The following is a 72,089-nucleotide window of genomic DNA, read 5'->3' on the forward strand; positions in this document are numbered from 1 at the left end:
AGATCCACTTCGGCAGTTATTATCCAACGATAAGCGTTCTGCAATAAGGTCATTTCCTCCTTTCCTCGTATTTGTTATCCTATACCACGCATTTCTTCAGAACGATCGAAATGCATTGCAAATGTGGAATATTTTCCACATCCGGATTGATGAGTATATTTATAATTTTCTAGTAGTATTGACAATTGTGATATGTTAAACTTATTTCGGTAACTAATTAAAGGCTTATGATGTTTTACGAAAGAATCGCAGTCAACAGAACTCAAGCTATATCAAGTTTTGCCATCGCAGATTCCTGCGTTTTAGGTGTATACCTGCTCCTTTGCTGAAACCCTCGACTTCTTCGCTCTTATACATTAATGTAACGCAGAACACGAGTATGAAATGTGAAGCGAATGATCGTTCGTCCACGGTTCCACAGAAAATCTCTATAATAATTCATATCAAACAATATAGATAACGTTTTGTTTATAAAACAATGAAATAAGATATATCAAGCATAATTACTAAAACATAGGTCAATTTACTGATCGCAAAACTTTTGTCTTAGACAGATATCAGCTTGCCAGAAAATGCCACAATATGATGCGAATTCTTAAAGATTTTGTCATTCTGGGTAGGCCGCGAGAATCCCATTTGTTAAGAATAGCATTTAGGATGAAATGCATTTTTTTGATGTGGAACCGATATCTTAAGATCCTATGCTGAAATAACGCTGAGACAGCGTTTTCCAAACTTTTTGCGCATGTGACACACTTTTAAAACACAAAAATTTTAAAACCAAAATTTTAGCTTAAAAATTCTGAAGAATTTATACGAGCTAGTTTGATTTGATTTAACTTAGCATTTTTATATTTTGTTGAATGCGAGATTGGGATATTCGCATTTTGTCATCAAATATTAATGTATTAGTGTAGGAGGAAACTGTAGTAGACGAATTATAAACGTATTTTTTTTCTGGAAGAGTTAAAGCTGATAAGTTTTAAACCTGATCATGAATGTAGTGCGTAGGTCTAATAAAGTCTAAAGCACATAAAATTTCAAAAGATCAGTAATTCTGATACCACGATTTTTACGACGAAGTCACTTAAAATTGTTATTAAACTGTATCTAACCGGTTTGTTTGAAGTTCATTTGGCAGCAACATATCGTTCTGCAATCAACACACTCAATGTGTTGCCACACACAGTTTGGGCAGCTTTGCATTGAGCAAAGCTAATGCAACCAAGGACACACGTCGTCAATATGGTTAGTCATATCATACTGTGTTATTATTGAGCTACATATAGTTCCGTTTTGCTGGCCACAATAGCGGTGGTTCATATGATTCAGCGTCGGCATTACTTAGCCATCGGCGAAGCAAAAACACGCATGAAACGGTTTATGGGCAAACCGCTAAAAATACAGGGTACAAATACATATATATACAAAATATGAAATATTTTTTAGGCTTCAACTTCTACTTGTACATACGACTAGAAGTACTGTTGTTCTCTTGCATTGAAGACAGATTTGCATCCGTTGCGCAAAATTGTCAATTACCAACAGGCCCTCTTCTTTGGGGACTTTTCCGATTTGTTACTACAATTGCAGCTGTGAATGAACCAATTGTTTGCGGAATGTTTTGATGCACATTGTCCTTCGAATACTCCCACAGATAAAAAATAAATAAATAAATAAAGTGTTCAAGTGTAATAAAGGAGGTTCCCGCTCGAAGCACAATTCCTGCTGATGAGCCTTTTCTGAAATCGCTCTCCCAGTCAGTCAATGTCGTGATTTTATAATATTTGGGGGTCTCTGTAACAATTCATTTCTTTGGAGGTGCTGTACTCAGGGAATCATTATTTTTGCTACTGACATGTCCAGTAGCAAAAACTGACATCCTGACTAAGTGGGTATTTAACAAATTTGCGCGGTGAATACTGTCTACTGCCTTCGTTTATGTTGGGTCGTTTAGAACATTTTCTAGCGTGAAAATAACTTTTGTTTAAAGCGTCCTATAATCTTGAGATTAGGGTATATTCATACACAAACAAGAGCATACAAGTGTTACCAAATTCAAAAGATTTACCCCATTTTCACGGCAGTAATTAATAAATTTATGGGTTCCGCTTTTTTTTGTACAAATAATAAAAACGCCCGACTTCTCAGAGGTTGTATAAACTCTAAATCAACAAAAAGTTAGCAATCGATGAGGTTATGCAGCGCAGGGCATAACGATAAAAGTTCACTATTCGAGTAGAGTAGAATAAAATGCTTACCATTTATTTACCAGGCCGTTGTCTGTAGGTATTGCGTAGACATCTTCAGGGTAAAGCGATAAGACCAGAGGACATTATTACATTGTGTAACGGCGTCAAACGCTCTGTGCTAGCTCTTGATATATAAATATTTATACTATCGAATATGCACGGTAATAAAAATATAAGCTTTAAATCCGCGACATTGCCGCGATCGAACTGATTGAAGCAGGCCTACCCGAACGAAAATGCGGAACAGTCGGTCAACAAAAATTGGCCAATCAAAAAGAGGAACTTGCTGTTGCGAAATCTGACTATTGTACGGTTGAGCAAACAAGCCTTTGTTCAAAGCAGCAACCCCTTGTAAATATAGGCAAAAGTCATTATAGTCGTCATCCTAGTCTTATAATATCAACAAATGACACAGCAACAGAGCAAATTTATGTATATATATCAGGGGTGTGCGACCTTCATTGCAGGACGCCAGATACAAACCCCTGGACTAGATGAAACCGTACGCTGCACCTTTGTTTAGATTGAAATTGTTGACTAGACTTTTTCGCGGAAGTATCAGCCAGAAGTTGCGCTGAGGTTGATCACAGATTTTCAATTCAAGTTTACCAGCCAACTTCACTTAATTTAAGTTACCGCGACATATATGGTTCGATCAGAGTAACGATTAGTGGATTAAAATAGTTTGCTACCATAGCGCTTGTCCATGCAAACTGATAGTTTTTCTGAATATCGTCCAAGCCATCCTGAACTTAATTTATTTTAAAAGGTTCCATTACATTTGAACCCACGTACATTTGAACTCATGACAATTGCACCTGTATGCTATTGCACCTATGGAATTTTTTTGTTTCACGGATAGTTAAACCCATACTAACCCTAACCCATGGGTTTTAGCACCCGCATATAGATTGAACCCGTGGATATACGCATGGGTTCAAATGTACATGGGTTCAAATGTACAGTCACCGTATAAAAATGATACCATGTAGTTTACTGTACCACGAAAATTGATGTTTCCAATATTGAATATTGCGCAAATATAAAGCAGGCACACGACATCGAGCTCCCAGTAGACATTTTGTGGAATTTTACAGGTAGTTGAGGCATGTATGTCTTTTGTTTGTACGTGTATGTTATGTTTAACGTTCACTTGTTTGTGCAAAACTCGACTATTGCTGAAATCAGTCCACGCTTCTGATTGGCCAATTGTTATCGAGCTGTACGACTGAGCGTTACACTTCTGTGCACGTATGACGCCGTTACTTCAACTGTTTTGACAGCGTAAATTGCGTTAAATATTTTTAGGATGCAAGGAGATCGACTTAATTTTTTATGCTTTGAGGATATTATCTGGAAAGTTAATGGTTAGAGATGGTTTATTTATACCCTGCAACGCCATTGTATTTTACCGTGACGCAAACAAACATATTCGTGTTTATAGCAATATTTATATGTAGGCCAAGCATCAATCTCTTCGAAACGTTAAGAGTTCCACACTGATATTGAAGATATGTGGAACTTAATTAACAACGAGACAAACCATCCAAAGACTACGTTTGCATAGAACAAATTTGATAATGCCATCACATTCAATTAATGATAAATGAAAAAGTTTATTGAACCCCACGACGACGCTGTAGACATTTTGATGTGATCAACTTCGGCAGAAAGTTGATATCCAACGATAAGCGTTCTGCAGAAGTATGACTTTTGAAGCAACTTGCCTATCTCGCTTAAATATACTCATGCAAAATTGAGTATTTCCTATCTTTGGCAGTAATATTATCATCGTCAAGCAGCAAGGCCATTTCTTCACTTCCCGTATTCGTTATCATATCCCACGCATTTCTTCAGAACGACCGAAATGCATTGCAAAGGTGGAATATTTCCCACATCCGTATTGGATAAGTATATTTATAATTTTCTAGTAGTATTCACAATTGTGATATGCATATATACTAAACGTATTTCGATAATTGAGCAAGGGGTTATGTTATTTTACAAAAGAAGCGCATTCCATACAGCTCAAGTTATATTGAGTTTTGCCATCGCAGATTCCAGCGTTTTGGGTATATACCTGCTCCTTTGCTCTAACAATTGACTTCATCTCTCTTAAAGTTATATATCAAATGTATGCAGAACACGAGTATGAAAAGTGGTGCATTATTGTTCGGACAGCGCTTTCCAAACTTTTAAAACCCAAATCTCAGCTTGAAAGTTCCAAAGAATATATATGACCTAGGTCGATTGAACATAGCATTTTTATATTTGGTTGAATGCGGTATTGGGATATTTGCAAGTTGTCGTTAAATATTAATGCATGAGTGTAGGAGAACAGTTATTGTTCTATACAGTTAATGTACTATAGAAGAGTCGTATATTTCACGAAAAAGAGACTCCAGCTTGTCCGAAAATGCCAGTTATATAAATAACGTCGATTTCAAAATCGCCAGTCAGACGTGTGAAATTGTTGACGCGACTCAGACAGGAAATCATTAACATCAACTCCTTCATAATGACTTATTATTGGTTTTGCAGAGGTGGGCAACATACGGCCCGCGGGCCGGATGAGATTTTGACCGGCCCGCTGACTGTGCATCAGTACATTATGATAATTCATTATGTGTTTTTTATTCTCTATTTTTGTAAAGTTTAAACTTTACTTTAAACGCGATTTATAACTTTCTTTCTTGTATTAGCGAAGAAATATGTGATTAAGATATTGGATACTAATCATGTTATAATTCGGCCCACCGAGGACTTCATTTTCCCACATCCGGCCCGCCGGCTAGAGAAGTTGCCCACTCCTGGTTAGCATGTATTTTCAATCATACAAATCATCCTTGGCGCTGTGATGTTTTGATAAATTTGATTTCGACTGCACCATACTTGGCAGAGGTATCGAGATTTTTTAAACGTGAAAAAAACGTAAAGCGCAAATTAATGGTAATTTTCACGCGTAACGGCGCGCATTAGAATGTTTACGTCTTTCTACGCGCATTTCCGTAAATACAATCGTGAATTTTAGAGTAATCATACTTGCTATAATTGTGGTTTTGGTGTTGTTCTGTTAGAAAATAACACAAGAAAACGTTGAAATAAAAATTACTTAATTAGGAATAGTTATTAACCCTCTACTAGACACAAAATCTCGCAAGTTCAATAGAAATTTTTGCATATAGAAAAAATATTTATAAACGAGTGCGTTTTAAACATATATTGCTGAATAGAACTCTAGCACATGCTATTAAAAAGCCACGAGTGAAGCGTTAGGGCTCAATGGTTGACAAAAAAATAACCCATGTAAAATGGCCCCAGAGCCACCGGTTGGGTAGGGTTTTAAGAATATGTTCCAAATCGCCATCTAGGCATTGAAAACAGACTTGCATCCGTTGCGCAAAATTGTCAATCACTAACACGCACTCCTCTGTGGGTATTTATATTTTCGATTTATCCATGCGATTGCAGTAGTGAATAAACAATTGTTTGAGGAATGTTTTGATGTTGTGGTGTCCTTCGAATACTCGCCCAGATAAAGAAAAAAAGTGGTTAAGTCAAATAAAAGAGGTTCCCACTCGAAGTCGCAATTCCTGCTGATGAGCCTCTTCTGAATCGCTCTCCCAGTCAGTCAAGGCCGTGATGTAATATTTGAGGCGTCTCTTTACCCATTTTCCTTGGAGGTGCTGTACTGAATATTTTTGCTATTGGAATGCACATACAGCAGAAAACTAAGTGAGTGGTTAACAAATTTTTGCAACGAATACACGTCTGTCTTGGTTGATATTGGGTCATTTAGAATATATTCTAGAAAGATAACTTTTGTTCAAAATTTCCTATAATCTTGTGACTGGGGGGTACAATTATACACAAACAGAAGTTCAAGTGTTGATAAAATCAAAAGATTTACTCCATTTTTACGGAAGTAATTCAGAAAATTATAGGTCCCGCATTTCTGGGTCATCCTGTCCAAATATTAAAACCGCCCGATCTTTTCAGAGGTTGTATAAACTCTCTAAATCAACAGAAAATTAGCAATCGCTGAGCCTATGTAGCGCAGCGCATAATGATAAAAGTTTAACACCTGAGTAGAGTAGAATAAAGTGTTTACAATTCAGTTGTCTGTAGGTATTGCGTAAATTTATTCAGGGTGACGAGATAAGACCAGCGGACATTATTACATTTTGTAACGGCGTGAAACGCTCTGTCCTAGCACTTGATATATAAATATTTATATTATCGACTATGCACGGTAATAAAGTTTTATAAAGCTTTAAATCTGCGACATTGCCGCGATCAAACAGATTGAAGTAGGCTTACCCGAACGAATATGCGGAACAGTAAGTCAACAATAACTGGCCAATCAAAAGGAGGAACTTGTTGTTGAGTCGAAAACCTAAACATTCTAAGCTAAATCCTGAACTAGAAAGACGCAGCCAAATACAAACGTAACATGAAACAACGGGCTGACCTTGAGTCTGAGTCGGTTAAAACGCGGGCTCGTGTCACGCGACATCTATGTGACGTCACAATTGGTGTTGAATGACCCATGACAATATTATCAAATAAATCAAATTAATAATCAAATAGGGGAAAATTGATCGATACACACAGTCAGTGTCCCCCGTTTGAAATTCGTTTTGTTTTAAATATTGTTCTACGTTCAACAACTTCGTTCTACGGTTATAACCCTCGCGGTGAAAACTATTTTTTAAAATAAAACTTTATTTATGTTAGTTACCTTATAATAACGCTATTCCCGCTAGGCTTGCACGTAATCGACCAAATTCAGTTCCGTAATTAAGGCAAAATTGCATACGTAATGACTCCGTATTTATGATAACTTTTTGGCGCCGATTTCTCAAGTCATAAAGGTAAAAAATCAAGATATCAATGGATATTCAAATTACGCGAATGAGTTGATACTGGCCTAACAAAATGAAACGGACAAATAGCCATACCAAGCACAAACAACGAAATGAAACCGACAAATTTGCATAGGAACATACTACTATAATTTGCAAAAACCGATTAAAGTGAACGTTGTTTTTTGTTAAACTTTGAATAAATTCGTTTGCTTTTCATACTTTGTTGCGACGTTGTCAACAAAGAACGTTTCCATACTTCATTGCTCAACTTAAAAACATATTTAGGCACAATTTATTTAATGTCTGATCTCGAATCAGCTCCAATGAAGGTGTAGAATAATTGGATAAAGTCACTATTCATAACCGTATTACAAGCTGTTACGAAGCAGCAGCCTTCGGCTTCCAAACGCTCCTTTTTAAATTGTCGGAAGACCTACTGCGATTTTCGCGAGGCTAATTTTGTTTTGAAATCTCGGATTGTTTTCGTGAGTTTGCGTGATTATATAGAACGTAAACATCTATTGTGTCGGTTAACTATATTCCTGTAAATTCTCCCTGCCTCACAAATATCTCTCTGCACATTTTGTTCCATCAAAACATCGATAGATAGTTTTTTCTAGTCTGGAACTGAGCGTTCATCGTGAAAAACTAAATAAAATCGACCGTGGTAAATTAGGTAAAAAATGCCGTGTTATGTTAGATTAGTCTTTTATCAAATTAATTTAGCAAAGTATTTTAAATGCACGCTTCGACCATGCATTGAATGATATTCTGCGACTCAAGAAAATCATTATCCGCTGAAGACGTCGGCAGTTTCAGAAGACATTGTATAGGACTTCCGATTTTTAACCTTACCGTTAAAAGTCCAGGCCGCGCGGCTAGAGATAAGCAATTCAGATTACCGAATCCGGAGAATTCGAATCCAAAAGAATGCGAATTCGAATCCAAAAGAACAGGCTCCCGACTGCTCGGCGTCAATTGTTAATTTTTGTATTTCGGGTTTCTAATTAATCGCAGACGAGTGTTTTCTCTCGCGTTGAAATCTCTCTTGCTTGATCTCAAAGAACCCACAAAAGCAGCAGAAATCAGAAACGGCAATCTCACCCGACATATTCAGAACGAGAAGACGGCGATGAACGCCTCACGGCGGAGCTTCGTTATTGCAACAATTTTTCTTTCTTTACTATTTAGTTTATATATAATAATTATATGTTCCGACTTCACAAAACCAAAAGCCAGGCGTTAAATGTTATTAAATCGTCTGCGATAAATTTCGATCAAATATTATTTGCGCCTATTTTAAAAAAAAATTCGAATACTTTTATGACACGCCTGCTCCGGAAATACAAGATATATCGCAAAACAGCACTTTCAAAATATTACATTTTATGGAATCTAAGTGGACGATCCCATCTTCCAAGATCAACACGTTTGGTCCGAGTGTCTGTGATATTTTAGTCGACGATAAATCAAATAAAGTTTATGCATTTGGTAAAGACAGGTAAATCAATCATAACCGGGCTAACTATTTAGTTTAGGGGCATTACGCACACAAATATTAAGTGGGGCCAAGTCTGGGTATATATAATCCGATATAAGGTTAAGAGCAGAAAATCCAGATTTTGTGATAAATCATAGAATATGAATCTTCTGATTTTACGATGCAAAATCACGATTACTTCAATTATATTCCACGAATCTTGCTCACACAGAATGAAGACGCTGGCCCATACTTGATTATAAATCATAGTAGTTAAATCTAATATTATACACCAATATTTAACGTGATTCTTACAGAGTGCGGTACCCGCTGGCCCCTCATCTGATTAACTCTCGGCGGGTATATTTTTTAGTCCTCTCGGCACTGTCACATTACCAATTATTCAATGCTGATTCACATATTTTTTTGTATCTCATCAGTTTACTATAAAGTATATAATGCGAGTAATACATTTACAGTTTTGCTCACATTTTAATTCATCAATTGGGTGCGGAATTTTCACTATTTGAATAATTATAAAAATCGAATATGATCCGGCATTCTGGATTCGATTTAAGTATTCCAAAATTGCAAGACATGCGGCCACCACGTTAGTCAATAATTACGGCTTTACGTAACTCCAATTTGCCGACGTAACTGAAAATTCCGCAAATTACGTGCACGCCCGATCCCCACGTATATTTTGTATTCGACAATGAGATATGTTACATCAAGGCTAGAAGTCACGGGCTGCCGATGATAATTGAAAGCGGCAATAGCGTTTCCCTATTGACCAGGTGTTTTGGGCGACACCTAGTGGCGTTGCGACTTACGTCGTTGTTGCATGGTGTCAAAAAATTATATTCGTTACTAGTCTCTTGTTTATCTTTGAGTCAGGCACCCAATGATTGGTTTGGGTATTTGGAGATATACCGTATATCCAGAACCTGAGATTAATGCGCACATCTGGTATTACTAGCACAGATAAGGCAATAAATAGAAAATTATCTTCCAAAGCTCATTCTTTGACCCAGCGGAAACTCGAATATTTTAAATATGCTCCAGCGATGCACTACAAGACTACATTTTGCACTCGTGTGTGTTAGCGGTAGCTCAGGTCAACATCTATCAAAATAAATGTGAACAATTTAAAACCTGAAATTGTGTTCTGAAAAAACTAAATATATATATCAGAGATTGCAAGTGCTATGCCCAAACACTCACAAGGAAAAGAAATTACCAACCGCTGATCCGGTGTACTTGGACAGTAATTGATCTTGAATTGATGCCAAAGACTCTTTTATCTTTTTTTAAAACATTGGGTATATATTTACGATCAAACTCCTGAGATCGATCGCTTTTATATCTGTGTTTGAAAATACAAATAAGTCCGCTTACACAAGTTCAAATAGTACCTACTCAAAACAAGTAAAACTTTGCAGGAAACACGACGAATGTGGTGCAAATTGCAAATCCGTAGTGTGATGTCAAAACCACCTCATGGAACCTCATAAGTCAACATAAGTCCGCGAATCTGTATTTTCTATCCTACAAATGAAATTAAAGCCTTGGTCTGTTCTGATTGACACCCATGTGAAAGAACTGCTCCGGCTGGCTACAACGACATACGAGTCAAATTTAAAGAGGATTGTTCAATCCAAGGAATGCCAGAAGTCCCACTAAGTAGCATACATAAGAATAAATGGCTTGTAAATTTCTGTCATAATCATGCTGGTTATTGACATTTACAATAAACAGCATTCGAGCAGAGCTGAATAAGGTATACATGATGTTGATGTGAGTTGTTACTTATCGATTTTAATCGGTAAGTATGTTGATAGGTATTTGTCTGTATGTCTGTCTGTCTGTTAGATGCACGCGATATCTCACGAAAGCGAAATTAAATCTGCTTCAGATTTTGCATGTGCATTCATCATATCTCGGACCAAAAGCCTATTGATTTTGGGCGAATTATGTCGTATAATTAGCGAGTTATTAATCAATTAGTAATGTGACACAAAGTGTCACTATGGAGTAAGAGCGCTGTTTTGGGGGATCCCCTAACTTTCGATCGATAAGTCTTCGGTCTCTGACCGATATTCTCGTTCATAACTTGGCTCTTCGCGGTAACATTTGCTTTCGTTGTAAAGTAGTGTGCACTGAAGCGTGAACGAAGGCGCGTAACTTAGCCATTTGTTTTGTACGATTTGTTTATGTCAGGTTCATGATATTGCGGTGCAGTAGGTACGGTACCGTAATGTGTTATCTAAAATTCTAAACGATACGGTACCGGTATCTGTACCGGTATGTAGACTACTTTTTCTCATGATGTGTTTTCGATGCTCCTATTTTATTTTACTGCTGATTATGGAGTTGAAATTAACTTACTTACTATGTATATCAGCAAAGAGTCATGATACAGTGACTTGCAGACGAGCTCCACCTGTCCACACAGGATAAAAAAATGATAACCTTAAGTGCACAAGAAAGAGAATTTATTACTTTTGCCAACTGAATAAATATGGTATCGTACAGCTCGGCGGTGTGGCGCATAGCGCCATGCGTTACTGTGTACTGGTGTTAGGGTTACGGTACGCTCGCTACCCCTGTACCCCTACCATATCATTCGATCCGGTACCTACCATCAGACCATGGGCTGCCCAATGCCCATGAATGTTCTTAAGTACTGAATTATAACCACTTACAAACTTATCATGAAATACGATACCGGTATCCGGTACCGGTAGACTATCTAATCAAATGCAGTTTTGTAGAACAGTAGAAGCGCGACTTGTAGTTTTGAATCAATATTATAAATAAAAATATGTAAAAGCTTATGACCTGTAAGTGTAAGGGGATAGGCTCCTCCGCAAAAATGTCACAGCTCCATGGCTTCGGCTCTGTTTACTGGTTTAGAAAAATTCCCATATTCCTTAGCTATTACAGTATTATATGGTACGCTACCTACGGTACCCTACCCTTCAGCGAAATGGGCCTATAAACAGAATATGGGTCTCGTGTAGTTTCGTACCTAACATACTTCTAGTGGGCTGGATGGCGTAGTCAGATGGAGGTTAGGATTGACATATCAAAAAATTGTTATGCTACGCCCACTAGAAGTACGTTAGGTACGAAACTACACGAGACCCCAGAATAGAATAAATACAGTAATTGGAAATTTTTAAATATCTTTTAAGTAACATCATTGGCGGAAGGCCTATATAATAGTAATAGGCCTATATAACAAAACCAAAACAGTATAACCTCATGAAACTAAGAAACTTTCACACATTTTAAAGCCTAAAAACGTTCACAATTTCAGAATTTAGTAATCACTGAATCATGAGATGATGGTAGAACCATTGCCAATTTCTGAGCATTTTGAAAATGAAGACATAACCATAATACTGTAATACCCAATAATATGGCTAGAGATAGACATGTCAGCATGTGCTCAATTGTTACAGACAATTTCTCATTAAAAAATTTTGAATGTTTCTTTAGGTAGATATTTTGCTGGTCTATTTACCATCAGTATATACAGATTTAAAAAGAAACTCTGTAAATTTTATGTTGGATAAAATTCAAGTTCAGCAAAATGCCGATCAATTTCAATATTACCAAAACTGATCATCAAGCAATTAAAGAGGTAGTTGCTGAAAGTTTGGAAATGAGCGATTTTCGGCTAGGCAAATATTTTGGTTCACTAGCCACAACCTCACAATTGGATAACCCCATATATGGTTCACCACAGGACAAGTCACGAAGGATAGAGAAAACCGGAACACTCCTGGAATATGAAGGTGATTCTGAACAAACGAGCAAAGGAAATCATTCCACGCCAACAGTTCAAAAGCAAAAAAACAAGAGTAATAATGGTGTTTCAAAGAATGCGCCTGACATAAACACAAGTAAAAAGGAAAATGTCATAGTTAGTACAGTATTGGAGTCGGGTAAACAACCGAAGAGTCATGAAAAACGGAGAAGTGTTTCATTTTACCATGATTCACATGCAAAGAGGTTGAAAAAAGACAGTGTTATTAAAAACAAACATGGTGCCCCAAGTACATTGAAAGAAAAAACTGATAAAGAATTTAATGAGAGTTCTATTGAACCAAGCACTATTACACAGAATCAGAAAGATTCAACTGTTAGTCGTATAGTGAAAAAACAAACTTCTCTGAGTAATGAGTCTTGGGCGAAACCATATGAGAATTTAGTGTGTATTACTGTTGATGCAATATCAACTGAGTTTTTGTTCCATGACAATTTGAAAATGAGATTTGAAGACAAACTGATCAAGGAAAATATATCCCTTAATAATCTTTTGCCCAAATTAGAGATAAAAAGAATTTTGAGAAAATGCAATGAAAGAGATAAAAAAGCCAGAGCGAAACTTCAGATCGTTCCAGATATTCGTCATTTGGCATATAATGAATTTGAAAAAATGAGAACCCAATCATTGACTTCTTTGGCGTTCTGGAGAGAAGGTGAAACAAATATTTATTTCACTCCTCCATCAACTTGCCCTGTTGCATTTCACTCAAATAAACCTCAGTTTCTTGAGTACAAGTCATTGCTTAAGGAGGTTGCAGAAAAAAAGATAAAAGTTAAAAATTTATTTGAAAATATGGACAAAATACATCGATTTAGCAAAATATTGCAAACTGTAAAGCAAGCTTCAAGCCTTGCGGATACATATTATACCGGCATTCATGAAAGAAAAATATTTGCCGCTAGTTTAGCAAAGTTGGCAAAAAATACAGAAGAATTATTTGGAAACTTGACAAAATCTGATCCTGAACAATGTGATTTCATGCAAAGTTAGCATATGGTTTGATTCTGGAAACCTTCCGCGCCAACGTGTAGGCCAGTCACACCGCAATTAGTCTGTCCACCACCTTTTATATTATGATTTGAAATTACTTTTGCACTCAGCTATTTTATCCATATGAATCAATATTATTCACTAGGTACTGTTGAATCTCGCATGCATTGGCTTATTTTCATATAAAAATATTTCTTGTGTAAATCAGTGGTTCTCAAACTTTTATGATCTGTGGCCAAAGTCTCAAAATTTTGTGGCCTTTGCTCTTCTGTAGAAAAAACTAGTCTTGTTTATAAGTGGTTACCCATGGCCCCATGGGTTATTTTTTTTCTCCACATTTAAAAAAAAAGCCAACAACGAAAGTAAAACAATGAATGAAGGATTAAACAATATAAATATTGAATAATAAAAAAAATAATATGATTTTGGCAAATGGTACCTTGTGAAGGCTGTTCGGCTCCGTTACAGAAACCCTGTTATAAATGTTTACAGTTACCAATGTTCTCTGGTGTGATTGCAAGGAATAGTGAGGTAAAAATAATTATCGACTGAGTTTTAAAAAGCATAATTTTCTGTTATCATTTTTCACCTTGTTTATTTACTGCTATCATTTAAAAAATACTTAGCTTCGCTGGGAAATTTTTTTCTGTTGCGTATTCTCCATTTTTTTTTCACTGATTCTTTAATAAGCAGTTCTTAAATTGACTGTGTATGTGTTTTAATGAACATATGTAGGTATTGAATAAAATTATTTGCCAATCTTCAATATTTTGTTGTTTTTTATTATATTCCCAGCTCCTCATTTGTCTTAAAATACATATACTTTTAATCAGTGCTGCCCAGTTTTCACAAAACGAGAAATGATGGATTCTTGTCGAAGAACAAGATCTCAAGCAGTTTCAACAGCATCACCCACTCACTCTAAATTTCTGCTAAGAATTGGAACAGACCCAATGAAATTTGCGTCATCTACTCCAGCTGCATCTGTTAGACCTCTCCCGGAATTTTTGGAAAGTAACAATAAACTATTTCAATTCAGAAATCATCAGCCATTCCATTCTAAGACTTTGATTCCACGATCACCTGTGAAGAGTGCTCCACCTATCAGCAGGGTCTTTCCACACAGGCAATGGGCTCATGAAAAGGCACATGCAGTTTCGTTCCGTGATGGGGATGGAGAGAGCAATCTAGTTGATTCAGCAATTCAAAGTAGATTTTATGATTCTGATCGATCAGAGTTGTATTTTGAACAATGCTTTACTATTGAGAAAAAGCTTGGAGAAGGTTCATTTGGTGAGGTAATGAAAGTGAAAAGTCTTGACAATGGGAAAAGTTATGCTGTGAAAAGATCCAGAGAAAAGTTTCGTAATGAAGCTGATCGAATGAGAAAATTAGATGAAGTAAAGAAACATGAACAACTTCCAAAGCACCCGAATTGCGTAGAATTTGTGAAAGCATGGGAGGAAAATCATCGTTTGTATATCCAAACAGAGCTTTGCTCAATGAGTGTGCAGGAATATTGGGAAAACAAGGGTAGCATTTCAGAAGAAAAGGTTTGGAGTATTCTTATAGATCTTTTGAATGGGCTCGGTCACATACATAAACATGGTTTCATTCATTTGGATATAAAACCAGCAAATATATTCATTTCAAAATCGGACCAATGCAAAATTGGAGACTTTGGACTTGTTGTGGATAACACAGATATTGCTGATGCTAGGGAAGGTGACAATAAATATATGGCACCAGAATTATTAAATTCTGTCTTTTCAACCAAGGCTGACGTCTTCAGTCTTGGTATTGCAATTCTTGAACTTGCCTCTAACATTGAGCTTCCTAGACATGGTGCACCATGGCGATTGTTAAGATTAGGGTATATTCCACCTGAATGCACACAATGTATTAGTCCAGATTTGTGTTGCATCATACAGTGGATGTTAACACCAGACTACGAAGAAAGGCCAAACATTGCTGAAATTCTTGCTCATCCTATCATCTCTAATCGTCGTAGAAGAGCATTTCCAATGATAGTGTATAAAGCTTGTACATCTTTCATTTATCATCTATTATCGCTGTTTGTACATTTTTTATTCAGAATATTAATACATCCTTTCAGCATTTTACTCCGACCCATGAGCAAATCCAACAATGTCGCAAAATATCAGCATGTAAATGATTCACCAAATTTTAAATGGGAGTCTACAGATTCTAATGCTGAACTGCATTCTTCATCATCAAGCGAAGGCAGTCATGTACCTAGTTCCTCGAGATGTCAAAATGGTGTATTTTTCACACCCAACATAAAGTCCCGTAGTCGATCTCGTTTCACACCAACACCTCGCAATTCATCGCCAGTAGCAAGCAGGGTAAGACATACAGCTTCTGCTGGCAATGTCTCTCTTGATTTAAGTCCATTGTCCCACAGTAAAAATCATTACAATCTCTTGAATTCGACCGGAAAAAATCGATCTAACTTGGACAAGCTTGACTGTTTTTTAAGTGACATCAGTGATAATGAGGACTCCACTTATTATAGTGATAGTCTACTCGCATCTAAACCCAGAAATTTGCTGGATATGCTAAATAACCTGTCTGATTCAGATGCATCGAGTGTTCAAGAATTGTAAATCTCATATTTGTGCAATTAGTGCAATTGTTCAGTGTTATTGCATGTATATCAACCAACATGATTCGATTTTTACTATTTTAAAAGTTATTGTGCCTGGAGTTTGGAGATATTCTTTAATGTGACTTTATTCTATCCTTAACACTGCCAAGCTAATATTTTCAGATTATAATCCTAAAGTAATAATTTTCATGTGTGCCTCTGTACTGATACTGTGCTTCATTTGTCAAGTGGATGAGTTTATGGAATGCATGTGTTTAAAAAGTGCATTCAACCATGTTTAGTGGGAAACCTAATTATGCCAAAATTGTGATAATATTATTATTTGATATGTCAAAATAAATGTTTAACAACCATATTGTCACTCATTTGGTAGTTTACTTAATACTGGGCAATCATTTTTGCTTCATTTCGGCTTGAAAACATGATTTCAGGCTAGTAACCTTCCATGTATTTGCAAAATGTTAATTGCGGGATTAGAGGAATTAGTTTAAATTTTTTTGCTTATGTCAGATGTTCTGGAATTTGCTTGGCCTGGAAATGTAGGTGTATTGTGGAATGCGACGTTGTTCGATTAATCTAAAACCTTTGCTAGCGATAAATGTTCCTTAGTTCATTACTGTGCAATCTGTATGAGTGCCTCAGTGGCACATATTCTGCTTTTTTGAAGTATTTTCAAGTGCGAAGTGGCTAATTAATATTTGTTTTGTTTAAAAAATTGCCCATGGATTTACTGTTCGCTAACATTTTGCTCTTTTTCGAAGATCTGTTGGTTATCATAGTCATTTTTATTCATGGACATGGATATTCCCATATATACAGTTGATGCCTTCACAGATACTCCATTCAGTGGAAATCAGGCGGCTATTTGTCTTGTTGATAGGTGGGTGCATGGGTTTTCTTTTGTTTCTATATAGTAATATACATAAAGAGTATGGAATATGGATTATATCAAGGAAATGAATATATAACTCGAAGACTTATCTGGGTGTTTATGCAGAGATGTGCACAAAAATGCGTTTTTTTAACAGACTTAAGACGTCTAATTGCAGCTCAATTAAATAGTTTGAATCTCAAATGTTTGCTGCAGATCTACTAACATCATCGGTATAATTCATATCACAAGAGATTGGCAAGGAAGATTTGGTATTTGTTGGATATCCAAAACTTTAAAATGACAAGGTTCAAGTTGGACCATTTTTTATAAAAATAACACCCTTTTCAATTAGAATATAATCACTGTATACGTGTTTTAAAAGCTAATGGTTCTATTTTGAATTTCTCATTGTAAATATGGAATGAAACAGAGGGAATCCGAAGAAACCAGGGAAACTGCATGAGGTAACCATCAATTGTTGGAAGTAACCTTCCTGTCATTGTCCAACTCAATCAATGTTAATGAAAAAAAAGTTGAATTGAAGAATTATTTTATCAATAGGCCTATTCAAGAAGTCCATTTTTATATTTTCTCAATTGTAATTTTGGATTTAGAGCCATACAAGAAAGCACTATGCAGTTGCTGGCAGCTGAGATGAACATATCAGAAACGGCGTATATTGAATTTAACGATTCTACTACTTCTTTCAAAGATGGAAAGTATTTCAAGCTCCGTTGGTTTACACCCACAAATGAGGTAAGTTTTTTTTTTTTTGGGATACTGCATATGATATGGGCTGCTACTATCTGCTCTGTCTTACCCAATAAACATTTCCATACATATTAAGTCATTTCATTGCACCGGATAAGAAACTTTTTATGTTTTACATGAGTACATGGGGGTATTCTAACTTACTCTAACTCTTATTTTTAGAACTGCAGTTTATAGAGTTTGTCTTGTTTTCTAATCCTGTAACAAATGTCATTTTTTGATATGTTGTTTTAAATATGCTCAGTAATCGGTATGATATAATAATGTGAATAATAACAATGCAATTGCAAAGAATTGGTTGCATGTCGAGAACTTGGTTTGTGTGGAATCATATCTGATGAATTTTTTTGATTATTTCATATAATAAGACTGATTATCATCACACTCTCAAGGTTCCCTTGTGTGGACATGCAACCCTGGCAGCTGCAGCAGTGCTATTATTTGAGTGTGGTAATACCAATGAAATTATTACATTTTCTACATTGAGTGGTGACCTGACAATTACATCTGTAAAAGGTAATGATTGACATAAGTTTGCATCTGCCTTGTATTTATTCTCATGCCTTGAGTGAACAATATTGATTGTCCATTTTGACCTTTTGTTTCTTGCTTTTGACGTAATGTGCACCTGATTAAACTGACTGACTGGTAATGACTGCTAACAGAAACATAATTTTTTTTTAATTTGTCCTGGAGCAATTGATAAAAAAGGTATTCTTGTATTATATAAATTACAGACAAAATAACAATGGACTTCCCAAAAAATGAGCCTGTAGAAGAAGATTCTTCAAATTGGGAACCTCTTGCTAACGCTGTACTTGGAAAGTACTATGAGCATCTGGAGTCAGTATTGTTGTCTTCCAATGCAAAGAAACTGATTTTACGTCTCAATGATGAATGTAGTCAGTCAACACTCCAATCAATTTCACCAGATTTTCAAGAAATGTTAAAAGCACATGATGGCTCAATTGTGAAAGGCATTATAGTCACGCTAAAAGGTGATAAAGGCTATCACTTCTACTCGCGTTACTTCGCACCATGGAATGGTATTCCCGAAGACCCAGTGACTGGATCAGCACACACTGTTTTGGGTCCATATTGGTGCAAGATCCTGGGCCAAAAGAATTTGTGTGCACGTCAGTGTTCAAAGCGGGGTGGTAAATTAGATGTCCTCGTATGTGATTCAAGGGTATACATCTCAGGATCAGCAAAGGTCATTGTGAAAGGAAAAGTTCATTTACCTTGCTAGCATATCTGATAGTTGGTTAGCTGTTGAAATTGCATGGTTTTTAGTTGCAGAGTAGTCCTGCATTGTATGGTGTAAAATGGGGGGTGAGTTACATATATTGTGGCAAGAATATATATGTTGGGTTGGAGGCAACTGCACCTTGTGATAATCCTGAATAAGTTGTGAAAATTGTGCTGTAGAACAAGAACAATGAACTTTTGAATCCTCTTGCTCTTGTTGAATCTCTGTGGGATGGTGATGTGGGCAAGAAAGCTAGTGAGTAGTGAGCTTGATGAATTCGTTGATGCTCAAAGTGGTGGTGGTTTTTCAGCCTTGTACTAACGGCATTCTGGACGTTATGTCAAATACTTTTGCTATGATGGATAGATATTTGAAAAGAATATGTGAAAAAGGACACCAAAAGCTAAGAACGAGATGTATCGTCCATTTTTTGGCTAAATATGGATCGATACAGATGTTGAAATTATTTTTTGAGGGATCATGTTCACGGCATTGGCCTCGTTAATCCTTAGCCAATCTTGTCCCCACCCCGACGTCTGACCAGTTTTCAGCTATTTATCATTGAAACCAGGTCAACTACCTACCTAATTTTTTGTTATTGACATATTTAATATTACATGATGATTATAAAGAAATATATCAATCGGTTGTTAGTGGATTTTTCAATGTGTAAAATACGATGTTAGATCGGCACAAAATCCTGCGCATCCAACTCAATGTTTCAGTTTGGAAGCATAGGTAAACATTTACTTATTTAACCGTCCATAGTATCCAAACCCATGAGTTTTCTAACTGAACACCGGAATTACTAGTGTATTTAATGTGGAATATAACTATGGATTTTTCAAGTCTATGCTCCCGAAAAACAAGTAACTAACTAATCATATACCCGCCATGGAATGGTAACCGAACGAGAGGCCGTGGTTCGCCATATGGTTAAGCCGTCTTATCGACTCTCCTTTCCCCCGGGATAAATATGTGAATCTTATCCTATTGTTATTTAACCCCATTTGTATTAATAGTATGTGAATTCAATAAATAGGCCAATGCCATATTTTCCCTGGTTGTGATTTATCGCGACTAAGGACGAGTCCTGGCAAATCTTCTTGGTTATCGACCCATTTGCGACGTGTTCCCGCCTCCGTCCGAGAGTTTAGTGAGTTTGTGTTGCTTACTGATTTGGCTTTCAATCGTATAACTGGTATTAAGATTTAGGTATATGTTTCAATATATCAGTTTGGATTCAATTCGATCGTGCAACTTGACAATATATGAACATTTAGAATAACAATAATTTGTGTGCTCATAGTTTGAGGAGTCAGTTGGGGTTTCATTCCGATAACGCGTGTATAATAAATAATACGTAGGTCGGGTACATCCATCTTCGCCCACACAGCATCAGTTTCTTATTAACTGGAATATATTTTTTTAATCTGAAATAACGCGCACTGGGAATAGTGCTCACAGACTTTTGCCTCATCCACAGGGATGGCCAATACCGAATAATTCACTATTTTGAATACACTCGAAATTATTATTTTCGAATATAAAATTTCGAATACTTCGAAAATAAATTCCAGCTTACCTTGGTGTATGTCGAAATTTGCACACAATAAACAATGGAATTACCGTTACCTACAAGCTGAATACCAGAAAATTTATATCCGCAGATCGCCTGATATTTTATAGTGGTATGCCCTTTTTAAGTACGGGAGTGCGAATCAAAATTAATTATAATTGGACAGTTTACCCTACGTTAAGACGTTTCAGGTCCACAGATTTCTGTGGTATTTTGAAGTTATTTTAATAAAAGCAATCCTTTTATTTTTTCCGTAGGACGCGCAACCCTGATTTAGGCTACTGTGAACACAATTAAATTAATACCGCAAAAGGCATTTTAAATTCTGTTATCAGTCATGGATATAAATATTTTGCACAACAGAAAAGTCCATACTTTTAACAATCATTATCGAAACTATTTTCCGAAAGTGGGTAAAAGTATAGATTATTTTTTGTGAGTTCGAAAATATAAATAAAAAATTATTTATAATCTGGCATTTTACCACACATTATTTGTCTTCAGATTGTCGCATTATGTTAAAGTTGTAATGCTTTTGTTTTTTCGTAAGTACGAAACTAGGAATCAAAAATTAATTATAATCATGCAGTTACCACACATTTTATGTCCACAGATTGCCGCCATAAGTAGAGTAGTCATGCATTAATTTATTCGTAAGGTCGACGTAACTATGCGTTAGGTTAATCACAATTAAATTAATACGGTAAGGCATTTTGAATGCTGTTATCGTTCATGGATTTGTTTTTTCTGTCGCAAAAGAAAATCATCCTAGTAAGAAGTGATACTTTTAACTATCATTATCAGAAGTATTTTCTCAAAAGCGGGAAATGGTATATATAAATTATTTTTCCGTGATTACGAAAATACAAAACAAAAATTAATAGCAATCGGGCAGTTTACCACACATTTTATGTCCACCGATTGCCGTGGTATTTTAGAGTTGTGATATTAAGAAAATAGGAATAAAAAGTTTCTGTAACCAGCGTGGGCCAGTGTCACATTTTGAAATTTCGTGTTGTCGGCCCCGCCAAATCTTGTTATTGTCCGTAGTGAAGTTAACACAGATGAAGATAAAGTTTTAGTAGGTATCAAATGTGCCCACTGTTTGTTACAGGAAATTTGCTTGAATCTCGAGATCGGGACACATGAGCTTATACTGAATGATACCGAATAATTATATCAGAGCCATTATATAATTATATAATGGCTCTGATTATATAATAAGTATGTTTCACCAGAAATTAATAAAAAGAGTGTTAAGCATTTTAACCAAAATCAATATAATAGTGTTCTTTATCTGGCGTGTGAGTAAAATGTATATTGAAGTAAGCAAGGCTAAAATAAGAAAATCGTGATACCGGTATGAATAAGCTAAAACACAAACTGCTAAACTTTGCGAAATTTATTGCTATTCCGCGTCAAGGAATGTGAAAAGAGTCATATGTCAGAATATCGTTGAAAAAATATGGCTTCAATAGAAAAAATTGAGAAATTTACCTCGACCATTGGCGGAAGGAAAGAAAAAGATGGCGGCGATTCGAAATTTCGCTCTGAACCGATTCCAATAATTTCATATTCGATTCGAATATTCGATTCGGAATGCCCAGCCCTAGTCAAAATACATTCATGGTGAAGCAAAAATTACGGCTTTGAATTTTTAAAGAGCAAAGACTTTGTCGCCAAGGAAGAAATCATGCAGAGCATAAGACAAGCAAAATTTCATACCCTGAATTTGATGGAATCAATGATGATTCAACAACAAAAATGTTGAAATTGTACATTAATACAGGAGTAGCTATTCGAGTTAAACGTGTGGTTTGTTCGCATCCCGACAATATATGGTAGGCTACTATTGTAACTTTTCACAAAGTTTGCAAATAATTTAGGATTCTGCTCTACCTTAAAATAATCTTGCCCAATAAAAACAACATTTGCGCAGTGTGGCATTTTCTTAGAGGGAACACCGCTTGCAAGGAATCGCGATAGTGCCAAACTCGCAACCGTGCAAATGTGTCGCAACAATATGAGGCGCACGCTGGCACATAAGATCCCGATACTATTTCACCGTCATTGCATTTCGTGACAAAGTGCGGAAAATCGTTTGAAGATTTCTCTTTAAAACGAAACACTTCGCTGACGGCGAAAAGTTGATATTCGATTCGTTTTGGACAACCCTGCGTCATCCACTTAGGATAATAATTGCATAGTATCGTCATTTTTTCGTTGGTATTGCCAAAAAAGTGACCACTAAGTCCCGTGAATAAGAACTTACTTTTCGTTTATCCTTCCTTAGTCCCCTGTCGACTTTTCCTTATCGAAGCATGCGCAGATACCGCATTGAAATTACATTGGTATTTTTCAGTCTTGTAGATAAATGTCATCGGTAATTCAGTATTTTGCGGCCTAAGATTACCATTTTCATTTGTCCTTATGCTCTGTGTAGCCGTGAACTTTGATTTGTTCGGTCCTTTTCCAACATAACTTGCGACATTGATTCAATGAAATTTGAAGAAAAAGTGAAGTTATTAAAAATAGTTCGTATTTATATAAAACGCTACCTGTCGACGCCATGTGTTAAATTGCTGGGCTAGAAAATACAACTTACTCCCCTTTCTATTTGGGTAATTGGCGTTTTTTACGTGGTTAAAATATTTGTTTATGACATTATATATATATAAGACTCCGGACGACGGCATAATCGAATCCGTAGAGTTTGAAGTCACTGTTGAGGTGTCTAGGGCCCTCGAAACACGCGTATAGTCTAAATGTGACTGATTATATTCAACAATACTTGTAAAGTTGGAACGTGAATTCCAATCCACTCAACGTTGTTGTGGTGGAGTCCTATTTGCCCCCGCACCCGCCTTGAAGAATTATGCGCAATCTCCCAGCTTCTAGTAACTGCACAACCAAAGTAAAGAGGCAACGAGATCCTTAGAAAACGAACTGTATTCATCAATCTCCACATATGAGTAAAATGTTGCTACAGCACAGAAACTTGAAGACCAACGATAAAACTAATTTATAACGACACGGATGCACTATAAACAACCAATGAAAGAATGACAAAATAACATTCACAATGACAAGCAATAATAACCAATACTAAATAGGACCTAACTGAGCTAAATTAATATAACAGATTTCACGAAACCCGCACCCCTAATGTAAACTATATCCAAGACAAATCTTAATACTAAACGACACTTTTGCAATCCCACAGTGCCGCATAGAACAAAGAGTCAGAAAGCGTTATCTCAAAGCCCGGGGAAAAGTTTCACTCCCTATTTCTTCACTATGGCGCAATAAGGAGTCACCGTCAACAGGAAATCAAGATAATAAAGATAGAAAATAATTCGTCTGGGATTGTTAATATAATAGAGAAATATAAATGGACAAAAGTGTGAGGCGTGCGAGGTCAAATCTAACAATACTTTCGGCAGCTCTATTAATTTTATGAATATATTGTAGCGATTACATTAGTGTATTTTAATATTTTCACTACTTATTAGGCGGTTGCTGTAATTCATTTCCTTTATGAGATATTTTCCCTCGTTCAGTGTTTCTTGTCTTGTATCAAGGTTTTAAGTTACCTGTTTTTGGATCAATTGGATTGCGCATCTTTACAGTATACAATATGCTTAAGTCAATAAAGCACACAATGTATTGAATGCCAATGTTCGTATATCGTAAAGATGCACAATCCAATTGATCCGAAAACAGATAATTTAAAACTTTAATACAAGTATATGTGATGAAACCAAATTTCTAACTAACAAAGAACGATAAAGACAAGCAAGAAGCAATACTGAACGAGGGAAAATATATCACAAAGGAAATAAATTAGAGCAACGGCCTTGTTTCAGGCAAATAACATGCACTATTAACACTAAGTGGTGAAAATATTAAAATACACAGTAGGCCTAACTACCCTAATTTACTCGCTACAAGATCCAACAAGAGTTTCGGCAGTTCTATTGATTCTACTTCGACTCGTGGTACATACGTAAATTCATTGGGGGTAAAAACGACCCGTCACCAGATGAGAAAGAGGACATTTGCACGAACGCGCTTCTAAGAAAATGTAACTTTGCGTACATTTATTTAAGAGAATTAGGAAATTGAATCATCCATAAAAATACTCAAATTCTGCGGAGAGATTAAAAAAATAAAATTCTGAAAAGTTCTGAAACAGCATGACACGCAATGGTATCGTAGGTTCTCGGAAATTACAGCCTCGCGAAAGTAAGCTTAGAGCGAACCGCGAAAATTTATTCCAGAGCAAGGGTTTATTTAGAGCAGTGTTTCCCAACCCGAGTCCGCGGTCTCAAATGAGTCCGCAACGAACCAGAAATTCACTGCGAGTCGCAAACGTTTTTGCGAAACCTAACCATCAGCCACGATACGATTTACATGAAACATAAAAAGCAAGTTTATTCATATAACATTAATCGAGTCAATAATTTCTGGATACTTAATGAGTAGGGCTTGGCATATATTCGAATATTCAACTATTGGAATAGCAAATTAATATTCGAAAATTTGGTAACAGGTGACGCGACAGGTCACTTGCGCGTCGTTTAATCAAACGATTGGATTTAGTCGTTGTTGTTCGAGGAATAATTTTTCTGGTAGGTGTCAATGTTGGCAACCTAAATTTTCTGAATTGAAAAGCGGCATTACAAAATACTGAAAATAAAACTGAAAACAACATAAGTTTTTTAAAAACGCTTTTTTAGACATGTTGCAAATTGCAAAATTTCGGGTGCTAATGTAGTATTCGTATCAGGGCATTTCCCTCAGAATTCTTTGCTTTACTGCAGGGTCCGCAACCTACTGCCAGCGGAGTAATATAATCAGGCCCGCGACGCTTCTCTGAATTATAGTGACAAAACAGCTGTTTTTACGATTATATTCTTTACGTGACAGAATTTATTTTGTGGCACGTTTAGACTTGATTATATCATAACCTAACAAGTATATAATTCACAATTACACGTTGAATGAGCCTATAATTTAATTATAATTAGGCATTCAATGGCAACAAAACGCAGAAAAGTTGAACGCTAAGTGCAATTGGTTCAATATTCAAATGGTCAGTCTCCGGGCGCTGCTTAAAATTTAACTTCCGATCTGTATGAAAAAATGTGATTCATTGGCCATACGCCCGTCTTTTAACTTGTTAAAAATATGCGCGCCCACCCAGGGGCGCAGCCAGGATTTTTTCAAGGGAGAGGGGGTTACGGTGAAATAAAAACGCGTTTATAGGTCTTTAAAAAGATGTTCCGATGATGGCAAAACAACATGTGCGGCGCTGTGTTTCATTAGCTTTTTTTGCATGTGCTACTTTCAGCAATCGTCGACCCTTCTCTTTGGTCAAGAATAGTCAACTTTTCATTTCACTGCGCCCGTAACTGTATTACTGAGAGTGAATTCGTCGTGAATTTAAATTCCCGTGATATCTGCACATAACGCTTCTCTACTTTTAGCGACGATTTATTAACATAAATTACCAGTTTGTTAATAATGCATGCTTTTGTTTTTGGCAACAGGGTTAAACTGGTTTATCGTTGTTTCAAGCAAGAAAATAAGCATTTTTTTTTTTTTCGCTTATTCAGCAATCGTAATTCAAACATTACCCTACGCGCAAGTCTTCATTCCGCGGGGTGTCCTTGCGTTTTAGAGTTTCAAAGTGATGCCGAAATTGCCGATGATAGAGAAACACCGACACATGTGGCTCTTTGTCGCCCGGCCCCCGCCCCCCTTGACAGGCGTCAATTAGTTTATTTTGTTTTTGCATGTCCCATTTCAACCTTTTAGTAATCGCCGATTATTACCCCATTGTCAACGGTTAAATAAAATGCCACACATGATTTTAATTGAAATAACGCAAAAAATGTAAAATAAGAATAGAATGAAATATCAGCAATCATGAAGAAACATCATAAATTCATGATATTTGCCAAATGCCAATGGTTCATAAACTATTTTTGAGTGCGTCACGAAATATCAATCCATTTCCAAAATAAATATATTTGATGTTCCCGTATTTATAACTTCATAAAACGATCGATCGTTTAAAACAAGCTCATTTATCGTACTGATTGAGAACGTCTTTCAATGTAGAACTCTTGCTTGTTGCAATTAACTGGTAATAAACCCTAATTTTTATTGTCGCGACCTATTTGAAATCCCGCGCCCATGATAGCTGCATTCTGCGCATAGCGCTTCTTCACTCTCAGCGGTGATTTATTAACATATTGTTACCAGTTAATTAAAAAGAACTGAAAGACAACGCATGTAACTGCTTTTCGCAGACAGGGTTAAATTCGGTTCTTGCCGTTTTAAGGCAAGAAAAAAATGCCTACTCGCTTTAGCTGGATGACAATCTTTAATATGCATTTATTCTATTCGCTGATTCGACAATCGTTATTGAGCGTCTTCGTCAGTCGATATTTATTGCAATTGCGATCAAAATTTACAATGAGTGAACGTCTAGCAAAACAAGCAAAATTATCAAGTTATTTTATTCAGCAAAACCCTTCAGTTCAGAAAGAACCCGGAACTTCATCGACCAGTGCTACTAGTGAAACTCATCCAGACTTCGTCATAAGCAGTGAATTGGACATTGGTGCATACGATTCAAAAGGAAAACCCTCGGACCAACAGAAGTACAACTTTTTGACAAACACTTGGAAACCTAAATCGTTATACAAATTTCCTAGAGTTGAGAGGAAAGTAAAAGGAAAGGTCAGGTATGTGTCATTTCAGAGAAAATGGCTAGATGAGATTATAAATGGTTGGCATATAGCCCATCGCAAAATGGTAGATTCTGCAAATCATGCAGGATATTTGCCCCCGAAAGAGTGAGTGGTGTTCAGCTGCAGGTGCTTGTTAAAAAGCCTATGAACAATTACAAAGATACTACCTCTATTTTAGCAGCGCATGCCACAAAGAAGTATCACCAGCTCGCACACACGAAAGCCGAAAATTTCATACAAATACAAAGATCATCGCGTGGAAATGTTGTGGAGCAAATGTCACAGAATAGAGCAAATCGAGCGCATGAAAATAGAAAGGGAATGTTGTCGTTGATCAACATAGTAAAATTGTGTAGCGGACAAATGCTTTCCTTTCGTGGGCACAGAGATTTTGGGAAAATTGACCAACCCGAAGACTTCTAAACGAACGAGAATGAAGGAAATTTCCGTGCCCTGGTCCGATTCCGAATTCAATCTGGCGACGAAGATTTGCGCAGATTTATTCTTAGCTCTGGAATAAACGCGCAATATACAAGCTGGAGCACACAAAATGAAATAGTGCAACTCTGCGGGGGATTTGTTCGAAAGGCTTTGGTGCAAAGCATATCAGAATCCGGCTATTTTTCTGTGCTGGCTGATGAAACCAGTGATGTTTCAAACTGTGAACAATTTTCGATTTGTGTGCGATGGTTCCATTACATTTGAACCCATGACAATTGCACCTGTATGCTATTGCACCTATGGATTTTTTTTGTTTCACGGATAGTTAAACCCATACTAACCCTAACCCATGGGTTTTAGCACCCGCATATAGATTGAACCCGTGGATATACGCATGGGTTCAAATGCACATGGGTTCAAATGTACGGTCACCGTGTGCGATATGTACACAAGCCTTTCGAAGGAAAGTACGAACTGCGCGAGGATTTTCTCGGTTTTGTCGAGGCTAAATCCTTGACAGGAGAATATCTGGGGAACCTGTTGTTGAAAACTTTGGCTGAATGGGGATTGGAGTTGAATCAATTGCGTGGCCAAGGATACGACGGCGCCGCAAATTTGTTAGGGAGTTTCCGCGGTGTACAAGCTTGGATTAGAGAACAATACCCCAAGGCGTTATTTACCCATTGTAGATCACATTGCCTAAACCTCGTCATTGGTCAGGCTTGTCAAGTTTTTTCTATACAAAAATCCCTCCGTGTCATGAAGGAAGCGATTGTTTTCATTTCCAATAGTCCAAAGCGAATGGCGTGCTTAACGAATGCTATCACGGCCCTCACACCCCAAAGTCGGCACCCCCGGCTAAAATCGTTGTGCGAATGCGATGGGTGCAACGACACGAAGCAGTGGCAGTTTTTCACGAGCTGTATTCGCCAGTTCTACATGCACTCAATGAAATAGAAAGAACATCTGATTCTGTATCATCCGACAAAGCAGAAGCTTTACAAATGCGAAGGAGGAAAATTGAATTTGTTTCTAATATAAACATTCTGGCTCACACATTGGCTCTCACCCATAGTTTATCAGTCGCCCTACAATCAAAAACAATTGACTTGAAAGAATGCGCTGATATGATAAAAAACGTCAAAATTTGTTTGGAATCACGACTGGCAAATGCAGAAAGGGAGTTTAAAAAAATACTCAAAGATATAGAAACAACCCTGGAAAAGGAAGAGATTTCCACTACAACCAGGGGATTGCGCTCGAGTGCGACTGAAGATGTGAAAACCGCTATGCTGCTACGGAATTATAAGCCCTTTCTGAGGTCTATTGTGGACTGCCTAGATGCTAGATTTGGTGACTCGTTCAAACAAGCAACAAAAAGTTTTTCAATCGTCCCTTATCATATGAGAACACGTAAGTTACTATCGAGTCAATTGCAACATTTAAACATCAACATGTAATATAATTAATATTATTCTGATACAATCACAGACCCAGACACAGTTTTCGCGATGGAACATTTCCAAACATAATCCGACGAGCTGGATTCCTGGCCGATAGTCGAAGCTGAAATAACGATGTGGCAGCAGAAGTTTGCCGACGTACATGTAAATGATCTTCCTGCCAACGCATTCTCCGCACTTGAGTTTGCTTCGCTCGATTTTTTTCCAAATATTCATAAGCTTCTTCAGGTTAGGAAGATTTTAGTTATTTTTGGAAAATATAAAATATTCAATTTGTATAAAATAATTTAATATTTAAATATTAAAGATTCTGTCAACTCTTCCCGTGACAACAGCTACGGCGGAAAGATCATTCTCATCGACGCGAAGACTAAAAACATATTTGCGTAACACCATGCAAGAAGAGAGAATGAACGGACTTGCGTTAATAGCCATACATCGAGATGTTAAAATCGATTCCAAACGAGTTGTGGACGAGTTTGCTACCCAAAAATCTCGAAGATTGAACATTATTCTTTAATTTTTTTTTTATCGAAAATTGAACATTATTTTGCAATGCTTTGTTTTCGAAGATTGAATAATATTCTATGACACTTTTTCTTCGATGCTGCCACATTTAGCAATCCTTTGTTAATACGCCATACATTTCCAATAATTCATTTTGTTTGTTATTCGCTTATGAACCTGGTGCCATCGCTTGTTAAAGATACACTACATAACTAAAATTCGTAATTAGCGATAACCAACGATAACGTATGTGATTAAAAGTATGGTGTTATTCGCTTACGAACCTGGTGCCATCGCTTGTTAAAGATGCACTACATAACTAAAATTCGTAATTAGCGCTGTGAAATTGTTGAATGTGGCGAGGCGAGAGCGCGCTTGTGGAATAGTTTTGACCGCAATTGTGTGATACGTCCGTTGCTATTTGTGTAAAGTGACAATGCTTTCATCTTGTTAACGTCAACGCAACGCAACCGCGAGTGACCATGAACACAATTAAGTTAAAATAGGAAAACACTTTAAATTCTTGTCGTTGTCAAGAATTGAATATTGTGCGACAGAAAAGGCCATTTATACACTAAAGAAGTCGGCCCTTTTAACGAAGGCGTAATTGCGTAGCATTACCGATTTTGAAATTCGGAAAAATTCTGTTGTGTTTGGTTTTATTACTTCTTCACAAAGAGTACGGTTGCAAAAAACTCACGTTGAGTCCGCAAAGGTTTTCGCTAGTGAGAAAACAGTACGCGACCAAAAAAGGTTGGGAAACGCTGATTTAGAGCTATCTCCCCATTCAAAAATTAGTACAACAATCCAAAAGCAATTTTCCTTTTTCTATAAAAAGTTCAGAATGACGAAAATCAATACCCGAAGACGCTCGTGAGTCGTTGTGACAGACCTCTGGGAAAGCACCGGCATGCGAAAGAATATACACTTGCTTTTCTGAATTATTTTGGACTCCCGTGAACTAATTATTCGTAGTTGCAATCTTAATTCAATAAATACTAGAACTGGGACGGAACAGCTGGTTCGATTTAGCAATCAAACAATTTTAAGGGGTTCAACTCCTCTATGTTGTTAATCTATCCCAGTTGGCATATCAAAATGCCGTTCAAAAGAAAATGAAGCTATGCCAATAGGTAGAGTAATATTTCAAAGAATAGACCTGAAAACGTAGGCTAGGAACCACACTAAGTCCGGACGTCGCTGCCAACAAAAGAGAGAGAAAATGAATCAGGAGCAAAATCGGGCATACTTCCTTCAAATTAGACGAGAAATGGGAGAAATAAAAGTACTTTGTCAAAAAGTCAGTGATTAAATAGGCACCGAATAGTGTTCTATTTTATAGTAGTTGTATCATATTTGTTCAACCCCAGAACAAATAGGCTTTTATTATAAAAACAACACACGTTTGTGTAGAAAATGGTTTTGTATCATGCTGTCCCAGTACACAGCGATTCAAGTGTATAAAATATTGTTTCATATTCAGTGAATGTTACTTTCTCTTTGTCATTTCTCTAATATAATCTGGCGCTTTCATTTTGTATAAACATAACATTCCTCCAACTCCTACACCGACCACAGCTCCAAATAATATTCGTCCAATCGGAGGCAGTCTCCTAAAAACAACAAAATCGTATTAAGCTTTAAAACTGTTTTAATCAAACATGGGCAGAAAGAACAGATGTTAAAAATTGCTATTCAGCAATGAATATTTCTGCAATGGAAAACTAGCCCAATCCTAGCAGCTATGTTTTTTAAGGCTTTCAGAATTGTATTACCACATAAACTGGGTACCGTATTCATGAATATAATAAATTAAATACATTACAAACCTAAAAACAGAAAGCTTCTTTTTCGCTTCTTCTGCCACTGCTATTTCGGTTTTTGCATTGATGGCACCTGAATAATAAATAAAGAGTTAATGATCAGTTGCACTGACACATACTTTACTAACCTTGATTAAAAACCAACTATTAGGAAGATCTACTTCGTTGCCTAGCACAACTGTACTATCTCATCAACCAAAAGTTAACTACTGCTGTATGTACATATATTTGGCTTATTTATAGATGTGATTTGTCAATTATGCGAATTGTGTGAGTTTAAAATATAATCAAGCCTGCAGTGAGATACATGAAAGTACTAAGCTTCCTGTAAGAGGTCATAATTCCCAGTCTGTCTATACATAACACATTTCATACTTCAGTCCTGAAATCGACCAAAATCACCTCTCACAATCAAGCCTCAGGTGTTTTGCCATCATATGATCATGTCGAGCCGTTTTCTTCGTACTACTCAAATCATTTATAATTGCTTGTAAACCATGAATCAAGTTCCTTAAAATCATACCTTGAACAATAAAAATATAATGTTCATACTTGGTATCATGTATAATCCTCCTGCTGCTGCCCCACCAATTAATGTATTAAATTCATCTTCGACTCCTCTAGATTTTTCACAAATAATTGAGCAGGCACAATATAAAACTGCTATTGACCCAAACTTTTGAGCCATTTTCCCTCCATTTTTCAGGATTGCACTGGTAAATTGCATCCTCGCTGATTTACCCTAAAGAAGAAATTGTATGATACATTATCACATGCCATTTTGAATAGTGTAATACCACACCAAAACAAACAAAGATATTGTATCACAATATCACCTAGTTATATTCTATATCAGGGATTAGGCTATAGTTTGAGTAATTGCCTTTATTCTAACTATTTTTCTCAGAGCAATGTTAGGTATGATACATCGGATATAACCTAATTTTAATATGGCAAAGACAATGACTATGAATTTCACAACCATGACATAATTACATACAACCCAATATTTAAATCTAAATATAGAGCCCTCAGTGATTCTGAAAAAATAAAGTTTTCAAACTGTGATTGTATCTCCTGTTAGCACAATTGAAAAATATGACTCAAAAATATATATTTGAGGCTTTCGAGCTTTGAATCATATTGAACAGACTGCCAAAAAAAAAATAAAGTGCCAGAGTGGACAGAAATATTTTTTATGCCAACTTGATATTGCTTTTAGTGACAAAAATACGGCGGTGTGGCTCAACGGGCTAAGCGTTACGAATACGCTCGCCACCGCACCTCTAACTACTCTGCGTGGGTTCGCAGGTTCGAATCCCATGCAGGAATGGTCATGTGCGAGAGGATTGCTGGACTCCTCGCCGTCGTTGGGTGGTTCATGTGACCGCTGGTCGGTTACGGCTTCCCCCACCACCAAGTCCATGCTTCCGAAAACAAACAATACAGTAAATCTAATCCCATACCCGACTTGGGATGGTAACCGGACGAGAGGCCGTGGTTCGCCATATGGATAAGCCGTCTTATCGGCTTTCCTCTTCCCCGGGATAAATATGTAAATCCTATCCTATCCTATTTAGTGGAATATCAAAACACCAATTTACAGATGTATTATATTATGTGAGTTCCCCTTCAAATTTTGGGAAAAAAGGCTTTTCAATTATCTCTCATCTATTGAAAGCCCCTTTAAAACAAATGATAACTTTGATAACATACCTTAAGCCATTGTAGACCACTGTATCTGAGACTTTCCATTCCACCCACACCTGCACCTATAACTGTAGCACCACCTATTGTTGAAAACATCATTTGAGCTCTTGATCGCATGGGTGCTGCATCTTCTGGTAATATATACTGATCTGCAGTGTCCAGGTAATGTGGATTTATATTAAGATATGGTGTCATTACCGAACTTGAAATATCAATTTTGTCTTCCGAACTTTCTTCACCAGAGCCAAAACTGAGATTCATTGTTTTTTTGCAATATATTAAATTAGGTTTTGAACTATGATACGCGCTAGCTTTCTTCAGAAATTCTTCTCAATCTTCCATCACTTAGTCGCAAGTTTGTCTGTGTTATATACAGTGATTTTTGATGCTTTAGGTTTTGAACTAAATCAGACATTCAAAGAATTAAACATGTAACCTACAATGAGATTAAAATTCTGGAATTCAATTAAAGTTACTTGTATGAGGGGGGAATTTATACCCTCAGACCTCAGTGTTAAATTTTAATCTGAAAACATTCATTTGCCTATGATTTCACTTCAGCTACTAAGATAAAAAAAAATAAAAACAGATAGCCTAGCTGGAATATAGCAAATTTCAATATCAGGATATGAAACCTGTAAACCGATCAAGTCTAATTTAATTTGTTGAAACCCAATGAAAGCAATGGTTGCACATAAGATTTAAAAATATTTGATGGAAACAAGTAACAACAGGTCAAGCGAAGTAAACGCCGGAACTACTTAAATAATGCTAAACAAAAATCTAATACCAGAATACAGTAATATGAAATAAACATTGTACCTGCTTAAATAACGCTGAACAAATATGCGATGTCAAAGCAGCTACTGTCAAATTGCGTAACTTAGGACAGTTCCTAGATTAAGACAAAAATTTGAATTGGCTTATCTTTGGTAAAAAGCGCTGTATATCAGTATATTGGGAAGTATCATAGCAAGCCCTGTTTGAGTGAAATGATAATGATAAGCTGACAAATCCTAAACGCCGTAACTGCTAGAACACAAAAAGAATGTGTTTTGAAAATTAGAGCCGTAACTGCTTGAATAATGTCAAACAAACATATGATGGGGGAAATACAGCCCAAACTTTAATTTTTTCGTCAATAAAGGACTGTCTAGCGCGAAACGCAATACGGCATTCTATTTCAGTATTTGGCATGACAGCATGAGACATAGGCTACCTGCTTAGTTGAGAATTGAGTAGGTTTGATTTTAACTCAACACCTCTGTCACAAATTTCATTCTGTGCACGACATACTTTTTCTCTTAAATTCCAGATCACATTTTCTGCTTTTTTGTTTAACTTTAGTTACGTATTTGAGCAGTTACTGTTTTATTTTACATCACATTTTTGTTTGGCATTATTTAAGCAGTTATTACTTCGCTAGACCCTTGTGTCGGGTACCGTACGGTACCGGTGGGAACCCAAGTTATTGAACTAAAGATGATTTATTCGATTTACTGAACAACCAGCGCATGGTTATGTGCGAGAGGATTGCTGGACTCCTCGCCGTCGTTGGGTGGTTCACGTAACCGCTGGTCGGTTACGGCTTCCTCCACCACCAAGTCCATGCTTCCGAAAACAAACAATACAGTAAAAACTAATCCCATACCCGACTTGGAAAGGTAACCGGACGAGAGGCCGTGGTTCGCCATATGGATAAGCCGTCTCATCGGCTTTCCTCTCCCCCGGGATAAATATGTAAATCCTATCCTATCCTAATCCTACCTGGACTGCGGTTGCGGACCACATTGCCAGAATCAGATATTGTGGGCTGAAAGAGACAAAAATTCCCAATACCGCAGGTTGCAATGAAAGCATAAACAACTACCGGTAAATATTCAGTGCAACAGTAGGCTAGTCTTTGGCCGGAACCGCGATACAGTAGATCCTAATGCCTGTGTTTCATCCAACCAAAACGCCAGGAGACAGGTCACTGGACACAAGAAGCCTCATGCGTCGGTGTGGCGCAACACATTGCGATGCTGCGCGGAGTCAACATTCGAATCGGTATTGATTCACAGGTAGGACAGGATTTATACATTTATCCAGAGAAGAGGAAAGCTGATAAGGCTGCTCAATTATATGGCGAACTACGACATATTTCCGGTTACCAGCCAATGTCGGGGTTTCAGCATTTCACATGAAATGTATTTCGTACATAGAAAGGCACCTCGTGGAGCGGATGTAGTGCAATGCAAACGAACATTAGTATTCTTGGCCAGTGTTTCTCAACCTTTTTTATTAGAGAACCATTTTGATTTTTCGTATTGGTCACGGACCCCTTTGCATCGTCTCAAATCATTTTTCTCATGAATACAGTTTTGATGGATTTGGGGCTAGGTTTCAGGTTCAAGGAGGTATAATTCCACATGATAAACTAAAATCTGGTACATGACTTTGTGAATATACCGGTAATAGCGCCATGATCATGACCAGGGCCGCCATCGGTTCGTTCGTGGCAGGGGCTGCCATGAAGTGGTAAAAACTGCGACTCCTGGTTTGCGTTCGCGGAACCTCCACAAGGTGCGCAAATTTTGATAACGTTATAACCATTGAGGTGTATAAATTGGTGCTGCTGAAAAATCAGTAATCAACTAATTGGGAATAAACTTCATAAACAACCTTGTACATGCCCATTACCTTCTGTACACACTCTTTCAATGCCATTTTTCATATTCATATTTTTTAATATGCCATTTTTGTTTAGTCCACTTTGTACAATTGCCTTCAGTTTTTCATATTTTTAATATTTCATTTTTGTTTAGTCCACTTTGTACAATTGCCTACAGTTTTGCATATTTTTAATATTTCATTTTTGTTTAGTCCACTTTCTACAATTGCCTACAGTTTTGCATATTTTTAATATGCTTTATTTGTTTAGTCCACTTTGTACAATTGCCTACAGTTTTGCATATATTTAATATGCTTTATTTGTTTAGTCCACTTTGTACAATTGCCTACGGTTTTGCATATATTTAATATGCTTTATTTGTTTAGTCCACTTTGTACAATTGCCTACAGTTTTGCATATTTTTAATATGCTTTATTCGTTTAGTCCACTTTGTACAATTGCCTACAGTTTTGCATATTTTTAATATGCTTTATATGTTTAGTCCACTTTGTACAATTGCCTACAGTTTTGCATATATTTAATATGCTTTATTTGTTTAGTCCACTTTGTACAATTGCCTACAGTTTTGCATATATTTAATATGCTTTATTTGTTTAGTCCACTTTGTACAATTGCCTACAGTTTTGCATATATTTAATATGCTTTATATGTTTAGTCCACTTTGTACAATTGCCTACAGTTTTGCATATTTTTAATATGCTTTATTCGTTTAGTCCACTTTGTACAATTGCCTACAGTTTTGCATATGTTTAGTCCACTTTGTACAATTGCCTACAGTTTTGCATATTTTCAATATGCTTTATTCGTTTAGTCCACTTTTTACAATTGCCTACAGTTTTGCATATATTTAATATGCTTTATTTGTTTAGTCCACTTTGTACAATTGCCTACAGTTTTGCATATTTTTAATATGCTTTATTCGTTTAGTCCACTTTGTACAATTGCCTACAGTTTTGCATATTTTTAATATGCTTCATGTGTTTAGTCCACTTTGTACAATTGCCTACAGTTTTGCATATATTTAATATGCTTTATTTGTTTAGTCCACTTTGTACAACTGCCTACAGTTTTGCATATATTTAATATGCTTTATATGTTTAGTCCACTTTGTACAATTGCCTACAGTTTTGCATATATTTAATATGCTTTATTTGTTTAGTCCACTTTGTACAATTGCCTACAGTTTTGCATATATTTAATATGCTTTATTTGTTTAGTCCACTTTGTACAATTGCCTACAGTTTTGCATATTTTTAATATGCTTTATATGTTTAGTCCACTTTGTACAATTGCCTACAGTTTTGCATATATTTAATATGCTTTATTTGTTTAGTCCACTTTGTACAATTGCCTACAGTTTTGCACATATTTAATATGCTTTATTTGTTTAGTCCACTTTGTACAATTGCCCACAGTTTTGCATATATTTAATACGCCCCTATATGTTTAGTCCACTTTGTACAATTGCCTACAGTTTTGCATATATTTAATATAGTAGGTCGGGGTAGTTCGGACACCCGGGGTATGATGGTCAGTCAAAATAAAATCCTCCTACTAGCGACACCTCGCGCTTTTTCGTCGCTCAAAACGCATCGCGTGAAAGAGCGACATCATGCGAACAACGACAGAACCAAGATTTTACATTTCAGGCTCGACAACTTACAAGGCGGTGCTTTTAGGGGAAGGGGTGTTTCTGTTGGGACAGAAAAACGTCAAATTATAGAGTCCCATGGTGGCGAAGAATAATTTTAGCCGGAAAAGTCTGCGAACTCGGTTCTATTTTGTTTATTTGTTGAAAGTAGTTGCATCAGATCGAATAAATTCTTTAGCAGACTGCCAGTACTCATTTTTGGGTTGGCAGGGTCACTTAAGAGGTAGGGTGGATTTTGAGTGGGGGAGGGGGGGGGGGATTTTTTTCAATATAGTCTGTTGGGAATGTCAATGGGCCGTCGTCATCGAAACTTATAAATAATTATTTTTTGGTACTAAGTAGGCTACCCTTTTACAACAAAGATCAAAAGCACACTCATCGCCATATTTATATTGGATCTCTTAGAAGTTAAGCCCGGCGTAAAATTTCATCTTACCCCGTCAAATTATTTTTTCCATATGCGTATAAAATACGCCCAAGTTTATGCCAAGAAATTACAAAATAAATACTTCTAGAGGTAGTCCGTGTAAAGAAGATATAAAAATTGCAGTTGAAAAAGCGCAAACTAAATTTTAAATTTCTAGTTTTCCTAAAACTGTTCAAACTCTTTTGAAAATTGTCCTGTTATGTCCTTTATGGGGTAAGACGGACATACTTTTTGATATGCAAGAAAAGTGATCTGTTTAAAAAAAATTTAAGAGACATAATCCTGGGCCATCTAGGCGTTGATCGAAATCTTATGACCGAAATCCTAGACACCATCAAGTTAATTTTGGTGTGTGTCCGTCTTTCCCACAAAGTGTCTAACTTACCCCGATATTTTTTTAGCCGAAAATCGGGCGTAAATTCCGATTCGTTGCTATGGCAACAATGTGCAAATGTGGCAAGATAGCTGGAGGGTGGGTGCATGAATCAATAGTAGAACGAATGCAGCTGCGACATTATTTGAAGAGTTATTCAAAATAACTTATTAGTGGGTCCGACTTCCCCCGACCTACTATATGCTTTATTTGTTTCGTCCACTTTGTACAATTGCCTTCAATTTTGCATATTGGCGGTTCAAGATTATGTAATACTTTTAAACTTTCCTGATTGATTCACTAGGACGGATTTATCAATCAATCAATCAATCAATTTTATTTCGGTCGCTCTGGTATAAAACAAAACAATGACAAACGAACAAACACAAAACACAGAGGACCTGAAGGACGGGCATAACTTAAATAAAAGTTAAAAACGTGAAAATACGCGCCCTTCCACCTAAAACAGTCAAATAACACAATAAAACAAAAATACACGATACAGAATCGGGCAATAACTTCAAATAAATAAATTTGTGAATAACAGTGACAACAATGAGTTTATATTAAAGAGGGGTCATACCGATAAAAAACATCGTTTTCATGTGTAACAAGAAAATGAAGTGATTGTAGTATAGGGCAACAAAGATTCGACCCTATCTGCGTGTCCACACTCCCGTGTTATTGAACACACGTTAACAGAGTGTAACTCCGATCTTGACTCTTTCAGAGGTCAAAAAGCACACAATGTATTGAATGCCAATTGTTATATTGTAAAGTTGCACAATCGAATTGATCCAAATAACGAATTACACTTGAAACCTTAAAGCAAGTATATGTGATGAAACCAAATTTCTAACTCACAAAGAACGGCAAAGACAAGCTACACTGAGTGAGAGAAATACATCATAAAGGAAAATGAATTGGGACAACGACCTTGTTTCAGGCAAATAACATGCACTCCTAACAATAAGTGGTGAAAATATTAAAATACACAGTAACTATCCTTATGTACTTGCTACACAATTCCCCCCGACAATGAAAAAAAATTAGTTTGCTAATTTTTAAATTTTGTAAGACTAGCTAATAACGATTTCTGATTGAATAATATGTCGTAAAATTTGCCATGTATTGGTGTATTTAGTTCTGCATCAAAGTCGCTGATGACCAACTAATGCAACGACACAGGAAAACCAATTTGATTGAGATACCTCCGGTTGAAGGATCTTTTGCGGTGAAATCTACAGATTTTCACGAAATCTTCGATAACACCCAGAACTAAGCCATTGCGTTTGGACAATCGACTTCTTTCTGCTTTGTAAAATAATGAGCGTAATAGTTGATTTGAAGAATATTGTTGACGTTAAGATTTCGTTCGTTGAAAACATTCTTCTAAGCTTTGAAAACTTGTCCAACTCTCGGATTTTTCAATCTGGGAAGATTGTCCGATGAATTGTAATGTAGCAAGAGTTCGGTAGCGCTGAATTTCGGAAAGTCGCGGGCCCTGCGAACTTTCGTATCTCCAACATTCCAAACAATTGTGAAAGCGCCTTTGCGACGGAAACTCGTGTTCGGTTCACATTGACTTAGATGAGCTAGAGGTGAATGCAGTTTTCGTATTATGTGATTGAAGTAGAGAGGACCCTTCCACGCGGGCCACGAGTATTTGGGTTCGACTTGGTTTCTAAAGATGTTGCAATAGATGATGATCGACGATCGACTTGAGAGAAATAAAGTAGATGTTTTGTAAACTTCCGCCAAACAATAGGTCGTATAAATACTGCTGCTTGGAGTAAGAAATCGGCTTGGGTATATATATCATCATGTTATTTTCTGCGTAACTTGCTTTGTCGATAAACACATTTGAAAATCCAGTAATAATATGAAGTTGTCCTGGTAACTTTAAATTGTAATGAGGCGGATTGATCTGCTGAAGTCCATATCTCCTGATCCGGTTGACACACAAAACATATAGTTATAATATATAGGTTGATAATGAGACACAAATTCAAAGAATTTGGGCGTTGATGCTTGGAAAATGAAAATACACGAGCGTGAACTCGGGCGTTAAACTTGAAGAGTTGAAGTTGAGTTAGTGCTGTCTGATCGTAGCAGGTCCTGGTCCAGATTCCTCGTTTTGAGTCAAAAATCTACCTTGTTCTGGCCTTCTTGACTGCTTAATAAATTGACATACCGCCAAAGACTGCAGTTTGGTTGGTTGATTGATTCCTGAAATGCTGACGTATTGTCCATTGACTCGGTTAGTGATGAATTTCTTTTCCATTTTGATTGACGAAATTCCAGTTGCTGAATTGAAATTGATTGCTTATTGATCACGAACGGGTATCACCAAAATATAGGGCAACAAAGATTCGACCCTATCTGCGTGTCCACACTCCCGTGTTATTGAACACACGTTAACAGAGTGTAACTCCGATCTTGACTCTTTCAGAGGTCAAAAAGCACACAATGTATTGAATGCCAATTGTTATATTGTAAAGTTGCACAATCGAATTGATCCAAATAACGAATTACACTTGAAACCTTAAAGCAAGTATATGTGATGAAACCAAATTTCTAACTCACAAAGAACGGCAAAGACAAGCTACACTGAGTGAGAGAAATACATCATAAAGGAAATGAATTGGGACAACGACCTTGTTTCAGGCAAATAACATGCACTCCTAACAATAAGTGGTGAAAATATTAAAATACACAGTAACTATCCTTATGTACTTGCTACAGTAGGAATAACACTGCAAATGGTAAAGGAAAATTGTGATTAGAATAAACAGGTCGCTTGAATGAAGACTTTGTTCGAACATTAAATGACTGACAAAAATTGTTGAAAGAGGTGCTTTTGGGTGTTGACCAACTAAAAAAATAGTGTTGTGATGGTGTGGTGTTTATAACAAACTATGTTAAAATCTTAGGCGAACTGGAAAGATATTCAGTGCCTTCCAGTGGATCTTTGTTTAATGTTAAAGAGTCATCTGAACATAGAAAAATGAAGCGCCTGAACTGGGGCCACAGTTTGAATATAATGTGAGATGGAGCCAATATGATTTCGAACCAGCTCTCCAGCCCTGCTTGCACTGAAATTATCAAGAATTGAAAGAGTCCTATCTTAAGAATTTTCTGGTCTACCATATTTTAGAAAATGAAATCCACTATCCCTGGGCAGAATCATTGTATCCGTTCTAATACTTCCAACATTAATATCGAATTTCCACGAACGACCACCATTCCAACAGGTGCAGTAGTCCCATCTTTTCTGCGCTCTGTTCCATCATCCATCATGACAAACGAACAAACACAAAACACAGAGGACCTGAAGGACGGGCATAACTTAAATAAAAGTTAAAAACGTGAAAATACGCGCCCGTCCACCTAAAACAGTCAAATAACACAATAAAACAAAAATACACGATACAGAATCGGGCAATAACTTCAAATAAATAAATTTGTGAATAACAGTGACAACAATGAGTTTATATTAAAGAGGGGTCATACCGATAAAAAACATCGTTTTCATGTGTAACAAAAAAATGAAGTGATTGTAGGAATAACACTGCAAATGGTAAAGGAAAATTGTGATTAGAATAAACAGGTCGCTTGAATGAAGACTTTGTTCGAACATTAAATGACTGACAAAAATTGTTGAAAGAGGTGCTTTTGGGTGTTGACCAACTAAAAAAATAGTGTTGTGATGGTGTGGTGTTTATAACAAACTATGTTAAAATCTTAGGCGAACTGGAAAGCTATTCAGTGCCTTCCAGTGGATCCTTGTTTAATGTTAAAGAGTCATCTGAACATAGAAAAATGAAGCGCCTGAACTGGGGCCACAGTTTGAATATAATGTGAGATGGAGCCAATATGATTTCGAACCAGCTCTCCAGCCCTGCTTGCACTGAAATTATCAAGAATTGAAAGAGTCCTATCTTAAGAATTTTCTGGTCTACCATATTTTAGAAAATGAAATCCACTATCCCAGGGCAGAATCATTGTATCCGTTCTAATACTTCCAACATTAATATCGAATTTCCAAGAACGACCACCATTCCAACAGGTGCAGTGGTCCCATCTTTTCTGCGCTCTGTTCCATCATCCACAACTAGATTCATGAAAGGATCGAAACCTCGCAATATATCCTTAACAGATCATTCACCATTTAACTTTAAATCCAGTCTTTTATCCATAAACTTCTTTAATTCCGTTGGATGGGCTTTGCTCATGTTGATATTATGCGATACAACTACCGAAACATACACCGCGTAGCATTCTCTAGTCTTTTCAAGCAGACACGTCCGCACCCGACGACGGCCGGAACTGGATTTCATACTTGAATCTTCTTATTCTAATATTGTCTACTCTACGAAATTAATTTCTTAGTTTCTTGCATACCCGGTATATCTCAGATAGAACGAGTGCTTGCATAATTTTTGTAAGTTTGAATTGCATTACAAATTTTACAAAAAAATAAACAAAATGCAAAAACGAAATGAGTGTGCCTTGTGCTGTGTTGACACTAGTAGAAAAGCTGGTTAGTGGAAGGAACTGGAGACACTTCAGGAGTAGGCAGCAACAAATGACTTGATTCACTTCACACTTTCACCTAATAATTAAAATATTGAAGTTGGAAGTAAAATGGCTTACTAGGTTAAGATTGCTTACTGGTATTTCGCTTCTACATGGATGAATGTTGTATCTCTGGTAAGATATAACAGTTATTCAACAGTTTCCAATTTGGGCTTGTTCATTGATTCGTACCTAGACTGGCATGGCATTAGGTACATGATAAACACCCCAAAATCGAGCAAAACCTAGTTAGCGAAACATCATACTGTCAAAAGCTATCGAGATATATTACGGTATTTCAACAATCTTGCAAAACCAGAACGTGGTTTTATATATTAGGTGTCATGGTATTACCACCAATATCCGTACCGATCACATATAAATTTTACTTGTATTTCACAAGCTAGACCAAATATGGCACCGTACCCACCTGTCTTCCAAAAATTGATCATTCAACCTCTATGCATACATCTTTTGTGTTATCCTTTTCCAAGTTAATGGCTAAACCACCAACAATAGCGTGGAAATCCATTATAACGCGCATAACGATGAATTTCCTCAAAATATCTTACATTTTGCACCGTTGACACGGCTAATCCAACCCACTCACTGCACCCGCAAGCAGAAAGTCGCACGTAGCAAGATGGCCGCCGCGACCTTCAATTCGGCACAAAATCGCAAACGTGTAGCGCCGCCAATGCGTACTCTAGTTATATACACCTCAATGGTTATAACACACACAAAAATGAATCCCATACTCCCATAGAGCTCACAGAAATAGCTTTGTTAGCGATAATAACAATCTTTAACCACTGATAATTTCGAAGCAATTGGTATAGCAGTTGAAGGGAAAAAGCGATATTTTTCACAACATGAAAAAAAGTATACAAATAACAATATATTCCCAAAACGATCTATAGGTTTACCTCGCGTCCAATAATACCGTTTATTAGGTAAATGAGCGTTGGCTATTTTGATGCAGTTTTGAACATCATATCTATGTAACCCTGGATTTTCAACGCTCCGCAATATAATGTTCAAAAGATAGAGATGCTTTGTTGTATTGGAAAAGAAATGAGAGTCTGTTTCTCTGAAATGCGTCTTAGCAATAAAAATGTTGTCAAAAACATTAGGCGCATGTTTTCCACCGACGTATTTGACGCACCTATTCAAAATATTCGAATACACTGAATTTCCTCGAAACATAAGCAATATTCTAATAATTTTATGTTATGATATATATAAAATGACAAATTTTGATCACATTTGTAGTCATATATCCGATGTGCGCCGAATAATTTCTGTTTTGGTTTTTCAAATGAGCTTTGAGAGAAAAATGTTTGGAAACCTCTGCTCTATAGCAGAGCTACTACTCACCGAAGTTCCGCATACAAAACTTAAAAAATATTTGGGTCCGCTCAGTGGTGGGATTCATTATTTTTTGTCAGCCGGTTCCATCACACAAATGTCATATTTTTCAGCCGGTTCTGTTACAAAAAGTCATGTTTTTTCAGTAATGCCAACCGGTTCGCTGATAAAATTCTGTGAGACGGTTCTATAGAACCCGTGCGAACCGGCTGAATTCCACTACTGGGTCCGGACCTTCCAGAAATTATATCTCGACATCCTCATATTTCGCACTTCCTCGGCCGACTAATGATTATTAGCCAATCAAGATTGTTTAATATAGCGTTATATTTATTTTAATATATATTTTAATTTATAAAAGTGATTTTATAGAAGGAAACAAAAGTGGGGCTAATGATCCAAAATAAAGAATTGGGCGCGATCGGAATCGAATACCCGAATAGTCCGGATTCGGACCGCGGTCCGCCAGTTGAGTAGCCCTGCTCTATAGCATGGATGCACAATAGAAACCCCCTTGTATCATGCTGTCGAGTGGTAGACAGATATAAGCAAGACTACAAGTAGGCTATACACTTAATAAAATTGATAGAACTTTTTTTTTCAAATAAAGAAAATACCACTGAAGTATGTTCGCATGTTTATGTTCAAACAAATTCCTAATGTCCTCGTTTTACCTCACTATACAAAATGATTATAAGGAAACTATGATCACGTGATCTGTATTGAAGATACAGTAATATCATTGGTGTCCGTTTTCTACGTACATACTTAACAAACAAACATGCGCATAGTCAGACTTCCGGCAGAAACAATTATGTGTATGCGTCACTTTCTATGCTCCATAGATACGTGCAATGGGCCGGTTTAAACGTTTGCTCGCAGATGCATGAAAGACAATTAACATTGGCAAAATGACAATAAAGTCAGTTTGCATCAGTGGAGTGTGTAGTCAACAGCTCTGTCAATCAATCATGTCGTTTTTTTTAAGTGGGAAATGTCTACTACTTCGTCGCGCTTAAACGGCACACTTTTCTTCCAGCTCCAAAATTCAAACTTTTGAAAGTTTATTACTGATATTAGACAGAAATTCACGTGGAATTATTGTTATCAAGCGGTCACGAAGGCGGTTACCGAGAGTTTCCAGTACAACTTTTTAATCTGGTTTGACAGCCCCAGTTGCAAAATGCATTGATGTACGTCCCTCGAGCAATATTACGCTAGATGTTGATTATCAAAAAATTCTGACTGCAGGACATCCGTTTCATAATGAAAGAATCGAGAGTCAAGAAAGGTTGACGTATGTAGAGTATGATTACACCGTTATACTTGGATCTGATGTGTAATTATAAAGAAATAAGAAGTCAAGATCCAATTGGCATTAGTTGAAATAATAGACACGGTTTACACGGTCTAATGGTATTCGGCTTATTGTTATCATGTTGTGTCGATACTACTACTGTAAAGTGACAAATTTTTTTGTTTAGAATCCGGTGGTATACCCACGCCCTCTTTGCCAAATTTACCGATAAACATTCCAATATCAAGAGCCGCATTTGGCCTATATTGCGAATTTCACATTATGAGCAAATGTGAAACTGTTGCTATATTTCGCCACCGGCATTTAAATTGCGGAGTGCGGAATATGCTTATTTTCTTTTATCCCCAGGAATTTCAGACCGAAAACAAAGTGTATTTCGCTTTAACTACTCAAAATGAAGGTTATAGTAGCAGGTCTTCCCAAGACAGGAACGAAGTCAATGAGTGCTGCGTTGAAGAAATTGGGATATAACGTTTATGATTTTTTGGAGAATTTATACTATTTAGAAAACGAATGGGAGAAAATTTTCAAAAATAAATATGACAAAGGATTGTTTCAAAAAATGTACGACAACGTAGACGCCGTTGCCGATTTGCCAGCTTGTCATTTCTGGGAAGAAATTCACCGGGATTTTCCGGATGCAAAGGTGAATATGAATATGCATTGTTGTGAAACGTTATCCTATAATTAAACCAATGTTTAGTTATTGCATGTGTACTCTCCTTGACAGTAAAATGAACTGAAGTTGCAGTTCTTTGCAGGCAATATCTCAAAAACTGGATGGTTGCATATTCCAGCAATGCTCTATAACCACAATGAAACGCGAATAAACGATATGACGTTTTTATGTAACCTTAAATGTTGCGTAGGTGCTTGAATGAGTAGCCTTTCACTTAATTGACTCAGTGCTAATACAAACAAGTGATTAAATTTCACTTCACATGAAAGTAAATAAAAATGACAGTTACCACATATTCACCTCAACAGAATCGCAATACGACTGAGTAGGCTACATTTTTTAAATCTTTGTTTAATTACGCATATACGCAGCCTTATTGAACACGAAATGGACCTTTGTGGACCAAATGGACCCATCGTGTTGCTAATCAGTTACGTAGACAACAATGACTTCAAGTACTTTTATTACAGTAGGCTACATCGCCAGTACCCTGGCCTCCCCTGCGCAGGAGGGCAAAAACAGTATTTATAAAAATAAATACAAATGACAATTAACCTGAATAAGAAATGAATTGGGCATGTAATGAATTTATAAACACGTCAATATAAAAAAAAATGATGCGGTTGATATAACTTGGCCAGCCCTCCAAAGAAAAATAACTGCAAAATATGAGAGTAATGTTGGATGCTCCGCAAGTGGCTCTTGATCTGGTGGCTATACAACTAATGTTTATAAAATAAATTCAACGCCAGTTAAGGCCAATCCACCGAGTGAAAAGCATATAAAAAAAAATTAACGAAAACAGAAATTGCTACGGAAGGGCTGGCTAACTCGGCGACGGCTCTACAGATGTAGAATGAAATAACGAGTGTTTGACACGTGGTGCAATACCATAGCTATTTTATGCTCTCTATCAGGTGATTTTGAAGTTCCCCTTCGAGGAGCCGAACACGAGCAACGGAGCGGACCGTGAAGTCGGGGGAGTTCAGGGTTTTGAACGCCTGGGTAACTCGAAATATATATCAGCTTCGCGGGCAACATTCGGGACACCCAGATCGCCGACCGCAGCCGTGGAATGGAAAACATCTCACAGGTCCGGTCTGGCAACCGGAAAACGGCTCTCACCAGACAATAGATGCTCGTGTCCAGCCGCTCGAGATCACGCCGACGGTCATACGCAAGATAAACATCAGATTGATAAAAAGAAAGTATAATTTCCTTCCGCATAGCAAAATAAATATTTCAAAGATGTATAAATAACACGAAAGCCTAATTCAGTGACAGAATGAACAAAAATTGCTAAATAAATTATTGCTGTTTAGATAGAGTAATAACGAAAATATATTTTGTAAAAAATCTAACAATTGAGACCTGCCTGAACGTAAATGATTTAATTTTTAAAAATAAATCTGACAAACCTAAAATAATTCTATTATCTGGACACGTGAAAAATACTGAGAACGCCATATAAAACGCCGTATGAAAGCATAAAACTATTTCTAATGCAAAGTTTGTGAATTAAAACACAATTAGTAAACTAAGACCAGATTAAAATTACCCAAAAACGAAGTGACGAGATTTCCATTCATTAAATTTATTTAGTTATTTGTTCGTGGCCTCATTTCTTTGTCTTACTAGCAAAAGCAAATTACGTATCATTCAGCTACCAAACTAGTGAACATTCCGAACATACATTTTTGAAATTCCCTATATATCGTCTATTGATAATCGGATAAATTCAGAGTTTCCTAATTTTGAAATTCTGTAAGCAACAAATAATGGGCACAAAGTGGACATGTGAATCATTTTGTTATCATGTGGTTATTGTTGTTTTTTTCCTCCTTCATTTACTTTATTTTGTTGTTGTTGTTAAAATCGCTTTTCTCTTTAACTACTGGACCAATTGCTTTGAAATTTTCATTGGTGAAAGATTGTTGTTGTCGCTAAAATGCTATTACTTTTATATATTTCAAAAATATCTGTTCGTTTTTCATTTTTGTGTGGTGACGTAATAAACTTAAAAAGTGCTTGTAGACGTTCCGCTACCACATGTCACCGTTCCCGTCGTCACAGAATCTGGGAAAACCAGGACAGCCCAGGTACCGGAAACCTGGTACTGGTAATTTACGGTACCTGTTCCACAGTTCCAGCTTCGTTCGCGATATGATTTTGGGGGGAATTGTGGGCAGACAAAAATTGTTTTGGTCTTCGTGTCCATATATTTGAGCATCGCTCTCTTGTTTTGTTTTAATATTGTCAGCTCACCACGGTGCATTTGTATTTTGTTTATTTTTATTATACAGATAATACTCACAGTTAGAGATTCCGAAGATGTTTGGCTGAAGAGTTTGATGCATCACATTGAGAAACTCGATAATCACGTACTTGCAAGAATCATTCAAGTGTTTGAGATTATGCAAGGAAGAATGGCGGGGTTAATGCTTACTTTGTCATGTAATAGCTTTGTATTTTACCGTAGCAAACAACAACTTATCGAATAAATTTAAAATATTTACACATATTTCGGATTTGTCGTTTCTTTAAGAGTTTTATATTTATATCAGATGCATTATTTACATTTAAACTATTTATAATCGTATTCAGGTATATATGTAAAATTTTGATAATCTTTTTATGCGAAATTCTGGAACCTAACAATATATATATGTTTTTCGTTTATGTTTAAATATATGATGGGGGAAGTAATATTATTATTGCATAGAATTCTAAAATATTTAGTCCGAAAATGATGTTTTCCCATTCAGACAAAGTAATCTTGGGAATAGATCGAACTGTGCTGGGAAAGAAAACAACAATGAATGAGTTACTACTGAAAATGAAATACAGAGCTCACAACGCTCACGTGATCCAAGTATGATAATTTATTAACGTTCTCATCTCGCATTAACCATTATTTGATTTTCAAAATAAATAGCTAGCACTTTAAACAAAAATAAAATTAAACTGTGACAAACTTTGATAGGTAGCAGTGCCATCTAAAAATAATATATACAAAAATCTACCTCATTTTGGAAATTTTCAAAATACTGTAATTGTTGCATATACTTTAAGTCAGTGGTTCCCAACGTTTTTTTCGCGACCCCTTTCGAATATTTCAAACATGCCACGACCGCTTTAACTATATTTTCTTAAATAAATATTCATAACAACAACAAAAAATGGATATCATAGCAATATATACATTTATTCGCTATTAACTGTTTATATTCAATGTGATGGTAGAGTTTACGTCAGTGCAGCCAACTTTGAAATTTGTGTTTGTGTGTTAGAAAAAGTCAGTCTCAAGTCATCTTGCAATTTCATTCGATTTCTTTCCGTAGTTTTGATATGTGAAAGAAAATCAGCTCTCACACGGGTATGTCGTAGCCAAGGGCAACTGTATGTAAAATGCCAGTTTCGATATTTTTTGATATGATTCAGACATACCACACTAAAATTGCAACAGTGACCTCTCGTTGTGAATATCACATGCCGCTGGATAATTTTTAGGATCGATAAATTGTTGTTTTATGAATTTTTAGAGCATAAGTAGCAGTACAATATTTGCAGTGAACATATATAACTGTGCTGTGAACCGAGCACGCCAAAGAGCGTTTTCAATTAATTAAGATTAAGCGTAGATGCTGATAACAGATGCCATGGTTTACTAATCCTTTCATTAAGAGTAGGCGCACCATACGTCCCGCTTTAGGCGGGACAGTTCCACTTTTTAGCGTCTTGTCCTGCCGTCCCGATAAGTCAGCCAAAAGTCCCGCTTTGACGTTCAGCCATACAACATAATACACGAACATGTTCTTGTTACTGTTGTTGCTGTGTAACTTAGCGCTAGCCTATCTACTGCAGGTGAATGCGTTTGTCTCGTTGTTTCTCTCTAACATTGTTAGCAAACGTATCGCATGTAGAACCAATACTAATTATTCTAAATTATTCGTACTTCGTTAACGTCAATTTCTTTCTATTTTTCAAACTGAACCCGATATTTATACAGAGAATATGCACATGAACTCTCGATGACAATATGGTCAACGAACAATCGGGATAGCTTTAAATGTGGGCCTATGTAGTAAAATCGGAAATGTAAAGTTAACAGCTAAGGGCCTAAGGGGTCATTGTCTTTGGAGACGTCCCGCTTTGAAGTCACAAAAATATGGTAACCCTAATTATAGGCTGTGTGCTGATTATGATATGATATATTCAAGCTAGTTATATATTCTCAGAATGCACAACCAAACAATTTGCTCGTTTTTAACTGCAAGGAAGGATGGGAACCTCTGTGTAAGTTTCTTGAAGTTCCAATACCAGATGATGCATTCCCTCATGCAAACATCAGAGCATCACTTGTCGATACAGCTCCACATCACCCCCTTGCGATAAAGTATCAGCATGAAGTATTGGGTTCCCTCGCAAAGGGACTATTAAAATGTAGCATTTTAGTAATCCTGATTTTGTTTATAGCAAACCTTTTATTTTGGTAATTATTTCTATAATTCACCGTTTGTAAAAATTATTAAACAAGATTATGGAATCGAACATAATAAGCCAGGAATACAGATGAACACGTCTACGATCTCAAATTGCACGAGATGATTTACCGCGTAACTCCAAGAATATGTCTGTCAATTTGGGTTTGAATATTAGAAAATATTCACATAATTAGTTTTTTTTTTAATTTTTTCATAGTTTTCACAGTGTAATATGCAAAAGTGTTTATATGCAATTTTATCAACTACCTGAAAAATATGTCCCTTTTGAATCTCTTGAAAAATATATTATATTTTATTCTTATATCTATTCGCCTATTAATTAGTCTATATTTCTTGTTGTAACACATTGAAAGCTACAAAATTTATAATTCTTACAATTGGTTTTAAAGATAGTGCTTGTTTATTTATATATATATATGTATAGCCGGTGTATGGGTTTGCTAATAGTCGTAATAGACAACGTAGCATTCTCGTTATTTTGCAAATTTGTCGACAGCAATATGTGCACTAATATCAGCACTAAACATCCAGTATACATTTGTTATAATAAGAATATTGTTGAATATTGAGTTTTTTTCTTGACTTCTAATATCGTAACCACACTAGCTTGTAGAAACATGAAGAGGTACTTATACATATGATTCCTTCATATTTAACTAATTCAATTTCGGTATGTATTTGAGTTCATAGTGCATTCCAACCAGAGTTTTGAATTCCTGCATAAGTCCCCTACGCAATTTCGGGAATTTTTTGCAGAAGATGCTGTAGATTTTTAAAATGCCAATAACTAGAAGACGCTATCTTTGATGAGGTCTTTAACGTTTTTGGGAAATTAGAGAAGATAATCAATCAGTTTGTCTAGCAGCATCGATAACCTAAACCTATAGTTGTGTAAAATCTCAGGAGAAATGCTGTAAATTTTTTTTCTACGGTTGCTGAGCCAATACTAAACGTCCATTCTCACGCTACTGTTTCTAACCCAGTTGATCAAAGACAAGAGAGTAATAAATAGGACTGGATATAGCAATATTTATAAACCATAAAGTTGAACATTAGCTCTTTCTCTTCTGAAGATTCGACGTGGTTGTAAACCAGATTGGACTCTGCATGTTTCTGATATATATATCTTTTTTCTTAAGATAAATGGCAATCAATAATCTTTATTTCTTTTAGATAAATAATAAATATAAAATTTTGAAGAAGCAGACATTGGACAGACAAGAGCCACACAACAGCAGATAAAATTAAATATAAAAAGTAACAGTTAATGATTATAGTAAAATATAAAAACTTTCGATTATACATTGAAAATTTAGATTTTGCAGAAACCTCTCTCATATGTTCTTGTTTTGATCTGTGACATTGGGTTTGAGTCAGGGCTGGAGTTCAGTCATTGATTACAAAATAAATGTGCGTGAACGAAATTAAGTTTTGCATAATTTTATCTATCAAATTAGTTGGTTTATATACAATTTTGGCAGTGAGAAATGTAGAATGAGAAAGCACCACATTGCTCTTGTTTAAATAGTATCAAAAACAGTAAAAACACCGGTGTCATGAAATATAAAATAGATAAAAACACACATAGTCGCAAGTTTTTTTTATAAAAAACATCATGCGAAAAGAAATAGCAATATGTGTGAACATTATCAGTTATCATTGCACATTTAACATGTTGATATTCAACAAATAAAACTAATAATATATAATTGGTATTGGCTAATGTCGGGTTCTTGCGTGAAAAGCACGTTATGATATCCTAAGTTATACAAAATGAATGATTTTTATGTCGTCTAGGGTCTAGGCAACCTCAAAATTCAGGTGGGTAAGTATATTTTGAATATTCTATTTTTGAAGACTTTACAGTAAAAAATTGCTTCAACATTCAATTCTAATATTGCATCTGTGGCATGAAAGCCCGAACAACGCGATATATTTGTCTCTACAGTGCCGCCTGAAGATTAAGCTTGAATAAAGATGTACCGTTGAATCAGATTCTCCATGTTTTACAATCGTTCGCTCTCTGATTTTGAATATCGCGATGAGTTCCTCGATGTACTGCCATAAGAAGAGCATACTCCTTCTTTTTGTGTTTCATTGAAAGTAGACCTTTGACATAGTGCTTTCCATCGCTGTCGGCGCAAACGATAACACTTCCACTATCCGACTAAATATTGAAAAGATCGTTTAGTTGATTTGAAGCATTTGCAGCAATTAACAATCCACTTCGTTTACAATACTAATAAAGAACAATGATTTAGTTATTGAACAGGCGTTTCGATTCGTGCTTCATGGTAGAAGTCGGAAAATCAAAAAAAAACTTACCGGCACAACGCCATCCGCATCTCCTTCTTTAGTACATTGAAGATTGGGACTATCGTGGTGTTTGTATTCTTCGTATCCATACAATTCGTGACAAGACTTAGTATTCACTTTTTTATATTCCATATCTGTAATCATACTGTAATTCAATTTTCTTGAAACGCTGACATAGGATCTCTACATGCATGTGTGATGTGTTTAAATGGTCTTGGTAGGTTAGCTCAAAAGGAGTGTGAGCATCGCTTGACATTTGGCTAGACTCAAGAAACAAAGGAGGTATGGGAACGCGTTTTCTATCTAGCACATTCATTGACAAAATGCGCGGCACGACGTACACTACTGCGCGCTAATTGTTATAAATACAACTCAGTCGAAAACCCGTTTTCAATTACTATTGGAAAGGTTTCTGACCCAACACTCGGCGTCGCAAAAACCAGCTAATACCGAGTTCGTTTCGAGATATACTGTTTTGTAGTCTGAAATAAAATCATATTCCCCGAAAATAAACACAAAACCATACCTTGTCCTCTCATTAAATAAATCCAACAAACATCATCAGGACCTGGTTTGGCATCATCTCGCCAACAAGACTGTGAGCTGACTTGAGAATTAACTTTGATCACAGCGATGTCATGTCTAAATATACAAAACATCACATTTTTGTAAGTAAATGAATCGATAAAGTTATTACGAAATACTTTTTTATACTTTTTCAAACGACTATATATTGTCTCGGGACCCTCAGGCGCCAATGTTTGAGTTACTCAATGTAAAAAAAAATGAATGATTTGGTTACCTATATTGCAAGTTCCTCGGTACAAAATGGTAATTTTTGCTGTGTTGAACCAGTGATCCTTGTTGTTCGTTGCCAGAATGGTCCGTCACTCTGTAATCACTCGGTTGAAAACTAAAATTTAAAAATATAGTCAAGGACCGTAGTACTGCGTGAGTATTATTTTTTTAAATGCTGCATCTTTTAATATTAATCTACTATATCACGAAAATGTTTATAATAAATAGGTAATTTTTCCGCAAAAATTCATTCAACGTTTCTATAACAATGATATATAATATTCCTCACCACTCTGTGGGGTTCGAAGCTCTTGCGTGTACATTTGCAGAAGTTACAAAGCAATGTGCCACCGTGATGATGAGATCGTCTGACACTCTGATTCCTTTACATTTCTTGTCCGATTGAGAAATATGTTCAATATTGACTACCCAAGACTTATGATTGCCGCAGTATTCCTGGCCTAAAGTAATTCAATCATAGAATGAAATGTACTCTTTTTCAACTTTTTTCTCATTTGAATTTTTTCTCCGAAAATATAAATGAACTGATGTTGATGGTTAATGTCATGCTTACAAAATTCCACGCCTAAGTGAATTCGAATTCCTACATATACTCGGTAAGATTGAAAATCGTGATAGCAATTGTCTTCACATTGGATCGTGAGAGATTTACGTGATGTGTGAGACGGTTGAATTCAGAAAATAATGAATATATACGAAAATATGAATTCAAAATCTGAGACTCTAATTCAATAATAAGAAGTTTCAATTTTATGTAAACCTATAAACTAGTATTTTATAAAATTCACTACTCACTCGACGGTTTTTCCAAAATTTGCCTTGAATCTTGTGGTTGGGCAAATGGAGCAGGAAGACACCTTGTATGCAAATATAAAAATTGTATTAAATGAAAGGTCACAATTTTAAAATTATATCGGTTCTTATTATGAATCATAAATAGTTCAAATAAAGTTTCCTTCTTCAAATGAAAGTGAAAACTGATGGAACTACATCCAACTGATATATATACTTTGCGCTTTGTAGTCTAGTTTTGTTGTCTAGTAGAATGATTTATTTGAAAATTAAAATAAGCAATGCTGGATCAACTCCAAAGAACATTCATTAAAAGATACGGACTTACCTTACAATTTCGGGGAAAATCGACAATACAACGACAAATGCAATGATTGTCAAATAAGATAAGTAAGACGTCATATTATACTATGTTATCAAATTTGTAGCAAAGATATATTTTATTAATATAATTCTAAAAATGAAAAAGATACTTGTGACGTATGTTGAAAATTATCACATCAACATTTAAGATTTGCTTTATCGATAGACATATATGCATGCGAATATTAGTCACATAGCTAGTCCTACGGGAAGATATGCGAAATGGGCTAATCGTTTATCAGTATATAATTTAATTTTAAATAATATATTTTCCATAAAAATATTTCGACGAATTCAGACACCCTTGCGGCCGCTTAGATTTTTGTATCCCGTAGTTCTTGGTACTTTGGACCGGCAAAAAAATCGCCATTTTTATTTGGTGATGCTGTCTACGATCCCCCGTTATCAAAAGTAGAACTATAATTTTCACGTTCATATACATTCATTATAGTAGATAGTATCAAACATGTGTAGGAAAATACATTCTGAAAATATGTCGTCTGTTTTAGTTATTCCCACACTATATTTAATAAATATCGCTCGTAAGCGATGGAAACCTGCCGCCAATTTCGTCTATGAATTAGCAGTAATTTGAATTATCCAACCTATTTGTATATGATTGTATGACTTATCTGGGAAACAATTTCAATGTTTTAGGTTCCATGCAATACATTTTTTGACTTATAAATAAGACAAGTAGATTACTCAGAATTAAATTTTGAGACAATGCAACTCTACCCCCTTTAATCTTTCGAATAAATTGTTTCGTATTTTTAATCATTGAGAACGTCTGTTCATACTTGTCTAATAGCTATTAAATCTTTTTAGCGGCCTCTACTTAATACATCACTAAACATTACTCATAAATTAATGTAGACGTATTATTGCGTTGCAATTTTCAAAACGGCGGTCTATATTTGGATCGAACACAATTAAAATAAATAAGTCTATTACGCACATGAGTAAAGTTTTCGCACTTGAAAACCTACTACACTTCATATGAAGAAGTTCTACTTTGAAACATTTGGTGCAATGCGTCTATAGAACTATAGATTTGCAATTTAAATACTCCAATAAAGAAAAAATATTGTCGGTAAATTAATTACACTCGTTATAGCCAAGTTTCATGGAATAAAAAAGCATTGCAGCAGAATAAATACGTCACGTGACTAAATTTTGGTATTTTTAATAGCAGATTCTTTTACATTGGTGTTTGAAACCAAAGATGCCTAAAGCCATTTCTACCTTAAACAGGGGTTGTGCTTTTATATTATCTTTGTTGGAATTGGAAATCGCAATTATGGCTTTTAAGTATACTAACTATTGGCTCTCGTTTGAGGTCACAGTGGAAAATTTCAATTTGCATTGTGTAGACATATAGTTTTATGAAGGTATACTTCCTCCATATTATCCATTCATCCAAATTACCCGATTTCTGAGAATTTTTATAAGCTGAGGGCTCAGTAATGATTTGAATAATACACGGATATTGATTATTTGAATTTTAGTCTTACTTACCAGCAAAATTACACAATTCATTATCCTACGGCATAATTTTTATAGCGGTATAGCAACAATTAAATTAACAATTAATTCTGCGTTTTGATGGATTTTTTAGGAGTGGTCTGGTTATCGCCATCAGTCACATAATTCTTTTCTAGCGATCATCGCATTAATATAGATTTTCTATTGCCGTTAGGCATGAACAATCGTGAAGATGTATATTTTTAACACAATCGTGATCAGTTTGATAAGGCAACAAAAACATTTCTCGACCTTTTAATAATTTGTTTTGGTTTACTTCTGTTTATAGAAAAGTTCAGATTTAGAAGCACTACTATTTATATAATATTTTTCCAGCATGAATTTAAACTTGCGTTTATGATTTTATGGATTTCATCTATGGACCAAATTTGGTTTTGATTGCATCACCATCTCAGAAGTTATTTCACTCGCTAATGATATAAAGGTGAAACTTGTAAATTTATGACGTAAAGATGTGATCATATCTTGTGACGAAGTTGTTTTGAGAAATATCTCAGAGTAGTACTTTATTTCACTTCTCTATAATGATCAGTTTACTGAGTTCTCAATCATACTATTCTTGATAACTACGGGTTGTCTAATACAGTACAAAAAAAGATTTTCAAGATCTCGCGACTCTCACTCTATACTGATCAAACGGATTTTTACCTATTCAATCTGTTCGTATTCGGGTAATAATCGGTGGAATTACAGCCGTGGTTCAGCAACAACACAACCAGTATATATTTTAACGAATTCATACTAACTGTCAAACGATTTCATTATTCGCAGCTTTATAACTAGAAAATAATATAGTTTACCTTCGCTGAACTCATGATCGGCAGACAAATACATCTTAGCTGCTTGCCGAATTGATATTGATATCATTATAGTTACAAAGGTCTTAACGCATCGCTATCTAAATCCTGTTTAAAAAACTTTTTCTATTACATCCACATTCTATACTGTGGTTTCTTTTTCACTTTTAACAGAGAAAAAAAAGATATTCAATTATATAGAATTGAGCATTTGACAAATGTTTTGAAAAATTTACAGTTTTTCTATTTAATACTAAAATGAGAGTTGTTAACATGACATTGTAACATACCAATACATCAATCATTACCTTAATTCTATGAGTCAACATGTAGTTAATAAACGATGTAATTTTTGAATTACAGCAATATATTTACATTTTACAATATTTGAGTACATAGTTAGTTGATGAAGGGAAGCGGATAAATCAGCATTTCCAGGGAAATGTCTCTTTCCAGAACAAACTCTGTTGTTATGTAACAACGGACGGAACAGCAATTGAATAAATGCGCGGGAAATACGAATACATCCAACAACCGGCGACGACGCCACCAACGGACGCAACTTTTTTCTCGTAGAACTTGATTAATTGATAGCTATATGTGGTATATAGCTATTTTGGCTGTTAAAATTTTAATACACCAAGAAGCCAATATGACTTCTCGTAATTGAGTAAATTTTTGAGACAATTATTGATAAGTATACTGCCTTTTGCACTATGTATGGTATAATTACGTAAAGTGTGCTTGTGTGAGTATGTGCGTTAATCTGGTATAAGCTCTGTCATATATATTTCACTATATAATGCATAAAACATATAGCGTTTTTGTTTCAGTTATGCTTGCTGTCAGCGACACAGTTCCGACTTATTCGGAAGTATTTACAATTTGTAATACAATTTCCTGGGTATCCCTATGTAACATATATATATATATATATACAAAGCAGTTGTGTCACGTCATGAAATGTGAAACCACGGCACTGAACACAACGTTAGAATAATAATTATGATTTTCCATTTCAGAACTTAAAAAACTACGCTGCATAACGGTATTGACTACGGCGACAGCGTGTAACTCGCTTGCCAATTTTTTCTCCATATCATCACAATTATCCAGATAGTATATATCTGTCTTTGCGTTTTTAATATTTGAAAAAGATCTAACAATCTGATTATTTTTTTCGAGTTTTTAACGAATAAATTATTCTGAATCTGAAAATCTTCTTGCTTCCGATCACACATTATAGTCTCTAAATCAATTAACAATGCTTGCTGAAATTATACAGATTGCTGCTTTTATTTGCTTACCCACTTCGAAATTGGAAAATTTTTAACAAAATATTTTGCAATTTCCGATAAATGTAAATAGAATACTTTACTAAATATAGGTTGGGGTTTTCTAATTTATCACGTGATATGAGGGTACTTTTATTTCAAAATTGTATCACGTCGTAGAAACTGACGATGCGATTTTTAAGTTAAAAATTCCACTTTCCATGACGCACACCACAAAAATGTATAAACTTTAAAAAATTCACTACCTAACTGACTAACCAATAGACTTTTGCAACCACACTTGAACTATTGGTGTCGAGCAACTTCTCAGATACTAAATAATATGGAGTTTAACACGAAGTTCAAATTTTAAATCAACGAGAAACTTCAAAAATTGTTTCGTATAATTTAGTTATTCAGTTTACCACGTAAAAACTTGCCAAAAATTATCCGTTGGCTGGGAGGACGCATTTGCCCTGAATCAAATAAACCCTAAATCACGCTATCGAACTATATGCAAATATGTATTCAAATAAAATATTTTTATAGGTTTTTATACAAGCATTATACTTCTTACACCACTTGAGGGGGATATGGAGATGACTCGCGCTAAAGCTGACAACTGTGATGCCAGCTTCATTGACTTGCAGGTTTATACAGTGCACACGTACAGAGTGCTTATACAACCGATTGTCACATTCGTTCATAACCGTATAATCGTGAGGATAAGTTATAATGTACCCGAACTGAAGAAGAAAACAAATATCAGGCTTCTCTGTAAAAAATTATCCCAGTTGCTACAAAAACTGATCGTGGGAAAAACACACTGACAATGTTTAAATTTTCAATAAAATCCAGCGATTTAAGAACAAATATGTGATATTCATAATCAAAACTATTCTATTGTTTGTCTAAACGACAATAACGTTATTGTCAAGTTAGAACAAATCACAAGGGAAAGTTTTAAAACTATTAAGAAATCTGAATGAAGTCCCTAGATATTGAGAAATTCGAAGCGTGGTGCAAAATTGGCAAATTGACTCAGAGAATACTAGATTTAGCGACTTCCTTGATTTGGGAAGAGAACAACGAAACTGGATAGCTGGAAATAGTTCACACATAATTATTCTCGAAATTAGCATTTCCGACATCACATTTGGTTCATTCGTTTAGTGAGTAGATTTGTAACGGATGTGACCAAAATAACCTCATTGCGTTAGCGTTGAGGCATCCGAACGGAAACAATTAATGATTAAAAATAATACTTTGCAATAGCGTCAATTCTAAAAATTATTTAACAAATTTAGACAATGATACAGAAACGCAATGAATATCGGTTAGACCAAATCAAAGCAATGCACGTTCTAAGCAAAGTTAGGAATAAAATTAATTATGCGAGACCTTTATTTTCATCTATGTATATAACTACGTGTAGTTATTGATATCCCGTCCTCCTTCCGAGGAAATATATAATTTTCCGACCAAAGCTGCCAATCCATATACAATTTAAAAGAAAATAGTCATTATTAGAGTATTTCAGTAACATTCTGCCCAAGTATTATAAGAGCTACTTTAACATAAGAGTATATGCCTGAACAAGAAAGCACCTGCACATGGTTCCATACATATGTGCTTGAATCGAAGCAATTTCTAACATCTTCGTCTCAATGAAAAATTTATGCTCTGTGTTTTATCCATAGTAAGGCCCGTTTTATATACATACTCAGTTGGGGCGTTCAAGATAGAGCCGGTAGGGTAGTTTCTTTTTCGATGTTTGATCATGGAGTTGGAAACGGCAAAGATAGATGGAAAGCTCTCTTTTTAATCTATACGGTCGATAATGAATCATCGAAATATAGTTATTGAAATCTAAACTTGTTCGGGACTCTCCAGTCCAACCCATACCATTAGAAGTTTTGAAGCAGTAACCTTCATTTCCATTTCAAAAAATTTCAAATAAGTTTTTGGTTAGTCATTTTGACACATCAGAAATATTTTCTTGGCACATGGGCATCTATATCATGCGCCAGTGAGAGCATTGGTTAGTTAAGTTTTAAATACAAGCAACACGCGAGATTGTGGGGGTTGTCTATGGGTATGGCGTCTGTGCCTGCAATGCACATTACTGAACATGTATGAACTCTCGCGGTTAAAATATTTGACTGAATTTAACTTTAGTACACTAATTTATGACTGAGAATTCGTGGTATTAATTAGTAATAATTAGTATGTCACAATAGGACCATCGGTTTATGATCATTACTGAAATTAAAGAGCATTGAAGAACTGCTTTTTTATTATCACTCCGCTTTATTATGCTGTCCAAGTAAAATGTTTTGTGTTGTGTGCACTGATCCAGTTGCTATTGCAGTGGCGTCATCGATGCTCCGAGATAACGGAAATTTGGGGGCTTCCCTCCGCAGACGCTTTATCGTCCCCACTCGTCTCTTTGGTTTCTACGGCCACCGGATACTATCAGTTCACTATGCAACTACGGTTACAAATTGGACAAGTGTTGGAAGCTGTTTCCATTTGTTGTATAATTAAACACACCACCCACGCAGTTGCAATTGTTACCACATCTCATCGAATACGTATGTCCACACAATGCGCCTGACCCGAAGCTGTCAAATTGCGTGTAAGGAGAAGCGATAAATTTGGGTAATGACCCATGAAAAGTACCCCGATATTTACAATAGATATGGGTACAGATTTAACCCATAATTGCCAAATGATTACTTTTAAATAAATTAAAATTTACTACAGAGATATGTGTTTACTAATTCAATTACACGTGTTTGGCGAATTTCACGCTCACAAAAACTTGCATTTCATCATTCTAACCCGTCAAAATTGTTTAACCCGTATTGGAATGTTTACGACGAATTGCGTCATATTTGAAAAGCGCCCCAATGGGGAAGCACGTCGTCATTCGTCGCTGCGTAAAGAGCGTAACGAAAATTGTAGGCTTCGCTTCACTGAGTGTAGGCAATGAATGGATTTGCGTTTGAAGCTTTTCTCTTTTATTTTTTCAAGGCACAGCGGTATTCTGCCATCGTTTTGTTATGTTGCGTTCGATAAACATTTTCTATCTGGATTCGCATCCAAATAAATAGTTATATTTACACTTATTTTTTAAATCTTAGGGCCTGGATGATGTCGAATTCTGTGAACGTGATTAAGTCAGATTTAGGATTCGATTTTACTGAAAATATGTATGGTATTTCAATTGGAAGAATTATATTACTTCTAATACGATAATTATTCAACTTTTTTCGTATGTGTGGGATTATAGGAGCGAGTCTTCTTTTCATGCTTGCTACGAATACTTTCTCCTGTTTCCCGGAATTCCCTGAGAAATTTTCTTTTCGTTAATATTTACTTATAATATAATATGCAGAATATATACAACATCGTTTGGAATTATCATGCATTCGTAGTTGAAATAATGAATTCATATAATTGATACTTTTACCTAGTGCCCAAAATGTTTTGTTCCACACGCGGATGCAAATGTATCGTTTTCATGCCTTTCTGTCTGAAAAATACAATATGTCTGTTTTGCTAAATGAAACTACTTGCGCTCCCGTATTTCCGCGACTTTGATGCCATGTGTAGGTGGAGGAATTCCTCAAAGTCAAAAATTGCCCTCGACCCGAGACATGAATCATCACATCATTGTATGTATACTATATGATATTTCATGAATCGATGGAAAGGAGAAATTTAAAAAAATTCGGAAGTTAGTTCGTTTTGTTTTAATTTTTTTTTTGAAAAGCCAGACTTTGAAAAGTGATATTATATATAGTATTTCTGTCGAAATAGTGTGTCAACATGGCAATGATGTGATGTTTATACTGCAAAGGAGAGACAATGTCTTTTTTCCAGTAGGTGCTTGATGAGATAACTGAAATTCTTACAATCTTATGACATTTTGACACCATACTTGCTGGGAAATTGACCATTTCTTCATTATCTTTGTTTAGAAAAAACTTGCGAAAATAAGATTATCAGATAAAAAATGGCAATATATAAGGTCACTCTAATAAAAACTGTTTTGAGAAAACAATTTTCTAGGACATTTTCAAGTTTAATCTAGAATCAAGCGAGTAGCCATATTTCAAAATAAAATCCTTTTTCAGTAAATCACCCCATTCTCCTATTTTCTATCAGAGCGTGGTAAATTCAATAGAGAAAATTTCATTTTTTTAGTGTAGCTGCTTTTATGTGTTTATGTAACGCCACATTCGAAATTTTATGAAATGAAAATTATAGACAACGACAAATTAACAAAAGATATACTTGGAGTAAGTTAAAATTCTGTTTGACCTCTAGAATACCGTATAAGCTGTAAATGTAAACACTTGTTTTAGTAGGATATAAGAAAAGAGAAAATCACGGTTCCTAAACATACGATAAAAGTTCAATTTTTTCTTTTCCGTCGAAACCAATATTCTTCTAGATTGTACCGAGCGTCAAATGGAACATAAAAGTGTGAAAAATATATTATAATAAACAGAAGGCTTTTAGAGGATCAAAAGATTAGTCGGATTTCAACCGATGATACGAAGGATAAAATTATGGCGTAATCGAGAAGTGTAATAAATTAGGTAACATGTATATGGTGAACTAGATTTATTCTGGTCCTAAAAATACTACTTATACGTGAAGGTGAAGAATGATTTTCGTGATTAAAAAAATGTTCCAAAGACAAATTTCTTCCCATTGTGCACTTTCATAAACAAATAATTTTGAAAATTCAACTTATTCATATCATTCATTGTATGCAAACAGAAAACACTTCTGGATGATTTCACTTTCATAAAATCATTTTTTTTCGGACTTGATTACGTTTAAATAATTTTAACCACAAACTTTCGACAATATTAATCAATCAATTGCCTATTTATACCAGGGCTATCTTGATTTTATCATTCACATATATTCTGTTCTATTATTAGAATTATTGGTATGTTTTATTTTCTGTTCCCCACGAAATCATTTAGCTAGTTTCAAACTTAAAATAGGAATTGTTTCAGTGGTGGGATTCAAAATTTTGAGAATAGGTTATATTTTGTATCGAAATGATTAACCGCAGTCATTCCCTCATTCTAGAAAATGTATGTCATTAGGTACGCTATATTAACATGACACGCTTTACATAAATCTAATACATAACTTTCGAAACCCCAAATATAACGATAGTCCGTGGTCGTCCAACGTATAAAATGAAATGGAAAGAAAAAGAAAAGGTTCGCTGATTATCCCAAAATTCTACGAACGAATTCGAGCGAAGCCCCCGATTCAACCACTGGATGGTTTTCATTCACTAAATATTGGACAAAACAGCAGCAAAAAAATCGTGTATTAGACATATTAGACATATTTTTGGAATCGCTTTGATATTGATTGGTGAAATATCAATACTTGGCGTCCATCGAGAGTATAAGCTCTTCTCCATAATATTTTGTTTACCTAAATTCTTCTGGTCAAATGTAGTTTGTCTAGCCGTCAAACCACAATAATCTAACACTCTATTGCGTTTTTCATGCATGCTCTAGATCAGGGGTGTGCAAAGTGCGACCCTCGGGTCAAATGCGGCCCGCAAGAGGAAATCGTGCGGCCCGCGGAGACAACTGGAGAGCAGTTCAAAAAATATATATATTAAAAGATACAAAAGCTAAATGAGTTTTGGCTACAGCCTATTAGTTTTTTTGTCTAAATCTAACCTAGAATAAGATTTGACAGCAAATTATTTAGAAATGAATCTTGGCGTATTTTACAGTGCACAGTACAGGGAACGCGTGCCCAACGTGGTACGCCATAAGCCCGAACGTGGCACGAGAACTGTTTGATAAAAAGTAATTCATGTATATATTTATAATAACTCCCTCTAAAATAAACTCTCGTTTATATCGATTGAACTTGATTCACCATGATTATTCACACATTGCTAGCTCGTGGCCCTGTCATCAGTAACTACAAATAGGCAAGTAGCCTACCTCACAGTAGCGAGCAGCTAGGTAGGTTACATCGCAATGAAGCTAGTTTATGTAGTAATAATTCAAATTGCTAATTTTATCCGCGTATGTCCAGCTCCCGATTCAGAAACTAACGTGAATGACGACATTTTGTTAGGCCCTATGCATTCTTCATTTGGTTAGTATAGGCTATCATAGGCGAGTATGGTAATTTTCATTTTTTGGTGTCGCCATATTATGTATTAGGTAATGTTCTTTTATGGTGGACGCAATCGCGAGTTGAACACAATAAAAATAAAATTTAAAGACAGTTTAAATTCCCATAGTTACAGTCCCGCAAAAACCCATTTTTTTCAGACTTAAAAAACGATCCTCGTCTTATTTACCTGGTAGGCTCATTCACCGGGAAATACGGTATATGTGTAATTCATTACCTTTTTGCAGTTTTCCTGGTCGTATTGATATGACCTTCAAGTCTTGCGCCAATATTACTAACGCAAGGTATTTACTAACGCACATTTCTACACGAAAATTTGTTATATTCTCAGTATCTTTTGGAACTCTACTTCTCTCAGAGCTCAATTTCCCTCATTTCTGAGTAAGAAAGTATACGCTTGATCTTGCTTACCTTATAAAAATGTATGGTTGATATATATTTTATTTCAAACACAAATAGACTAAAGAAAGCAAGTCGTTTTTTTTTGTAGGAAGGCGTTGTGACCTCATCAAAAACTAAAACAATAACTCCAATCATTCATAATATAGAATAATAGACGTAAAAACAGAGATAGTATACTAGTTATAGATACAACGACGAACATTATTAAGAAACAAAATTTGAAACTATATATACATATTGCACGGAATAGTATCATCAAGTACGATATAATCACACAATTCAGTCGTAGCTTCATGCTGTATTTGAGTTCAGTCGGAATGAAAAAAGAGAAAAAAAAGAATACATCTATAAATGTAAATTAAATCGGCTTTGTTTATGAACGTTTGTGTCACGAGAAAAGAAAGAAAATCTTGTCAAACTTTTAATTATATTTAATTTTCGACTATAATTCTATACCCATATTGCTTTCGGGCATTCAAATATTCTTAAATATAGTATATATACTATTCACGTATGTCACATTTGTTTATTTGGGCTTTTGGTTTGATGAAAGGACATTTTTATATCTATCAATTATCCTATTTTATTTTTATAAACACACGTATTATCACTAATGATGTAACGATAATTTGTAACAGAACTCGGTTGAGCCTTAGGACATGTTTTGGAAATTCAGAGGAAAGTACCTGTGGTTCTTATGTTTGTTCGTTCTTTTACAGTGGTAATCATGCTCATAACAGAGTTACATAAGGAGAAGGCCAATTTCAATACTATGAGTGTGAGCAATCGCGACCGTCTTTGTTTTGCAAGCTCAGATGCGTATCATGATTTACCCTCATTATTACAGCGTATTCATGTCTTTTGTTCTTCATTGAAACTATTCCTCTGACATAATATTTTCTATGCCTATCAACGCACACCACTGGACTCCCGCTGTCCGACTGAAAATTAAAGAAATACAAAATTCCGACTATAGTTACATAAAATTTTCAAAAATACAAGGTGATTAAAAAAGAACCCAACAGTTTCCTAATTACCTCCGAGAAAATAAAAATAAAATTATTTAATTTTGTTTGCGCTTGCTCTTCTCTTTGTATATGATTGTACACAAACTATGTACTCTTTAGAACAGGGTGGTCCAAACCCAGGCCCCTGGGCCGGTTCCATTACATTTGAACCCACGTACATTTGAACCCATGACAATTGCACCTGTATGCTATTGCACCTATGGAATTTTTTTTGTTTCACGGATAGTTAAACCCATACTAACCCTAACCCATGGGTTTTAGCACCCGCATATAGATTGAACCCGTGGATATACGCATGGGTTCAAATGTACATGGGTTCAAATGTACGGTCACCCCCTGGGCCACATGTGGCCCTCCGCTCCATTATTTGTGGCCGCGCCGCATTTGCGCGAGAGTAAACGAAAAATTGCATTTGATGTTGTTTTGTCATAAAAATAACCATTTGTTACATCCCCAATGTCACTGAATTAACTAGTGTTATGGCTAGCGGAGGCCACTAGCGAAGTTGAATAATGTGCTTCGCTAGTCTAAGTTGTTACCTGGATTTCTATTTTTTGGCTGAGAATATATGCTAACAAAATAGGCTTCATAGAAACATAAAAATCGATTGACGAATCTATTATGCCTGATAACTAAATATTAATGTAATGGCCGAACAATATAATTCATGCCGGGTGTTTTTTTGCAACCAGCCTGAAAAGTATTACAAAATATGTATTGAGTTGTAAGTTATTTTGTAACAACGAGTACGAAAAGAAAGCTGACCTATTCATACAGATTTTTGACTGGATATGGGAGGGCAAATACCACAATGCTTAACGTATTTGAAAGTTGTGTCGGTGAGAATCTAATACGGCATTTTCTCCTTATTGCACATTCTTCGCAATGAAGAGTTTGAAATGTAGAAATAAATGTGCACGTAAAAATGCACGTTTTAGCTTGATAAATGACAAATGAAGTGTGTGTGGACAATAAAAGTGTTTGTTTTGTATTGCACTATTTACCTATTCTTGGCACTATTGTGGTCCGCGAACAATACAAAAAAAAGAGTGTGGCCCGCGAGGCTGACAACCTTGGACCACTCTCCTCTAGAATATGTTCCAATGACCTCTTTGGCCTTGCATCGGTTGCGCAAAATTGTCATTCCCTCACTTGGTTTTCTGCTTAAGCGTACTTTCTGATGTCAGGACATGTCAATAGCAATAATAATGTTAACTGAGCCACAGCTCTTCCGAAGGATCCCTTACAGAAACCGTTACACTCAGTAAACGACACGGCATGGGTAACGATTTCCGAACATGGCCTAATCAGTTCATATTGACTTGAAGACGAAAATGAGAGAGCTCAAACGGTGAATACGAAACGGTGATACTGGTTTTGGGATTCACCTTTAATTCAAAATTAATTTGAGCCATTGTCTTTATTAGAAAAAATTCAACCTTGAAACACTTATACGTGTTTATATGCTAATTTGCCAACTTTAAAATAACATTTTTTAAATATGCTGAAATGAATGTAAGCAACCAGTTTTAAATTATTTAGTAAAACTATAGAATGAACTAGAAAACAATGCTTCTACCGGTTCGAGTTCTTGTGACTCCCCTTTTCCTGTACATTGAATATTTTGTTCGTCGTGATATTTGTACGACTCATATCCATGTACTTTGTGACAAGAATTCAGGTTTATTTTTTTGTATTGAATTTCTAAAAGTAAAATGTGTCATGCGTTTGATTACTAATAAAACAAAGATAAATAGGTAAAAAACATAGCAGAAAGAGGATGAACAGAGGCTTTATTGCTTACGTTGATTTTTCATGATGTATATCCAGCAGATGTCACTAGAATTCGGCTGTGCATCTCTATTCCAACATGATTGTGAATTTATATAGTTTTCAACTTTGAGGAGCGCAATGTCATGTCTAGGAACAACAACAAAAAATAATATGTATTAGTTCATCGATATGTATTCGTATTGTTTACCACATCTTTTTTACTCCAAGGATTTAAATTTCGTAGAATTCCATATCGCTTAACTGTTTTCCCTTATCATATTAGCCTAAACTGCTTCACATCTCAGATCAACGGGTATTTACTGGAACCTAAGATACCACCATAATTCTATATGTTTTGGAAGCTCCTAGCAGTGGTCGTTCGTAACTTTACCCAATGATGTGTCGCTTCTGTTTTTGAACGAGGCCTTATTGGTTTGAGCAAGTTTCATTAGAGATATCCAATTAGACCTAATCAGCCACGAGTAACACAGAATTAGAAAATTGCGTTGATAAATATTACTACAGTTTATTGCAGCTTTTCATTATACCATCAAAATGGGACACAACGAAACTTAATATATATATGCAAAAATAATATAAACTATTGGACCGAACTGAGAAATTTTCAACTTCATGTTTAATGAGGCAAGGATATTTTTTTCGAGTCTTCTGTATCTTTGCGCTCATGCTAATAACTGTTATTAGTGAATGTTTATGTTAAGTGCAAATGCTTTGAAGTACGAATACCTGAATTGTAAATTATCTGGTATGTGATGAAAATTCTTATCATGCCTGACAAATACCCCTTGCTGGATATTTCCATACTGATCAGAAACGACGAAGTTCTTCGGATTGTAACTAAAAATTACAAAGCATAAATATACAATATATGCATTATGACAAAATTCTTTCGGGGAAGTTTATATTCAAATAGCATATATATTTTTTAATTTCTTATGAATAAAATTCATTTTTTTATGCAAATGAGAAAAACTATCCTACCATCTACTTGGTTTAGATGTTTCTGCATGGGGGTTCGAAGCAGTGACGAAACAATGAGCCGCTGTGATGATCAGATCGGCTGTTACCCTTATTCCCTTGCATTTCGTTTTACTGTTGATCTCGTGTTCAATATTTACCATCCATCCATCGTGGTGAAAACATGGCCCGCCTGTTTTATAAAATTATTACAATCGCTTGTTAAAACTAACGTTTTTTTTTTTTCAATGAAAATTATGTGACATTCTTCTGCGCGTTGGAGAAAATACTGTTGGAATAAAAAGAACCCTGTTTAGGTAACTGTACCCTACACCTATATTGCAAAATACGTGGCAACCATAATGGTAATCAAGTAAGCACTAACCTTAAATTCGAATCTAGACATACTCAGGGAAGTAGGTTTCGTCATCTTTGATATAATCAGACCGACCGCATAAAGGCTTGTGGCTTGTACGAAAGATAATACAAGTGGTATGAGGTTATAATGAGAAATGGTTCGTTTAAGCATGCAAGGACATGAACCTATTTGCTCTATTTTGGAAATGTTCTACATTTATAATCATAAACATCCTGTCTTTACGGATTATACCTCAAATAAATAAGATTTATTCTCAAATTCAAAATGTTATTTTCTCCCATGTGATATACAGATCAAAATTCAGATACTAAGTTACGATTAATAGGTTATTTAATCATTTGCCTTTGGCAGGGTTTATATATTTTAATACTGAGACGACCTGTGACAGAATATTTATGTTAATTTTATCACATACCAGATTCAACAATGAGCCTACAACGCCTTTGACAAACAATGTTTAAAACAAGAATAATTTCATAACATGGGTCGTGAAATGTGAGGTCATGGAAAAAAATCGTAATTGGAGTTTTATTTAAATTAATCTATAATCTCACCGAAAGGTTGTTGTAATAAAACTCTAAGAAATCCTTTCGACTGAGAAAATCGCACTGGAAGAGATCTTTGAAAAAAGTTAAATTTTTTTAATTATAATATCATCATTGAATGCGTTTGCACGAATAATAGTAACTTATCGATTTTTAAATGAAATTCTTTGATACAATGCGGAAAATATAAAAGTATTACCCGAGAAGAAGTTCAAAAATTCTTCATTGGAAAATTAGTCTAAAAAATTATCAGGATCCATTACGAATGAAGTTTCAGAATATAGTTATACTAAATGTCTGTAGGATATTTGGGGGCAACGTAAGGAACATATTTTATTAATTTATGCTGAAGAGCTTTCTAGTAGAAAGCCAGGGGTTTCTGTGGCATAAAATGAAACAATTAAAAGAGATTACCTTGAGATAATTGGCGGAATTGTCAGCACAATCATCACCAAAAAAATTGTCAAAAGTTACCAGATGTTCTGTTCGTGGATTCAAATTATAAAGGTGTTACCACGCTGCATAAAGGAAGTGAGAATTTAAATAATTTTATCGTTTTATTTCAAAGTATTTCATTCTCTTTCCGAACTTAAACACAAAACATTAGATAAATAATGATGCGAGAAAAATTGATCAACTAAATAGAAATTTGGCATTTGGAGTTCAGTTTTTAAGGTATAGTCAAATGCTACCAGTTTGCAGTTAGCAACCGATGTCAGGAAGTTGTGAGCATTAAAGACTAAGATCTTGAGTTATTTCATCAACAAGAAATGCAATCGCCATTTTTGTTAACCAATGTCGCCCAACAATCAGAATGTTTTATTGGCGGGTTTGATCGGTCGAAACATCGGTCGTTTCAAAATATTATGGATCGAACGTACGCCATTTTTTATTCATAGTAGCTCCACGCGACTTTTTTCATCTATGTTAACACTATATACTGAGGATTTCGTTTTTGTTTCCGTGAATCAGTTTTTAGGAGTTGTGCTTTTGTAATACCTTACAATAAGGGTAAAAAGGATTCATTATTTCAGGATTCATTATTCATGTCTTGCTGTATAAAGAAACGCATACTATTCTGACATACGCTGATATCCAAACCAATTTTACATACTAATCAATAGGGAACTAATCAAGCTATTTACTATTGCCTACCAAGTCCGACGTGCAATAACAATCTTCTACAGTCAGAACCTGTATTTTAAACACTTTTCAGGAAAAAAATAATTCAATATACGCAATGAGATATTTGAATGAATTTGTCGAAAAAGGCTTTAAATGTATAAACTCTCACGTGAGAATTTTGGCTGGTCAATTTTAAACCAACATCATTTCATAGTGAACCTTTACTTCTGATAAATAATTGAATAAATAAATAGTACATGAATTGCAATTGTAAAAATAGAATTATACTAATCGACTACCAAAATAGCTGTCACCCGCAATATAAATTACCAGTTGATTACTTTTTGAGCTTTTTAGGCGTTGATTTGTGCTTCGAAGTTTTGCGACAAAATTAGACATCAAATAATATGAAACTCATTGGTATACAAACAATATCTATTTAGCACAAATTTAACGTCATTTGATAATGATTATGTAAAAATATTCATGAGGTTGTTTCCGGGAACGCAACTAGTTCAACCATTTATTGTACTGCTGTTATTTCCCTATTTTTCTGTTGAAAGCTGGAGCATACTCCAGCTATGAATGTAGTTCTAATCTTGAATGACCATGACTTCGGTTTGATAAAATTATTATACTTCATGCAGCATTGTTTGCAATTTTGCATGACGTGACTGTTCGTATGAATTTGAATCATAAACTCGAACAATACATTTGCACCATGATTTACAGGAGATCCGCAGAACCCAATATTACTTGGTATTCCTGGTTTGGATGAAACGCGGAAGCTATTTAATAAAGACGAAGGCAAAATGAAAAAATAATCGAAAAAAAATTTATAGAAAAGGCAAAGAATAACTAATTATTAACAAAGTTGGAGTATTGCATGGAGCCACAGAGTGTCATCGCAAACTTATACGTTTTTGCCAGTTTATTTTATTGTCTAT

At 35.6% G+C, this 72,089-nt stretch overlaps 7 protein-coding genes across 8 annotated transcripts; 5 read left to right on the forward strand and 2 right to left on the reverse strand.

Moving 5' to 3' along the window:
* The first annotated feature begins 14,286 nt into the window (after positions 1-14,286).
* Positions 14,287-16,819, forward strand: LOC120347056 (membrane-associated tyrosine- and threonine-specific cdc2-inhibitory kinase-like). Its single transcript, XM_039416869.2, has one exon. The coding sequence runs from the start codon at positions 14,289-14,291 to the stop codon at positions 16,053-16,055; it is 1,767 nt and encodes a 588-aa protein (XP_039272803.2). The 5' UTR covers positions 14,287-14,288; the 3' UTR covers positions 16,056-16,819.
* Positions 16,096-19,609, forward strand: LOC120347057 (phenazine biosynthesis-like domain-containing protein 1). Its single transcript, XM_039416870.2, has 4 exons — positions 16,096-16,937; positions 17,546-17,687; positions 18,095-18,218; positions 18,440-19,609. Exons 1-4 carry the CDS (start codon positions 16,849-16,851, stop codon positions 18,949-18,951), a joined length of 867 nt encoding a protein of 288 aa, XP_039272804.2. The 5' UTR covers positions 16,096-16,848; the 3' UTR covers positions 18,952-19,609.
* Positions 19,610-28,607: 8,998 nt separating this feature from the next.
* On the forward strand, positions 28,608-29,355 carry LOC144429666 (uncharacterized). The gene is made up of 2 exons (XM_078117837.1): positions 28,608-29,145; positions 29,224-29,355. Exons 1-2 carry the CDS (start codon positions 28,608-28,610, stop codon positions 29,262-29,264), a joined length of 579 nt encoding a protein of 192 aa, XP_077973963.1. The 3' UTR covers positions 29,265-29,355.
* Positions 28,635-30,218, forward strand: LOC120347841 (52 kDa repressor of the inhibitor of the protein kinase-like). The gene is made up of 2 exons (XM_078117838.1): positions 28,635-29,423; positions 29,503-30,218. Exons 1-2 carry the CDS (start codon positions 29,310-29,312, stop codon positions 29,713-29,715), a joined length of 327 nt encoding a protein of 108 aa, XP_077973964.1. The 5' UTR covers positions 28,635-29,309; the 3' UTR covers positions 29,716-30,218.
* Positions 30,219-30,826: 608 nt separating this feature from the next.
* Positions 30,827-33,696, reverse strand: LOC120347707 (mitochondrial import inner membrane translocase subunit Tim23B-like). Its single transcript, XM_039417777.2, has 4 exons — positions 33,242-33,696; positions 32,078-32,267; positions 31,532-31,598; positions 30,827-31,315 (listed from the first exon to the last, which is right to left on the reverse strand). Exons 1-4 carry the CDS (start codon positions 33,494-33,496, stop codon positions 31,192-31,194), a joined length of 636 nt encoding a protein of 211 aa, XP_039273711.1. The 5' UTR covers positions 33,497-33,696; the 3' UTR covers positions 30,827-31,191.
* Positions 33,697-45,240: 11,544 nt separating this feature from the next.
* On the forward strand, positions 45,241-52,122 carry LOC120348108 (uncharacterized). Of its 2 annotated transcripts, XM_039418230.2 has the most exons (5): positions 45,241-46,270; positions 48,607-48,757; positions 49,069-49,175; positions 50,542-50,599; positions 51,982-52,122. In XM_039418230.2, exons 1-5 carry the CDS (start codon positions 46,019-46,021, stop codon positions 51,987-51,989), a joined length of 576 nt encoding a protein of 191 aa, XP_039274164.1. In that variant the 5' UTR covers positions 45,241-46,018; the 3' UTR covers positions 51,990-52,122. The 2 variants fall into 2 exon arrangements, with proteins under 2 accessions (XP_039274164.1, XP_039274162.1); XM_039418228.2 differs by lacking the exon at positions 51,982-52,122 and having other exon boundaries at positions 45,242-46,270; positions 50,542-51,525.
* Positions 51,949-55,208, reverse strand: LOC120348107 (uncharacterized). Its single transcript, XM_039418227.2, has 7 exons — positions 55,064-55,208; positions 54,739-54,800; positions 54,212-54,383; positions 53,927-54,037; positions 53,651-53,766; positions 53,134-53,258; positions 51,949-52,975 (listed from the first exon to the last, which is right to left on the reverse strand). Exons 1-7 carry the CDS (start codon positions 55,135-55,137, stop codon positions 52,799-52,801), a joined length of 837 nt encoding a protein of 278 aa, XP_039274161.1. The 5' UTR covers positions 55,138-55,208; the 3' UTR covers positions 51,949-52,798.
* Positions 55,209-72,089: the final 16,881 nt, after the last annotated feature.

The sequence above is a fragment of the Styela clava genome, chromosome 11 (assembly GCF_964204865.1).
Source record: "Styela clava chromosome 11, kaStyClav1.hap1.2, whole genome shotgun sequence".
NCBI classification, from domain to species: Eukaryota; Metazoa; Chordata; class Ascidiacea; order Stolidobranchia; family Styelidae; genus Styela; species Styela clava.

What these genes read in the sequence shown, in the direction of transcription:
- LOC120347056 (XM_039416869.2), top strand. Translation starts at nt 14,289, where the DNA reads ATGATGGATTCTTGTCGAAGAACAAGATCTCAAGCAGTTTCAACAGCA.
- LOC120347057 (XM_039416870.2), top strand. Translation starts at nt 16,849, where the DNA reads ATGGACATGGATATTCCCATATATACAGTTGATGCCTTCACAGATACT. An exon ending in GCTATTTGTCTTGTTGATAG is followed by an intron (nt 16,938 to 17,545) that starts GTGGGTGCATGG and finishes TTTTGGATTTAG; the next exon opens with AGCCATACAAGAAAGCACTA. An exon ending in GACAATTACATCTGTAAAAG is followed by an intron (nt 18,219 to 18,439) that starts GTAATGATTGAC and finishes TATAAATTACAG; the next exon opens with ACAAAATAACAATGGACTTC.
- LOC144429666 (XM_078117837.1), top strand. Translation starts at nt 28,608, where the DNA reads ATGCGATGGGTGCAACGACACGAAGCAGTGGCAGTTTTTCACGAGCTG. An exon ending in CCCTTATCATATGAGAACAC is followed by an intron (nt 29,146 to 29,223) that starts GTAAGTTACTAT and finishes ATACAATCACAG; the next exon opens with ACCCAGACACAGTTTTCGCG.
- LOC120347841 (XM_078117838.1), top strand. Translation starts at nt 29,310, where the DNA reads ATGTGGCAGCAGAAGTTTGCCGACGTACATGTAAATGATCTTCCTGCC. An exon ending in ATATTCATAAGCTTCTTCAG is followed by an intron (nt 29,424 to 29,502) that starts GTTAGGAAGATT and finishes TAAATATTAAAG; the next exon opens with ATTCTGTCAACTCTTCCCGT.
- LOC120347707 (XM_039417777.2), bottom strand. Translation starts at nt 33,496, where the DNA reads ATGAATCTCAGTTTTGGCTCTGGTGAAGAAAGTTCGGAAGACAAAATT. An exon ending in AGGATTATACATGATACCAA is followed by an intron (nt 31,599 to 32,077) that starts GTATGAACATTA and finishes TTTATTATTCAG; the next exon opens with GTGCCATCAATGCAAAAACC. An exon ending in AAGAAGCTTTCTGTTTTTAG is followed by an intron (nt 31,316 to 31,531) that starts GTTTGTAATGTA and finishes TGTTGTTTTTAG; the next exon opens with GAGACTGCCTCCGATTGGAC.
- LOC120348108 (XM_039418228.2), top strand. Translation starts at nt 46,019, where the DNA reads ATGAAGGTTATAGTAGCAGGTCTTCCCAAGACAGGAACGAAGTCAATG. An exon ending in GTTAATGCTTACTTTGTCAT is followed by an intron (nt 48,758 to 49,068) that starts GTAATAGCTTTG and finishes TTTCCCATTCAG; the next exon opens with ACAAAGTAATCTTGGGAATA. An exon ending in ACAACGCTCACGTGATCCAA is followed by an intron (nt 49,176 to 50,541) that starts GTATGATAATTT and finishes ATATATTCTCAG; the next exon opens with AATGCACAACCAAACAATTT.
- LOC120348107 (XM_039418227.2), bottom strand. Translation starts at nt 55,137, where the DNA reads ATGACGTCTTACTTATCTTATTTGACAATCATTGCATTTGTCGTTGTA. An exon ending in GCTTCGAACCCCACAGAGTG is followed by an intron (nt 54,038 to 54,211) that starts GTGAGGAATATT and finishes TTTAAATTTTAG; the next exon opens with TTTTCAACCGAGTGATTACA. An exon ending in TTATTTAATGAGAGGACAAG is followed by an intron (nt 53,259 to 53,650) that starts GTATGGTTTTGT and finishes GTATGATTACAG; the next exon opens with ATATGGAATATAAAAAAGTG.